The sequence below is a fragment of the Silene latifolia genome, chromosome Y, assembly GCF_048544455.1.
Source record: "Silene latifolia isolate original U9 population chromosome Y, ASM4854445v1, whole genome shotgun sequence".
Classification (NCBI taxonomy): domain Eukaryota; kingdom Viridiplantae; phylum Streptophyta; class Magnoliopsida; order Caryophyllales; family Caryophyllaceae; genus Silene; species Silene latifolia.
Window position 1 is genome coordinate 295522221 of NC_133538.1, and position 72089 is coordinate 295594309.

Consider the following 72089-nt stretch of genomic DNA (forward strand, 5'->3'; position numbering starts at 1 on the left):
AAATACTACATGTGACATATTGTGTGACAAATGACAAATTGACAAAATAAAATGGTAGTCCATTTTAAGTGTGTTGGACCGAAATGGAGGGAGTATAAGTGGGCTGTGATTATTTTATTTTATGTGATGAAATAATAAACAATAGAACCTATACATACTAGCCTTACACATCTAAATTGTTGGTAAGAGTGAAAGGAAAAGGAGATTCCATTTTGGCTTGTTCTCCTTGACCCCCACCGGTTTCCTCTTCTCTTTTTAGAGAATTTTGTTCTCTTATTACTCTTACACATTCAACATCATTCATTCATATCTTCTTAAATGCAAAAATACTCCTTCTCTCCCACATCTTTCTAAAATAAGTTTTTAGATATACAAGAATTTTGTTCATCCATTCTAATATTACAACAAGATTACTAGTGTAGTAATAGTAATAATATTAGAATCATTTTAACGATACTAGTCTATTAATCTAGTTAATTAGTATACTAGTTTAAGGGATAAGTCTTGGGTGCAATCTAAGGAGGATCTCTACTTTGGGATTTTTGGAGGATCATCCAGCATATTAAGCTTAAGAACAAGTGAAGGAAGTTGACCTTACTTGTACCCATAATTTTAGATCATATATACAATGTAAGGGACATTATTTTTCCTCATAAATCTCTTATTTTGTTAAGTATGCACTAGATCTAAAGAACAAATAATTAAGAATTTAATTAGTTCACTATTAGAGGAGTCTAATAAGAGGTATATATACCTAACAAGTGGTATCAGAGCATAGGATGTTGCATGCATAATCGGTTATTGTTTTTCCGAGTTAAAATGTTAACATATAAAACTAAAAATTTGAGTTTTATGAAGAAAAAGCCACGAAAATTTTTGCATATTATATATTCTGGTCCTAAAATGTTTTTAGGTCCTTTTTATGATTTATGGAAATTTATTGCTCATTTTATTGATTTTTAGTGATTTTATTACATTTTTATGATTAAAATGAACTTTTATTCACTAAATAAGTTAACCTTTACTACTGGTCGTGGTATTTTAGTATGACCTCATATGAATATTTTATGTATTGCATGTAAAATATCATATTAATGTGATTAATATTTCATGATTTATGAATTTTTAGTGTAAAAATGGCATAAATGGAGGTTAAAATGACTAAAAATGGTTAAACTTATTCTTTGACTTTGAAATTTTTATATGACCTCACATGAATATTTTAAAAGTTGTGTGTAAGATCTCGTATTAATTGGATTAATATTACACGATTTAGGATTTTTATGAGATAAAAATGGATTAAAAGAGGTAAAATGGTTAAAAATAGTTAAATTACGAATTGGACCATGAAACTTTAATATGTTGTCATATGCACCATTTATAGAGTGTATGTAAATTTTGAGATGAAATGATCTCATTTAGCATGATTTATGAATTTTTAGAGTAGAAATGGCATAAATAGTGACTATTTTAGCATAAATAGCTAAAACGAATTGCATGGCATGAAAAAATTATTTTAGGTTTTATAAATATCCCAATAATCAGATCTAAATTTTTAAAACTGATTGGATTAAGTTTTGGATACTTCAGATATTTTATGAGATAAAACCGATAAAACGCAACTATATTTTCTCAAAATTAATTCGAAAATTTTAACCATGATTTTTGACATTATGAGTGTCATGGATTTACTCCAGAATGTTCAAAAATTTAAAATTCAAATTTTGAAATTATTGTAATTGAATTTGGATTTATTTCATAAATGTTATGATTTTAAGGTCAAAAAATGAGCATAAAACTTAAATCAAGTTGAATTATTGTCAAACATTGAGTGATGACTAATTTTTGAGCTTAGATGTGATTTAAGTGTTAATTTGTGAATTTAAGAAGTTATTATCACGCATTTCCATAAAACCGGGTTATATATACGATATAAGTTAAATAGGGCGATTTGGCACATAATTTCGCATGATAGATACATATTATAATGCTGCATATTTTAATTTTTGAATGCCTTTTATTTATATAATTTTGAATTATGTAATTTTATCTTAGTATGGCCTTAGTTTTAATCGATATTACCCGTAATGAAAGGGAATATTGATTCGGTTGTAATTTAATGTGATCTCGTATCACTTTTATTTTTACCAGTTTTTCCATTTTACAAATGTATAATAGGAATAACTTTGTATTTTTATTATTATTTGTAATTATGGAGTATCTTGGGAGGCGTGTCAATTGAAGATTTAAGGGACCAAAGGAGTTGGTTTCCGAATATATAATAAATTATTTGATTTTCTAATTTAGGAAGGCCATACTAGGAATTTATTATTATTGCTTAGCATTTATTTTAATATGTTGCATGCATTGCAAAATCGCCATAACAACACATGCATATCATATCGAGTCATCGACCGTGTCAATTATAATTATCGTAGTTCACCACTTTAGTTCACTTAAAACGTGATAGATAATAAATTGACAAGACCTCTCACATATAATAATTGAGAATTAGCCTTACCAAATAGTAGAAACCATGAACCCCAATTTCATAAGGAAGTAGACTCGGCTCACCGGGGTGCTAAACTTGTTACGTTGGGTAAGTGGGTAATAAAATTTTATTACATATTAAAGTAGTCGCATGTGGTCCGGGCTAAATAGTAGTCGCATGTGGTCCGGGCTAAAGATAAATATTAAAGTATTTTTTTATCGACCGAGAGTTATAAAAGTAGAATCGATTAAGAGGTTAATCCACCGAGTTATGTTAAAAGGGATGACTCGGCTTACCGTACCCGTATTAATATGAATTTGGATCTCGGAATTATTTATAATAGTTGGGTAGAGGTCACTATATAAATGCAATACTTGTTTACAAGTACTATTAAAACGATAGATGTTAATTATTTCCTTCATTTCCATTTTTGTAGTTAATTATACGCAATGAATTCATCTAATACTCCTACACAAATCACCATTAATTCATGGCTCCAATCATTCGATGAAAAATGCTCCGAGTATGACAATGATACGATTAGAGAATTACGCGTTGGCAAGATCAGGATGGAAATTTTTGCTTCTTTACCACCTCCACACCACCCACTCCAATATTAATGCCCACCACTTTGGTAAGAAAATCTTATGAAGAAAATCTCAGTAAACCAAGGGCATCCTTGTTTGAAGAAACAAGGAGAAATATTAAATTGAGTGGGAGTTCTAGCAAGAGTGTCCTTACAAATGAAAGGAGTATTGGCATTGTTAAAGGGAAGGCAAAAATGAGTGAGAAACCCAAACCTGATAATGAATTGGAAATGGATAGTGGGACTACCAATACCAAGACCAAGAAGGGTGCCCAATCATATGAGGAATGTCATTATTGTAATGTCATGGGCCATTGGAAGCGAAATTGCCCCAAGTATTTAGGAGATATCAACGTTGGACTTGTTACTCCAAGTGGGACTTGGAAATATGGAAAAGCTAAACAAGAGTGATATAAATCTCCGACAAGGAAATGGAGCTAGGGTAGCCGCCACTTCAAGAGGGACTTGTGTACTTGTTTTAGCTAATAACTTTGAGTTGTAATCAATATAATGGTGATTATGTACCCATTTTGTCTAAAACATTATTTCCATTTCTATGTTAGACATGAAAGGATTTGTATTTTGTTGAAAATAGACATGGCTGTGAGCCATGTCACTTATCTTTATGATATACAAGTTTTAGACATTTCCAACTCAAGCAAAGATATATTCATAATACAATCCAAAATACTCAGAATACAAATGATTTGTACATTTGGCTTTTTCTATTAGGTCACATAAATGAGAAACGTATTAAAGGCTAGTGTCGACTAGATTTAATGAACCATTTGATTTTCAATCATATGGAATATGCGAATCTTGTTTCCTTTGCAAAATGATTTGTACTCTCTTTAATCGTAAAGAGACATGAGCAAGTGATTTGTTGGGACTAATACATGCCGATGTATGTGTTCTAACAAGTATCACCACAAGGGGAATTTATGACTACTTCGTCACTTTTACCAATGATTTAAGTAGATATGGGTATATTTACTTAATCAAATAAAAAGTGAAGCATTTGAGAAATTTGAGAAATTTCTAAATGACGTAGAGAACCAATTGAACAAAGTTCTAAAGCATTACGATCCGATCGTAGTGGCAAAGATCTAAGTAATGAATTTGATTTATTAAAATATGGATTATGACCTAGTGTCACTACCCATAAGATCAAACTAATATGAGTCAGTTTGAGTTATTGAACTCAATTTTGGGAATTTGCAATCCAAAATGGACAAGTAATTCTAAACTGATGGTCAACCAGGAAATACCCTAAATAGAGAGTCTATTTATTAACAAAATACATGGATCAGACTGGCATATGACATGAATCAAGCTGCCATGATAGAGATGGTCTTTTAATGTGCTAACACGTTAATCTAGACGAACTTCCAATTACTTCACTATATATGTTTGTTACTCACAAAACTATCTCTTAAGAAGATAGGTGTATTTCTAAGAGATAGAGTGGGAGTAGATTGTAACTAACAAACATGTCTTATAGTTATTGTGTTACTTTGTGAAAGTAATGGAACTATAATCTATAAAGATAGAGTGGGAGTATAGCTCAGTGGGAGTTTAGCACACATGTCTTGTTGTTAAAATGTTGCTTTGTGAAAGTAATGGTATTATGACCTTGTCCTAAATTGACCTTGTTACATACGAGCCATAGCATTACAATCCAAAAATTGTTACTCAAGAGTAGATTTACTTTAAGGCGAGGGTCTCCTCAAAAGTAAATAGAGCTTTAGAGTACTCAAATGCATAGATTGACATGAAGATGTTGATCAAGATAAATTATGTTAGGAATTGCCAAATTTTTTCTAAAATGGGAATTTAGAGAAGGATGTGTTTGGAACACAAAACCTTAGATGAAGATCTCAGAATCCTAACATCTTATGCGTAGCTTTCTTAAGTGGTCCTAGAATGGTCTTAAGCAAGCATCAAAGGATTATACTTTTCGTTCATGTGATAATTGAGAATGGTTTCATTCACATGATTGAAAATTCATGATTATACATGAAGTTAAGTGGGAGTTAGAATTGTTTCTCCATGTCTTATATGTTGATGACATATTACTTATTGAGAATAATGTGCCAATGCTCTCTTCTGTGAAAGAGTGATTGGAGACTTGGAAAGGGATGCAAAGTATTCTAGATTTTTGAATCTATGAGAGAGAATTTTGGCATAGAGTTGAGAGTCTTATGAGGATAATATCTTTCGTATATGTTCAACATCAACAAGGTTGAATGGGTTATTCATGATGATGAAAGTGGAATTACTATGATGGAGTTATAGTCGTTCACTGAACCTGTTAAGTTGTTGTTTACATGAAATCGATTGCAAATGTTTCTGCCATTAGAATGATCATGTATGCCAACAGACGCACATGCCATGATGTGATATATGCCTAGAGCATGATAAGTCATATGGCTTGTGAAAGCCTTAAAGAACATCCTTGAGATTCTTGAGAAGAATTAAGGATTCGTTCATATGTTTGGATGATAAACTAAGTTATGTGTTGAAGGGTTGCACAAACTTTAGTTTCTAAACAAAAAGGGATTTGTTGAAATCCTAGGATGTCTTATTGACTAAGGAGTAAGAGACTAGAAAATTTTTTTAGTTTCGCGCATTGCAAATTCTGCAAAAGGAATCTAAGTAAATTGTGGTAAAATGGTCAACGTAGGGATTAAGGGTGAATCTCTCTACAGATGACTTTATCACAAGTTATGCGATAACAGTGAGAGCATCTTTCAAGTTAAAGAAGCCCAAGTCTAGGAAGAAGTCTAGACATATACTCAGATAAATTCATGTCATTAGAGATGATATTGAATGGAAAGAAATAGCAATTGACAAAGTTGGAATATATAGATATAGGGTATATCCACTTGCCAAGCTTTTATTGCATTTCGACTAGTGTAAAAGGTACACTAAAGATTATAAGATATGAAGTAGTAATAGTGTATTGACTATTCATATGTGATAATCGCATTTATCGTTTGAGTTTTATTAAACTCACCCGTTACCTTGTTGAATCCAAATGGGTTGTAGAGACAAATTGAACCCCATTAAAGTGAACTGGATTGACATGGTATTCGCCCCTAGTTACTTATATGAGGTGACGTCTCGAAGTGACTAGAGTGTGATGCGATTGATGGCAAGTTCAAGTGCCATAGAGTCATATAGGATGACTAGTCGATCACATAGGCAGACTGTATGGGACACTCTGTCGGGCAGTGACCGCTTATAGAGTTCTGCTAATTCGCAAAGCCTGGTCGTGGCAAGAGCTACTATAGTATTCTTATGAGTCAATTCTTTTGACTAGAGACTATTCGCCCAAGTTGGCACAAATTTCTGATTAGCTTTGATTTATACTCTACGACTGTTATAAATAAGGTCAAATGGGTATATTTTGGGTTATGATGAACGTGGCTAAACAAAGGGAATAGTGCGATAGGAATTGTCCACCCCTTGTCAGGGTTGTTTGAAATCTCAAGGCCACTCGAGGAGTAGTTAACTGGAAATGCGTGGCCACGCTCGAAAGGTATCTATGGTAGATAATTTCGGTCAGACAGTTACTCTCCAGATCGAGGAAACCACTCAAGATATGATCAAGTGTAAGTACGACCTGCTAGACACCTTGCATTGAGTGGGAGATTGTAATAGGACAAGAGAATTGGTGACGCACACTTGTCTCGGACAAGTGGGGGATTGTTGGAAAATGTGTCCTCAACAATAGTGCGATCACATGATTTAATACCTTTGATTGAGAGCTCGTTCTAGATCGGGTGTTAATGAAAGGTTTCTATTGCCAGACATGGAATAGGTAAAGAGAATGGACATGGAGTTTCGAGTCCTCTGCTTACTCGGTATGGGACGTCACTCGAGTGTACTCACATTGAATTAGAACATGTTGTTTGTTTTAAATCAATTCTCAAATCAATTCTCGTTGTCAACGGGAAATGGTAATGGGAAGAATATATGATAGTTGGAAATTGTGCTTTTATTTAGATAAATAAGAGGTTAGGACAGACTCTATGAATACGTGTGACTCATGGGGGCAGCCCCCAGTTGTCACTTAAGAATACAAGGACAGACACTAGGATAGATATGAAAAAGCCTAAGACTCGGACTCGGACTTGGACTCAGACTCAATCATAGATACGGACTCCTAATCATTACTTTCCCCCTCGAAGGTCTCCTTTGCAGCATCCAGCGGCTTGAATGTCTGGTCTTGAGCGTTGACCCACTTGAGCACTTCACTCTCGTTGTTTGGGACGCCAAAAGGTTGAGATCCTAGAAAGTTGTCCTGTTTTTTAGGAGTAAGACGCCCATGGGGACCATTCTTTTCCATTAAATGATTTAGGGTTGATAAAGACAACTGGCCATAATCGAGCATGTTTTGGATGATATGTTTGAGCTTCCAACACATCTCTACGTCGTGCCCATTACCCCTATGGAATAGGCAATATTGGGAACTGTCCCAAAAGTGGCCTCTCTTCTTGGGTGTAGGATCTGGAGTGGGGCCAATCGGTTGGATTAGTCCTTCAGAGATAAGCACTCTAAAAGCGATAGCATAAGGCATGCCCAAGTCTGAAAATTGTCTTTGCGGGTGTGTGGCTCTTTCTGGTGAAGGCTCCACAAATTTTACTTTGGTGATGTGGAAGGTTTGCTTTTCGGGAGGGGTCGCAAATGTTGAATCTCCTATAATGATTTCATCGATGCGAGAAATTTCTGTTGATAAGTCCTCGACGCTTTTGATGTTACAACCCTTCTAACGGGATGCATAATTTGGCTGAAGGCTGTTAATGACATGTTTAACTAAAGCCCCATCTCCTGACCGATAAGATGGAGTTAAGTCTACTTTTCTCCTTTTTAGCAAATGATTGGTAGAATACTCATCCTCTCGATCACCCAAATCGATGAACTTCCTATTAGGCCGCTCAGTTTCTTTGTCTGGAGTGGTCAAGAGTAAGGTGGAAAACCTTCCATCCTCAATTCCATCTTGTATGGCATGCTTGAGCTCGTAGCACGCTTCAGTTTTATGCCCCTTGACTATGTGATATCGACAATATGCGTAGCCATTCCAAAATTGGGTTATGTTTTCGGGTTTTGGATCCGGAGTGGGACCAATAGGTTGCAACAATCCTTCTGAAGAAAGTATCCTCAGAGCGGTGCCATATGTTATTCCCAGATCTGTGAATACCCTTTGATGTTTTCCCCTGATTCCAACATTGGTGTTTTTTGGGATGTTTTTGTGAGTTTTGTTTTTGTTTTTGTCAATCGTGGACGGAAACAGGATTTTATCATTGTTAATGGCAAGTATTTGGGACGTTGCTTGGCATTTTGAAGGATATTTTGGTGAGGCAATTTCATGGTCTTTGTTGGTGGGTTCATGGGTATGCGAACCATTGAATGACTCCTCAATTCCAATAGTTGTTTATTGGTGAACCAAGGGTTGGTTTTCTTCTTGATGGTCAGGTTCATTTTCGGTATTACCTAACCTTTTCTCCAAGTTGGCTACCCGAGTGTTCAAATCATCGATAGCCACTTTCACTTTTGAGAATATGTTGTTGATGGAGACGGAGAGCATCATTATGGCACTTTGTATGCCATCCTCGTCAATTGCATGAATTTTATCATCATCAGGAGAGATAAGATGAGAGTAGTCTAGGGAAGATCCATGGCTGTGTCCAATAGGGTTTTCAGGATAGTTATTCTTGTTGTTTGCTGAGGGAGGTAATGATAATTCTCCCTTTTCGATCTTATCAAGGATGGCGCCTTTTAAGGGGAGACACATTTCTGTGTCATGTCCGCGACCTTGGTGGTATTGACAAAACAGTTTTCCATCTCATCTACGTCCTCGCTTGTGTGGTGAAGGGTCTGGAGTTGGACCAATCGGTCTGAGCTTTCCTTTGGAGATTAGCCTTTCCAAGGCTGTGGCATAAGGCATACCCAAATCGGGGAAGGACCTATGAGGTTGTCTGGTTTTGGTTGGTGGAGCACCTATGGAATTGGCTTCAGTGGTTTTGGTAGCCCTCCAACTAGGGTTGGTTTTGTCGTTGGCAAGTAGCCGGCTTTCAAGGAGCTTAACCCTTTGCTCAATATCAGAAGAGGGAGAATTCCCGGTTATCATTTTGTCCTCAAATTGGGAGAGACGAGTGCTCAAGTTTTCCACAGTAGCCAGGAGTCGAAGGACCATGTTGTTGATTTCAGCAGAAGTCATGGCGGATGCAGATTGATTGGCTTCTTGAGTTTCTGGTTGACGATTGATGGCACCCAAGGGATTCCTATTTGACATAACGACGTGAGTTATAACTTGTCTTGGCAAGGTATTGCACAAACAAAGGCAAGTGCGACACATATGTATAAAAGGCAGTTATGTCGTGAAGACGCGACGGTGTAACTAGGTTATGAGTTCATTAAAGATCGTGAATGACCTCTTGTGTTTGAACTCTTGGTGCATGACTTGAATTTAGACTCGAGTGTCGACTTTGGCATAGTGATGCCTAGACAGACAACTTATGACTCAATTTGGATGTGTGTTGATGGCGTGACGCCATTGGACAAGACATGTACACAACTTGACCTTTGACCTGTAATGTAGGGGAAATGCGGGTTTAATATCCGAGAGGTTTTGACTCTGCTAACGCCATTGGAGATGCCTTGACAATTAGGCGACACGACCTAGACCAGAAGGTAGGTACTAACTTCGGCAGAGATTTAACGTTATCTAGACGACCTGACTTGAAATCGACTGGACTCTAATTGACTCGAGGCTGAATTAGAAAGGTGGACTGAAATTTTCGAAAATAGAAATTTTTTTTTTGATGAAATGTAAGTTTGTATTAAATCAAAAAGACCGCCACCAATTACATAAGCTCGCCTTACCAAGAGGCAATGAGACTCATACCATAGGACATTAGGGCCAGGCCCATTACACAAAATCAGATATTCTAAATAAAAAAAGGCAACCCATCTGAAACCATCAAAACAACCTATTTCCCGACATCAACCCTTCTTTCTCGATGCTTCTCCATGTTCACCGAGCCATTCTTCTATCAGATCTGGTCTCGCTGATTGCCCCGAATCCCTTCTTCTCCATGAATTTTCAAAAAGATTCATTTGTCGTTTTATGGACGGTTTCCGAAGAGTAGGGATCTCCGAAAGTTGATCAGTTGAAAGGGTTGTCTTAGGTTTGTTTTCAAAAGACGGTTTAAGTTGAAATTGTGGCGGCTATGAAAACAATGTGTTTTTTCCGAAGACGGTCTTTGAAATTCCGAATCACGGATTTAAAAATTGATAGTTGAAGAATTTAGAATTGTCATCACAATGGCCATGAAAACGGTTAAATTTGTTTTTAAAGATTTGAAATTGGGTTGAAAATTTGAAAACGGTTAAATTTGTTTTCAAAGATTTGATTTTGAATTAAAATTTGAAAACGGTTAAATTTGTTTTCAAAGATTTGATTTTGAATTGAAATTTGAAAACGGTTAAATTTGTTTTCAAATTATTTAAAATTGGGTTTGAAATATGAAAACGGTTAGATTTGTTTTCAAAGATTTGAAATTGGAAATTGTGAGGGTTGAATTCATCATTACGACAGGTTGGAAAGCCGTTTTAACCTTTGAAAGACGGTATGCAAATTGAAAAGTGTGAGAATTGAAATTGTTATTATGACGGCTTAGAAAAGCCAAATTTGATTTTGAAAACGAGATTTGAAATTTGAAAAGTTGCATGGGTTGAAATCGTCATTATGACGGTTTGAAAAACGTTTTTGTTTGAAAACTGATTTTGAATTTTGAAAATTCGAGGATATAATTCGTTATTACGACGGCGTAAAAGGGCGCTTTGAGAATGCAATGGTCAACGACAGATCGAGGTTTGAAACGGCCATTAAGACGACATAAAAGGGTATTTTGAAATGGTTTGTGAAAACCAAGGTTTGAAATCGTCATTACAACGGTATGAAAAGGTGCATTTGAAACGGTTGTAAAAACCGGGTTTGAAATGGCCATTATAACGGCATAAAAAGGTGTATTTGAAATGGTTATAAAAATCGGGTTTGAAAATCGTTATTACGACGGCATGAAAAGGTGTATTTGAAACGGTTGTAGAAAACCAGGTTTGAAAATCCTCATTATGACGGCCTAAGAAGGCGTGTTGTTTGAAATGCAACTGTCGGCGAAAGATCGAGGTTTGAGACGACCATTATAATGGCGCAAAAAGATGTTTTGAAAGTTTGAAATGACACGGAAGGACATATGATCACATAACACATAAGCACTCGCAGTTTCATTATATTATGCATAATGCTGACACGAGTTTTGGCTTAAAGGGTGGGTTACACACCAAGCAATCAAAGCCCGATTTTCGAGAGGGATACCAATCCAAACAAAATGTGTAAGGAGGGTGCCCTAGCCTCGTGCTCAAAGGAAGTGAAAGTTCTTTGACGAAACAGAAATGTGTAACGTTAATGATATGCTTGACTCAATCGGGATTCGAAACGCGGGGATGAGAAAACTCATGCCGACGGGACGAGGGCCGTCAAATTTGACCGTTAACTAGGTTAGTGGCTGTTTAACTTGGTGACAAACTTTTTGGCTTCTTATTTGGCAATTTTCTGTACATCAATTTTTTTGCATTTCTGTTATTCCTCCTTCCTCCTTTTCAATTCCCTCCACTTTAATTGTCCTCCACTTCTTTTACATCAATTTTTTTTTCCATTTTTTTCCCAAACAGACAACAAAGATGAAAGCCATCTTTCTTCTTTAACATGATTAATGACTGCATTTTTCGGCTGCCTGTGACGGCTTTTTTTGCTGCCCTGAATGAGATTTTTATCGTTGGTGTTAGTTTCTTGTAAGATTAACTAGATTTCGGAATCTAATTATGATTGGTATCTTTCGAAAAATGCCGAATTGGTTGATTATAGAAGCATACACAATGTTCTCGGTCCTTTGGTTTGAATCTGAGCAAAATGGGGTTACGGTTGTATTAGTTGGAGGGATAAATGTGGTAGCATTGTAGATTGTTAGTTTTGTGGGAAATTGTTGTTTGATGCTTGGGAGGCTGGAAGTACCGGGAAATTTGAGTGAATGGCTTTTTATTACATCATGATGAAGAATGATCTTAATCAATCGACAACAACCAAAGGAAAGGGTGAAGAACCAAATCACTGGTTGTATTAGTAAGAAACTATAGCATTAGAAAGTCGTTGGTTTTGAACTGAAGAATTACTTGTGTAAGATAATATTATTGACATATTGTTTTCAACTTTTCATCCTTAACAGGAAGGAGTAAAGAAATGGAGGAAAATTGATAAAAAAAAAGGTCAATGTCACCAAGTTAACAGCCACATCATCAAGTTAACAGCTAAATTTGACGGAATGAAAAGTTAAGGTCATCCTCATTAGTTTATATAGAGTAAAGGGTTACCACTAGAAGTTTAATTAAATAGAGGGTTATCTTATAGGAATTGAAAAAACTGACGGTTACCTTATACAAAACCCCCATAAAGAAAAATGGGACGAAGAGAGTATTTAGACGGAAGTAGTAGAGACTGTCAAACTGTCGGTAGCATGCTTCCAGTTTAATCTGGAGTGTCGATAAACTCTCTGTTATTTCGGGGAGGCAGAGATATACACAACCAATGTAGTTGTATCACGCAAGGAAGTTGTTTCCCTTTTAAAAGAGTGGATGATTATTTCCCCTGTTGCTTAAACCTATTTGGACGGTTAGGAATGGTCTCAGACTCTCTGTCCAAAGTCTGAACCATGTTTTTTTTTTATACACACTTTGTTGCTTGTTCAAAGCAAGTTATGTGCTCATAGATACAACTAGGGCATAAGTTGTATCAAATGTTTGGGGCGAATACAGTTCATAATATTGCAGTTTTTGCTCCTTATTCCGTTTGTTGCCTATAAACCTCGTATGAGAGAAGGTTTTCGTTTAAATTTCTCTTAAAGTGCTGATGATCTATCATAGATACTAGCTTTGAGGAGGTATTTAACAGGGTTCCAAATTTGAGCTTTGATTTTAATCGCACACCAATAGTGCGTTTTCGAGATTTTCTATATAGTTAGTTACTCTTTGAAAGGAATACCTTTTATCCTTCTCCAGTTTTCCTTTTGTTTACTCCCTCCATTCAACTCCACTTTGCAACATTGCTTTTTGCGCGGGTATTAAGAAACGGATTAAAAAAACTATTAAAAGTACATAGGGAAAGGGAATGGTGGGTTAAAGATATTAAAAAAATATAAAGGTGAGTTTTATGGTGGATTTGTGTGGAGTATGAATGTCATTTTTTGTAAATATAGATTTTCAATAAGGATAGAAAGGTCTTTTACATGTCCAAATAAGGAAACCTGTAAAGTGGAGTTGAATGGACGGAAATAGAATACTTGTAAAGTGGAGTTGAATGGAGGGAGTAGAATGGTAGACCTTAAGTTTGGGTGGAGTCAAACTTATTTCTGCATTTACATTACTGAATCATCATTAGTGAGGGCGTATTCAGGTTCCTTGTTCCTTACACCCTGTTCCATCTTTTGTCTGGCTTGTGGTGTGTTGGAGCTTGAAGTGGTGGTTAAGGTGTGACTGGTAAAACAATCAACTATCTAAGTAAGAAAAGCATGTTTGTGATCGACTGATCGTAATGGCTGAACGTAAATTGTCTCTATCAGTACCTCTCAATTCCCTTATAGCTAAAAGTGCTAATCGTCTGTCTGTCATTTGACGTGATGCAATATATTTATGGGATAGTTAGACCACATTGATGCTTATTTTCACTTTAGTGGCACATAGTCCACATACATTTGCAAAAGCTTTGGTACTCATGGATGTTGGTTCTTGTCACACACTTAACAGCTTCAAACGAGTTCACTAATTTTTTTCTTTCAGCTTACAGTTCTATGGAAGCTGGTTGGTAAAGTCCTTTTGCCGAAGCCCCAAAAGTTTACTACTGCAGAAAATAAACCTTCTACCCCTTCCACGAAGTGGTCATTTGCTCCTGGCAGTAACTTGTTTAAAAATCTAAGCCAGAATATTGAGAGAGATTCGAAGTTGAAACTTGATGACTTTGCTAGAGAACTGAGGTCATTCAGATTGGACATTTCAGGTGACAAAATAATGTTTTAAGTGCATACGATCTCTCTTTTTTTGTTCAAGTAAATGCATATTATAATGCTATGTTCTACCACCATCCCAGGATCGGTTTTTTCGGTTCTCTAGCGTGATTGCGCAAAAGTTTTTGTTCTCAAGCCTCTTTGATCTGTAAACAACTAAGCATATTGATAATCTTTCTTATTTTGGAGGTCGTAACTTCGGTGATGATGGTCTGATTTTTCTTGCGGAGAGCTTGGCATACAACAAGGTTAAACAGTTTGGTGGACTCATCTTTTTGCTATGTAGCTTATGCTGCTGGTCGTTTTTCTACAGAATATGTCTAAAAGTCCTTTAATTATGATATATGCCATCAATTCTTGATTCTGCTGATTCCCTTTATCTTAAATCTTTGTTTGTTACCATATATACACCACTGATAACTCCAAGCATATTGTGACTTAGGCTGTAGAAGAAGTGGATTTTTCTGCTAATGGAATAACGTCAGCCGGTCTGAAAGCCTTTGACGGCATTCTTCAATCAAATTTCTTCTTGAAGACATTAAATCTTTCTGGAAATCCCATTGGAGATGGAGCGAAGGTTTGCCTTCTAAAATTACACGGTGAAAAGCTGAAATAAAAGTTCAAATCTTAGAATGGGACAATGCTAGAACACTAAGATCTAGTGAGGTGAAACTGTAAAGGATATTGTTTGCAAAGAGCAAACTTCACTGTTTGCATATAATAGAATTCTTGCTAGTCATGTTGTGACTGACTGTCAAGTTGGTTTATAGCTGAATGTCATGATATTGAAAGGCTCAGCAGTTGGGGTTTCACTTAGGGGTGTTAATGAGCCGAGACAGCTCGCGAGCAACTCGAGATCGGCTCGGTCAAAGCTCGGTCAAAGCTCGGCTCGTGCGAGCTCGACTCGGGCTCGGGCTCGGCTCGAGAGCATAACGAGTCAAGCCGAGCAAACGCTGGCTCGACTCGAAAAGCTCGCGAGCAGCTCGAACATGTGATTAGATAAGATATTCCTCATATGTAGTAAAAATATTTTATCATAATTATATCTTTGTATCATACATATCAAATGTCTCATCGATTTGTCAAATATTCTTACATATAACTTTTTGAGCCTTGTTATTAAAAATATTGGAAGAAAAAAAATAAAAAATTAGCAATTATATATGGGCTCGATTTGAGCTCGATTTGGCTGAAATTTCGCGTTAAGGCTTGTCAAGTTCGATAACGAAAGACATTTTTTTTTTCGGGTAAGTTCGAGATCGGCTCGAGATCGAATTTTTGTTCTTGAGCACAAGCCGAGCAAGGCCAAGCTCGGGCTCGGCTCGGCTCGTTAACACCCCTAGTTTCACTTCACCTATTTTGCTTCAACAATTTACTAATTAAGCCACTGCATTTGGTTTGTTTGCTAGTGTGCCACTTATTATAAAGCTAGCATTACTTCAGAAAAGATCAAGTGATTATAAGGAGAGCTGATGTTGTTGTCGTTAACATTGGTCATGATTCGTGAGTAATGATTTATTTAATTGGCAGTGCTTTCACTAATATTTTATCTTTAAATCTACTCGAATCGTGAACTGTTGTCTGCTGTGTAGACTGTAGTGGTCTTATTAGGTTCAGGTTCTTGTAATTGAACTGTTGTAGATAGCTTCTTTTGATGTTTGATGACCAGCATTTTAATATACGTCGGTGCTCTTTCATGGACGCCTTTTACTCAATCATGGACATTTTTTCATAATTTTTCCATACTCTGCCCTTTTCCATCTAACAGAAACCAAAATTCTCCTTAATTTCTCTCTCCCAAAACTTAATCAAATTCCACCAAAAAAATTTCAAATTTAAATCTTAGAACTCAAATTGAAAAACTAATCACTTCATTTTATCAATAAATTACACTAATATTTATTGGGATTATGTTTATTAAGTTTTTATATTTTTCAATTAGGTTTTAGAATTTTCAATTAGGGGAAGAGTGGTGGTGGCTTGTCGGGGAGAAGCAGGGGCGTGACGGCAGGGAAGGGGCTCGGTTGGGTGGAGGGTGGTCCAGTAGATACCTAGGTATGGTGGCGCGCCGGTGAGCGTGGAGAGGGAGGGTGCGGTGGTGGTGGGGGCCAACGAGAGTGGTGGCAGAGTTAGCAGGCTGCAAGTGGAGGTCGGGGGGTGTCGTGGTCCGACAATGGCGATGATTTCGGTTGGAGATGAAGTGGCGGTGGGTGGTGGCCAGTAGGCAACGTCCGGGGTGGTGGGTGGCACTGGTAGTGGGTTGTAGTGTTTGTGGGTTTTTTTTAGGGGAAAAGAGAGAGGGGAGTGTTTAATTATGTAAATTGTGTCGATGATTAAGCAAATTGTGTCCAACACTTAGAAGCTGTTGGGTTTTGTACTTTTCTGGTGATTGACCGGTTTAAGAATGTACTTTGCAAGAACGGAGTTACTTCATCTCCACCTTCAATCGAAATCATTTCCTTGTTTCCCATAATCTAAAAGTCCCTGCATAATCCAAGAGTGTGATGTTTATGGTCCTGCATTTGTATTGAGTTTTAACCAATATCAACCCATTTCATTGTATCCGATAACAGAAAAGATTCTATTTTTAATATGCGGATGCTAGACTTGTTAATAACTCTAATCGTCTTTGTGTTTCCTTTATTACAGAGCTTGTGCGAAATACTAGTTAGTAATACTGGTATCCAGAAGCTGCAATTGAACAGTACTGGGTTGGGAGATGAGGTCTGTTTTCTCCAATGCTGAATCTCTTTGTCTAACTTGCTTTACAAGCCTTTTGTTTGGTTCATTCGTACATTCATATGAGCTATTTGTCTCTCATTTTTGGAGGCTTTAGAGGCCCAGAAGTCAGAACTATATTTTAAAGCTCGATGAATTTTGCTCCAAAATCTCAACCTGTTTATTCCGGCTCTTGGAGACTTGGCAAAAAATGAAATTATTATCCCATTGTGTTCTTTACACAACATTTTTTGCTCTTCCAAGGTTCTTTATATCTCTTTGTTTGGCAACAATTGAGTTTAAGCAAGGGACCTTTTTCCATCCACTTGCACAACTGCACACACTCTCTAGTTCTAAAAAATTGTGTCAGACTGGAGTGTAAAGAATCAGCTTACATCCCCTATTTTCGAACATGGGAGTAATTATAGCCTTTTCATGATTTCCTCAATAGTCAGTACTACCTCCATTCAACTCCACTTTGCAACATTGCTTTTTGCGCGGGTATTAAGAAACGGATTAAAAAAACTATTAAAAGTACATAGGGAAAGGGAATGGTAGAGTTAAAGATATTAAAAAAATATAAAGGTGAGTTTTATGGTGGATTTGTGTGGGGTATGAATGGCATTTTTTTGTAAATATAGATTTTCAATAAGGATAGAAAGGTCTTTTACATGTCCAAATAAGGAAACCTGTAAAGTGGAGTTGAATGGACGGAAATAGAATACTTGTAAAGTGGAGTTGAATGGAGGGAGTAGTTTATAGTCAGTAGCTTATAGCTCTGATATTACGCCTTTTGAGTCTTGTATTCCTTGCAGGGCGCGAAGGCTATTGCACAGTTGCTAAGGAAAAATTCAAATTTGACTGCTATTGAGCTAAATAACAACACAATTGATTATTCTGTATGCTACTTTCACCATTATTATTAAAATTCATCTTGTAGTTAAAGGCTCCTGAAGCTTGAGAAATTGTTCTGTGCTTTCTATTTTGAAAATGGAGGTAGGGTTTTGCAAGTATTGCCGGAGCACTACTGGAGAATAGCACCATCCGAGCTTTACATCTCAAGTGAGTTAAAGAAAATTAGAACCTCTGCTGTATGGACTAGCTGATTGCCAAACTGTGAACCAATATGTTTATCTTTGCTATCCCCTCACTCAAAAAATAAATAGAAAATAAAAACTCTCTTAGCTACTGGATTTGTGTGATAGTTGCTGATATTATGGCAATCTATTGATGATGTAGTGGGAATTATGGTGGTACTTTAGGAGTTGCTGCGTTGGCTAAGGGGCTCGAGGGGAACAAGTCCGTAAGCGTAAGTTTTCCCTTAAAAGTTAACTTAGAGATTCTATGTATGAGATTTTGTGATTTCTCTCCCATAATAGATAGCTAAGCAGGCAGCCAAAAGGAAGGGATGATAAGGAGTCTCTCTCTCTTGTGGGGCGTGAGGTTTTAACTCTACCACCACGAGAAAAAAAGGGCAAGCTCTTAAACGAATGAGCTGCCTAAGAACCTCAGTAGTTTGTGGATTCTCAATGTATACTGACGTAGTTTACTCAAATATAGAAACTTTATATCATCTATAATTCAATATTGACATCCCTGTCATTTGAAAACTAAGAGATTATTAATTTATTTTGTTTCAGGAACTTCACTTGCATGGAAACTAGTTTTATACCCGTGCAAAAATGCACGGATTACTTTAAAATTCAATATTTTAATTACTCCGTATGATAATTAGACATTATATCTTTCAAGTAACAATTGAAAAATATGATGTATATTAATAATATATATGACTTATATTAATGTCATACATTGTTAAAAGTTAAATCGGTGCAGATATCGGTGCCGGAGATTAGATATTCAACAACTTGGCTAAATGCATAAGTTTGAAATGTGATCACGTAAATATGATAACAATTAAAAATATACCTAAAAACGAAAATAGAATAGATAATAATTAAAAATACATCCAAAAATAAAAGTCAATAACAGTTAATCGGGACGAAAGGAGTAATATATTATGGACCGAAAACTTAAATAAAATTTACCCAAGACAAATTAAACAAATGCAAATCTCAAGTTATGTAAAGCACTCCGTATTTCCCACCCCACCCCCAAAACTAACCCTACCTACCACATCAGATTCACCTCGTCCGCCTCCCACTCTCACTCTCGATCCCCTCTCTAAAAAAACCCCAAATTAAACCCACATACGATTTATAGCCTCATTCATTTCCCTCAAATATGGATCATCATCTACCTTCATTAATCATCCTTTCATTTTTATTAAACCTAATTTGTTGTATATTTAAGAGTTTTCGGTCAAGTTTGAAGATATTTGGCTTAAAATGTTTACAAAGATCATGTAAGTATGAAATTTAAATGTTGAACAATCAAATTTCAAAGCAATAGTTCTTTTGCATGTCATTTAAAATTGTTAAATTTGCTAATAATTATTGTCGTGATAGTTTAATTTTTCTCAAATAAATACATCGATTTTTGTCGTCTTTTTCAATGTAACAATATTAACATTTGCTTTTATTATTTTGAGCCTTATTGTAAACATTCTCTGTATATGATTTTTTTGTTATTTTTTTCGTTTGAATTTTAGCTCAAATTTTAATTATTTCGAACCTAATTTGATGGTTTTCGACTTTTTTTATTTTTTTTATATTTCTTGTTTTTTTTTTCATATAAATATTTTTTTTTTCCTCGTTGTTTTGGAACCTGGATTCTTCATGACTTCATATATTCCACTACTTTCAAATCTGAAAAATTTTCTCCACATATTTTCCATTAAGCTCATATCTGAAAAACTTTCTTTAATTTTCGGTTTGTAATTTTTTTTATTTTTAAGTAATTTTAACGCGCTTTTTATTCCAGCTTTGTAATTTTTTTAACGATTTGAATTAATTTTACCATGCTTTTAATTATATTGAGCCTACAGTGAATTAAATAGAGCCAATGAATTTTTGTTGGTGAATAAATTGTGTGCGAGAAACAAAAAAGTAGAAAGAGAGAAATTAATTCCTAAAAACTTGCAACCACGTTTGCTTGAAGCAAAAAAATCACTTTGAAACCCTGATATTCAGGAACCAATAGCAAGCCTCTAAAAAACCTAGCTTTTATACTAGGTAGATGCTATGGGAAATGAAGGAGTCTGTTCTTTGATGTCAGGCTTATCAGCTCGTAAAGGTGACATAATGATGATTTTTTTCATGTTGTTTATAAAAGAGTAAATTATCAATTACACCCACGTCAAATACACATTTTTACATTTACTCCCACGTCAAATTTTTTTATTAAATTACACCCAAGTTAATAGCTCAGGTTATAATTTGCACCCAAGGCCATTTTCAGGTGAAAAAATTAATAAAATGACGATTTTGCCCCTGCATTTATTTTCTTCTTCATTCATGCTTCTCTTTCATCTTCTCAATAACCATCATTTCATTGCTCCCTCTACATCAAACAAATTTCTATGCAACAGTTTCTACATCAAACAAATTCTTAAACCCAATATTTAAAAAATAGTTGGCAGTAAACCCACCCAAGAATATTACAGTTTCCCCCAACTCAAATTGATCAATGTCAATTAATCTTTTAACGGAGACATCAACCCAGATATACCGTCACCTTTGCTGCGTCCTAAAATCGTGTCTTTGGTCGAGAGCACGCTCCAAAGGCTAGCAGACATTCAATCAAAGATAATATGATCGTATTCACCATCGCTAACGCCCGTGAGACGCCTAAGCGGTCAACATGAGCTTCCGGGTTAAGATAATCAATATAATTCATATGGCACAAAGGGCAATCAACAAAAACCCGATAACAAAGTTCTACTCAAATCAGCCGATGCTGACGTAAACCCTTTGCAAAATGAGGCTGCATCAACCTAACATACAATCCGTTTTTGGCGGCCAAAGTGTCATGGGTTCCTTCCTCGACTATCCTACCCCCATTAAGTACGACAATATTGTCTACGTGTCTCATCATCGCGGCTCTGTGGGCTATGAGAATTGTTGTTTTATTTCCCATTATTAATGTATCCAGAGCTTCCTGAACCACTCTACTAGATTCTGATTCTATGGCTGAGCTTGCCTCATCTAACAACAAAATGGGTGCATTTTTTAATACCACTCTAGCTATAGCAATTCGCTGTTTTTGTCCAGGTGTCAAATCTACACCCCTCATACCAACATGAGTGTCATAGCCATGAGGTAAGCTGCTGATGAAGTGATGAGCATTTGCAATCCTAGCCGCCTCTTTCATTTCAGCTTCACTAGCATTGTGCCTTGCATATATGATATTTTCTCTTATTGTAGTTGAGAAGATCACTGGTTCCTGCTGAACTAACCCGAGACTTCTAAGCCATCTCAAGTTGAATTGCTTTAGATCTCTTCCATCCAGGAAAACTTGACCGGCAACTGGGTCATAAAACCTTTGTATAAGAGATATTATAGTGCTCTTTCCCGACCCCGAAACTCCCACGACAGCGACAGTTTGACCACCGCCGACTTTCAAACTGAAATTGCTCAGCACCAAAACTTCTTCGGGTCCAATTTCGCCAACACATTGCTCACATAAATCTTCCTTTGTGTATACTTCCTCTATTTCGAATTGATGAGGGATAAATTAAATTGGGGATTTGGGGACTTTCTCTATTTCGAATTGATATAAATTAAATTGGGGATTTGGGGAAGATGAGAGAGAAATTAAATTGGGGAAGATGAGTATGAAGGGGAAAAAACAAACTGACAAGTAAGAAGAAGGAAGGGAGGGCAAAAATGTCCTAAAATCAATTTTCTACCCAGAAAATTTGAATTTTGACGGAAAAGTGGCCGGATTCCGATATTGGGTGCAATTTGTAAACTGAGCTATTAACTTGGGTGTAATTTAATAAAAAAATTTGACGTGGGAGTAAATGTAAAAATGTGTATTTGACGTGGGTGTAATTGATAATTTACTCTTTATAAAATCTTATTTATGTCTGTTTCCCCCTTCACCAAAAAAAAGGTCCTTTTCTGTATGTGATTTCTTTTTTTGGTGGAAATGTAAGCTTCAATTAAACCAGCCCTATAAAATAGAGTAAAGAAAGTCACCAATACAACCTATTCCGGATTCTACTCTCCTTTAGTATAAGGAGAAACCAATACATCAGTGTCATAAAAAAAGTAATCAAAACCATATAACACCATAGCTACTGAAATAGACTACTGCCCTTCTTACATAAGCTCCTTTTGCTGACACCATGCTCTATCTGTAACCTTTAACTGACCAACAGGAATAGCCATTAACCGCAGCTTACTGTATGTGATTTCACTTGTTTGCTTAATTGTTTCTAGTTTATACACATCAAAATATTATATTCTTTTGTATGTTAGGTCCAATATATTTGTATTTCAGTATATGCTGAGAGTGGAATGGCCTATATATTATGTTACGTCTTCATTCTCGCTCGAGTAGCTGTGCTGGCAACATGAAATCTTGACATGAATATTAACTCTTTGGTCACTCCAATTTACACAAGAACATGAAAAAAGGGTGGCAGTTATTTTTATTAATAGGAAAGTCTCACATTTGGGACATATTACCTCATACGACACTTTTAAATGAGTTTAAGTTACTTGGCAGATGCTCCCCTGTTGCCATGCACTCCATATGATTCTGGACTTTTTTTAAACTGTTAAAGAGGATATGTTCCACAAACTAAATTAGCCACTAACTGTGAATTGTGTGACTTGCTTCTAGGAAGAATGACACTATTGGACATCAGCAACAATGAAATTGGCTCTAGAGGGGCCTTTCATATTGCAGAATACGTGAAAAAGACAAAGAGCTTGTTATGGTTGAATGTTTACATGAATGACATTGGAGATGAGATAAAACATTCTCAACCCATTGTTTTGAGAGAAATGATGTTCGGTATTCTTTCATTGGTTTGTATGAAGATAAAAATGGGGAGAAAATTAATGGAAAACCCAATCCCGTTCTTGGACAACATATTTTCCTTTGGAATAAGGAATGTCAGTTAACCCCTCTTCCTTCCAATTCCTTGCTTTCCATTTACATTTACAGCTAAAGAATTAAGGCTGTTTTTGTTGCTTGTTATAGCCATGTACCTAATGTTTCTCATATATTCTCTGGCAGCACTAAATCTTCTGCGCCATAGAGTCTTTACTTTTTGTGGCAGCCTGCCTTTGATCGATAATTAATGCTTAAAATAACTTAAGGGCTTGTTTGGATGAGAGATTTGGGAGGGAAAGGGAGGGGAGGGGGAGGCAGGGATACGAAATCCCTTGTTAGGATAACAAATGGGATATGAGAGAAATGGGGATTTGGAGGGATCCATTTTCCCCCCTCCAACCCTAATCAAAATCCCTTCAAAAAAGGAGAAATTTGAAGGGAAAACTCCCTTCTTCCATTCCCCCTCCCTCCCTTTCCCTTCACTTTTGCTATCCAAAGACACTCTAGAGGGCTTGTTTGGATAGCAAAATAGGAGGGAAAGGGAGGGGAGGGGGATAGGGGGAAAGGAAACGGAGGTGAGCAAAGGGGTATGGGTGTTTGGATAATCCCCCCCCCCTCATTTGCTAACCAATCAAGGGATTTTATATCCCTTGCTTCCCCCTTCCCTTCCTTTCCCTCCAGATCCCTCAATCCAAACAAGCCCTAAATGTACTTCTTGGCTTTTCGAGCACCTTGTTCTGTCATAGGTGGTCGTCTTCTTGATTTCTTCAGGACTCACTACAGAATCTGTTTTTCGAATATTTAGTATTGTCATGTTTATTTAGTCATTTGAAGTAGAGTAGATTCTTAATGCTTCTTGTTTGGTGATATACATCGATTCCTTGTCATGGTTGAATACCGTTGCTGATATATTTTTGCTTACCAATTGAAGAGACAATGTGTTCCATCATTGCTTAAATTGATTTTCTTTTGCCTCATGACTTGTGGATTAGCTTTTGAATATTTGAACCTAAAATTTATTTCCTCAATATAAGTCGCCACCTATAACATTTTATATAATGTTTCAGGGGGCTGAAAAAATCGCTGATGCACTTAAGCAAAATCGCTCAATTACTACCATTGACTTGGTAAGAGAACATAAAGCGCTAGTATGGTTGTTTCTGAATCACTAGATTAGTCCAAAAATAAGTTTAGTACCGATACTGAATGTTGATTTCCTAAATTCAGTTGTGGAGAATTCGATTACTTAAAAACAATAAAAATATAATTTTCTATCATTATGCATCATTTTCCTTACGGATTGGAACTTTGTGAATTTTGTTGGGGGTACAAGTATATTTTTTCTTCTATCTTAATCTCGAAGTCATGGCTAAAAATCAAGGCGTGAAATTCTTGGAAATCAGGGAGGCAATAACATACATGCTAGAGGTATCACTTGCATTGCCGAGATCTTGAAAGACAATAATGTCATCACAACCGTAAGTCCCTTCACCTTCTCCTTTAATCTTTTGACTCGGGGCACTTCTTTTAGAAAAAATAGTCATTGCATATTACCTCTTAGTTGGAGATTGCCTATAATCCTTTTGGACCTGATGGAGCTAAGGCTATATCCGAGGTTCTCAAGTTTCATGGAAATGTTAAAACCCTGAAGCTTGGATGGTGTCAGGTTATCACGTTGAACTTATGATGTCCATTATAGATTTACGTGTTGAAATGATTGCTGATGATATTTTGACATTACATCTCCCAGATTGGACGACAAGGAGCAGAGTTCATTGCCGACATGATAAAGTACAATACCACCATATCAACACTCGACTTGCGTGCAAATGGTTTGATGGACGATGTATGTTAAATTAACCATGTTTTGTTCGGGTTAATGGGGTATATGGGAGGGGATGATGTACGTTAAATTAACCATTTTTAAATTGGATTAATGGTTTGATAGACTTGCTCTCATTTTATGGGTTTTTGTTCTTTTCTATGTTTCCATAATCTTTTGGTTACAGGGTGCCGTTTGTCTAGCCCAGAGCCTGAAAGTGGTCAACGAGGCCTTGACGTCGGTAGATTTGGGCTTTAACGAAATAAGAGTATGGAATTCAGCTCTTTTACATTATTCTTGGAACTTTAACTTACCTTATGATTAACATGGAATTTCTCGACAGGATACTGGAGCGTTTGCAATAGCACAAGCACTGAAAGCTAATGAAGATGTTGCGCTTACGTCAATTAACCTTTCAAGGAACTTTATTACAAAACTTGGACAGGTAACTGTATTTTCAGAACCGAGATCTATTCTTTAGCATCTTTAAACAATGTACATTTTATCGTGCTTTGATCGTATCCAGAGTGCACTTACGGATGCGAGTGATCATGTTATGGAAATGAACGGAAAGGAAGTTGCGGTGTTCTTCTAAATTTTTGTTGAGATGGGGAGTATTTTTAAGCATATAGCACATGGAAAAATCAGCTCACAATTGGAATGTTATCTAGTTTAGATGAGATATTATACCCTCTTCTTGTGTGGGGGTGTAAATTTTTGAGAATGAGGTTATGGAATTTTTTTTTTGGGTTATTTCACGTGAATAATCCAAACTAAGTCTCATCTTTTCGTATTAATCTCAACTAGTGTTTAACTGAGAATAATCCTAACTATTGCATTATTTAACTTCCACCGAACTCCTGGAAGGGAAACCTAAACAACTTTCCCTTGACTATAACCCTAATTAGTCAACATCAACTTCATCTTCTTTATTCTTCATCCCCATATTTCCTGATAATCAATCACCAAACACCAAAAATTAAAACTCCATCTTCACCAATCACGCCCATATTTCAGTTTTTTGTATAACACGATTGAGGTTTCTAATGGTCAAAGTTCCACCTTCACTAGTATCTGCCCCAATTGGATCATCACAGTAAAAATCCTTCCTTTGCAGTAAAAAAATTAAAATAAAATAATCAAGAGTACATGGGGATTGCAAAGAAAAACAACATACACACGAGTCAACGAAGACGGGTTGAGACTACTAAAAACCCTGGGTTTTTTTATTTTTGTTCAGAAAGATGAACTGGATGCAAATATGCAATCCTATAAATCAAAGCAAAGATTTGGGGAAAATGGTGTTTTTTCCATTAATCATTAATGGGCTATTTATACATGCTCAATAAGAGCACTCCTACGACAATAGTAATGCTACCAATATACATCATATTCCAATACCTTCATATACATCATATTCCAATACAAGGTCCATATATGCTATGATACGATAACAAGAATATCCCATACATGTCTACTGCTACAAGGCTCCGTACTTCTACTTGTATTATGTTTACGCCTGACAAATCCACTTGATGATGATAATATGATAATGAGTTGTTGTTCAGAAAGATCAGGTAAAATTTAATTTTCGTTATTTTTTTAATTAGACTCCCAGAAAAAAAAAAAGCAAAAATAAGGAGAATGAAAGAATAAAAGAAGGGAGAAGAAGAAATGAAGATATAAGTGAAGAAGGAACCAGAAAAAATAGAAAAAGAGTTTGACTCACATGTATCACCGGCTGGGAAACCTGTTGTAACAGGTCAATAATGGAATGGGTTTATTGTAAGTTAAATGGTGCAATAGGTAGGATTATTCTCAGTTAAACATTAGTCGGGATTAATATGAGAAGGGTAGGCTTAGTTTGGATTATTCATGTGAAATAACAGCGTTTGGCGACATGTTTTTTTTTTTTTTTTTTTTCAAATTTTGTTAGCGGTAATAGGGTATCATGTTTCGCACAGTTGAGCTCGAGGAAATATGCTACTCTTTTTTGTTGGCAATTTATATACCGTAAGGATCCTCTGTCCCATTTTTATGTTCCATTATGTGTGCCACTTCACTCACCTTTTGACACATTACTTGTTGCAAAATAAATATTGTAATAATTATATTAATTTATTGATGTGTTAGAAGACGATTGGAGTGACACACATTGGGACACCAAATGGGACAGAGGATCCCAACTCATTTATATATGCAGCCTTTTAAAGCAACAAATTGAGAATCATTGGTTGAATTATTGGCATTACATAAATATTTGTAGTAAATCTTTAAGATATGGAAAGGTTATGCATCTCTCACTCGTTTAGTTGGTTATATTCCTTGGTTTTTTTTTTGACAAAAGTGTACTATTTATATAAACTTCAAAATATACGAGTACATACAAATCTATTATAAAACAAACCGGGTGGTAAGAGAGACCCCTAAACTAGTAGATAAGCAACTAGTATAAGTAGAAGTACAAAAAGATCCAGTCGCACACAGACGACGCTTCTTGAGCGGACAGTGGTAAAAGGTATCGAAGTGAATAGAACATTCTTGTTTCTGTTTATAGCTCACAGCCTTTTCCAGCATCTTGGTAAACCTGCAAAAAAAAAAACCTTTAACCAACATATTAGACTTCTTCTTTAACTGAGCTCGATCCATACGGTGGCTGGCACTAGGATGATTTCCAGATTGTCTAGATTTGCTACACCAACAACCTGCAATTTCCAATGCTGAGAAAATAAAATGAGTTGGACTTGACAAATGAGAAGATACAGCCATCACAGAATCCTCTGTATGTAAGAGTGCTATCAAGCGAAGCCACTTCACAACATGTGTTGTTATTACTTGGAATCTCCTTTTGGGACAAACGTGGTCTCTTAACATCAAGATGAGTAACTGCCTCGTCATCAGAAATTTTCAAATTGTCAGTTGGCCTAAAGTCCATAGCCGGAGAAAGATTCACGATCAATGGATTAGAGGAGGGAACTGCTGCTTCCCAAGAAGACGATTCATGGGGAGTTCCCGTCAAGATAGAAGGTTTAGTAGAGATAGGGCGAACTTTCGTATAAGCCCCCGACTTTGGATGATAAAATTGCAGATTCCGCCCTAACATCAAGGTTTCATAGTCTTTGGAAGAGAGAGACAAATTTTTGTGGGTTTGTGTTTTATTGGAGAAACTATATTTGGTAGGTTTGGCAGCGGAAGGTTGACTATCACAATGGCCAGGCAAGAGAGGGCAAGTCTTAGCATTGGAGTCGAACTCCATAACCACATCTGAGCTCCTACTAGTGTTATTAATATCACAAACCATCCCATTGATCAATGACCCCCTACTATAAGAAGCTTCACACACTTCATCAGGGGGCTGAAACTGTGGGATTTATCTGTATGCATCCCTTTGAATTTAACGACTATAACGAATATATCATGATGAATGCTAGTCATAAAATTAAATTACATAAACAAAAGGGTAAAGAGAATTAGAAATAACCTTCGGTCCTAGCTAATTCGGCCTATGAACAATATCACAATGATATTCTCCTATCAGTTGCACCCAAGATGCTCCGAGAAATACCCCTCAAAATTGTTAGAATGAGATCCCCAATTTTCTGTAAATATTAAGGTTTTTGTGTGATTTTCTGATGAGAGAAATGATGAGCAAAACTAGGTTAAAATTAGGTTAGAAAAATAATGATCTACCATACCCTTATAAAACCGAGTATAAGGTGTAATAGGGTAGATATTTTCCTTCCAAATTTTCAGCCCATATACCGAAATTAAAAGAGTTAATTTCTCTTTTTTTCGGTTATTCCAAAAATGTATAAAATGTGTAAATTGTCATCTAGTGAGGATCAAACCCATGACCTCTTAGTTTGAGTACCCTCACTATTACCACTATGACACATTCATCTTGTTGATATTAAATATAACTGATTACATTTAATTATGAATTAACAGATTAATTCGTCCAAGCTAACATTACATACATTTAATTAAATATAACTTATTATATTCAATTTACGAATCATATATTATATTAAAACAGTAACCGGCTACCTATTCTCTCGCCACGTGTCACATCCTATTCTACCGCCACGTGTTACGTCCTACCCTACCGCCACATCATCCAATTTACCAAGATTCCATTTCAATTCCATTTCAACGTGTTACTTGAAATTTCCGAAAATCAACTCCCTATATTTTAGGAGATAAATTTCCGAAAATCTCGCCCAAAAGAAACCGTGTATATTTTAGGATATTTTTTTTTATATTTGATTTTATATAAATTTCCGAAAATTTCGCCCATATAAACCGTGTATATTTTAGGATATATTTTCTTATATTTGATTTTTTTTATATGATTACCGTAAATCTCGCCCATATGAACTGTGTATTTTAGGAGAGATTGAGATTTTGTAATATTTGATTTTATATGATTAATATACACGGTTGCCCATATCAAGTCAAAACAGAATAGTCAACTACTATTCTAAAATATTATTGCCCATATCAAGTCAAAACAGATATTCTTGCTTCAAATATCAATATCTCGCCAAAATCACAAATCTTTCCTGTTTCACAAAATCAAAAATCTCCACAGTTTGAGTTCAAATATACGTTTGACAAAATCAAAAATCACAAATCTTTCCGATTTCTGAATTTTTATAAACCTAAAAATTACTGTATAAATATCCCAAATTTTATTCCATTTCTCCACCATACATTCATCCTTTTCCAAACTAAAACAAAATTCACAACAATTCATTTCTCAACAATGGCACAAAGCATGCTCATCACCAGGTTCAACGAAATCAAGGTCGAGGACGAGTACATCAATGTTCGGGCTAAGGTGATCCGCAAATGGGAACGACCTGATTTATACAGCAAGAAATCCGGATTATTTGCAATAGACATGATTCTATTGGATGATCAGGTTTGTACATGAAATCAGAATTTCCTTTGAATTTCCATTTTATTATTTTTCAATTATGTAACTAACACCTTCTTTTCTTGAATTACAGTCCAACGTCATTCAAGCAACTATAAGAAAAGCATTGATTAGAAAGTTTCAAAAAACCATAGAACAAGGAAATGAATACAACTTTACTAATATGGAGGTTGCAGAGAACACCGGTTCAGATGTCAACAGGGTGTCAGTATACCACAAACATCGCCTATATTTCAGTTTCATAACCCGTGTTGACCACCAGCGCACTCCATCCATTTTACACCATGGTTTCAGATTTAGCAAGTTCCAAGACATCTTGGATAAGAATGTTTCAGATCGACACTACTTGGGTATGTACTACGAATATGTACTCATCGATATTAATATCAATTTATTGTGACTATTTTTGACGTTATATTTGTTTAGTTTTTGAGAATTATAATATGCGCAATTGCTATATCATACAAATTTTTTTGTGGAAAAAAAAAAAACGAAACTGCCTTTTCAATTTTTGAAAAAAAAAAAACGAAACTGTCATATTTTAATTTTCAACGTTTTAATAAATATTTTGAAAAGTTGAGCCATTAAGTAAAAAGCTAAATATTTTGAAAAGTTGAGCCATTAAGTAAAAAGCTAAATATTAATATCAATTTATTGTGACTACATATTCCAATTTTCAACAGATGTAATTGGAGAGTTGACTGGGTGTTCAAAAGTCACTTTGTCCAAAAACAAAGGAGAAAAACTTAGGACCGTTGAGTTAACTGATCTTACGTAAGTTTACACACTCTTATTTGAATGATTTTAATTTAGAACGTTAAGTCCTTCGCATATGAATCCACTAACATTTCATCCTACAAAAACAGTAAAACTGTATTGAAATGCTCGGTTTGGGGAGACTATACGGATGACTTTTCGTCTGTGGATGATTGGCATTGCTCGGAGCCAATGATTTGCATCATGCAAAACGTTCAACGAACTACTTATAACGGTACAGTTTATTATTGGTATATATAATTTATTTTACGCATAGACATTGATACGTTTATTATTTGTATATATAATTTATTTTACGCATAGACATTGATACTAAAAGTTGAAAAAAATTAAATTGCAGGTGAGGTTAGAATAACCACTACTAGGTACGCAACACAAATTGGTTATAACAAGGAAATCCCCGAAGTTGAAGAGTACCGCGAAAGGTCAGTTTTCAAACTATGTGCTATCACAATACGAAAATTTTGGGCACTCATTTAATTATTACTCTAATGACAACTATAGACTATTCTTATTCTATGTCACCTTTATATCAAATTCTATCAGGAATCGTGATTTACCAGCTTCATCCGAGTCCAGAATTTCTGAGTTATCACATGACTCTTACGACTTAATAAGGCCAGAACTCATTCGGACTATTACAGAAATAGTCAAATCTGGCAAGGTATGGCTACTGGGTTAAAGTTCTTCATGTTAAAGTTCACAGCATAATCACCATTAACATCATTTCTTCGAAATTTTTAAAATTTTTAGGCTGGCTACTGGGTCACTTTGGCTACCATAATGAACATTGACCTTGAGGGACATTGGTATTATATGTCGTGCAAAAACTGTTATAAGGGAGCTACTAAGGGCGAGGATGGTAAACTGGAGTGTAAAGAAAAATGCTTGGGAGAAAAGCAAACCACAATTATACCCAGGTATATTTAGCATTTAACATCGTTTGATAATAGCTAATCTCAAAATATAATTGTGGTTCGCAGACTTACATTGATAATTTGATTATAATTATAATTGCAGATTCCAAACCAAGTTTGTCGTAAGAGACTCGAGTGGTGGTTCTGCTAAAGTGACTATGTTTGAGACTCATATCTCCAAGGAGATTAAAATGTCTGCAAGCGAAATACTTGATCGCCAAGACCAGGTGAAATTTACTCTAACCATTTTGCATTAAAGAACTCAGTCTTTTCACGAGCCACTTGACTATTAATTTCGTTTGCCTATTTAAAATGTTTAGAGTGATGACGCACCTGAAGAACTTGAGGTCTTTATTGGCCGTGAGTTTGTCTTCAAACTAGAAGTCTCCCGTAAATGGAATGTCGACGGCAATCGTACTTCCTACACAGTAGTGAACATGACAGATGACAAGAATATAATTGCCCGATGGAAAGATGCCCATGCCAAAATCAAGGAAGATCAGCTTGAACACGACTCTGGACTTAATATGGCAGACAAGGTATTACCTCCTTAAAATACTGAATTACTAAAGCCATATTGCTTATAATGTCTATTAAATAATGTATAATTATAAATTATATATTATACCTGATCTTTTTTGTACACCGTCTCCAGGCCAACAATGGAGGCACTCAACTTGATACTGATCAAGCATCTATTGATGTCACACCTCCTCTAAAGCGTCCACTCTCCAGGATAATAGAAGACATAACTGGCGAAGACAGTGAAGACGAGATCACAACGGCTGACCAGCTGTCGACCACCAAAAGGCAAGTCAAAGTCAAAGTGGAGAAGGTTTAGAACGGTTCTCTGATGAAGGAGATAACAGATAATGAAGTCTACTTTTTAATTAGTTGATTCGGATAATTTTTGAATAAGTGGTTTAAGTTTGAAATACACACTATGCAGTAGCAGTTTTTTTATGTCCCAAACAATTCTTATTATGCTCATTTGAATTTATGATAGTTAACAGGGTTTTTTTCTAAACTTTTGTGCATCAAATGAGTTATTTACACTGCTGATCCAAGTTCTTTTGATCATTGTGTGATTTCGAAGTTTACTACCTGGGAGTTTCAGGTCCAAGATAATCCTTATGCTGCTTTGTCATGTCAGACAGTTACTGCAATTCCCTGTTTCATGCAACATAAAACTTTACAACTTTACTTTGCTACATCTCAATCCCTTACACTTAAACAACATCACTATGCCTTAATAAGCTGAAGCGTCAATAATCAAAATAACATGGATCAGCAGTGTAAAATTATTGTGTGCTTCATTTCACCTGTCACAAAGGCTCCCGACAAAAATACACACAAATTTCCCTGGAGCCACAATGGCTCCACCGACAACTGTTGGTCGGTGTTCGAAAGGTTGTATGTTTGCGGCTTTATCCTATTTTCTTAATGCAATAGTAGTTTACGTATGACCCACGATAAAAATCGTGTAAAAAATGCATTTACACTTTGTGACAACACAAGAAGCATAAAGAGTTTAGCGAGACATTTTGCACCATCACCCAAGGAATAACTTAGCTAGAGCCATTAACTAATGAAAAACTTCAAAAATTGAGCCATTAATTAATTAATATGCCAAATTTATTGAGATAACCATTTCAATCAGTGAAAAGTATTATAATATGCGCAATTGCTATATCATACAAAATTTTGGGTGAAAACAAAAACGAAACTGCCTTTTGAATGTTTGAAAAAAAAGAACTCAAATTTTTGGCCAGGAATTTATTGAAATGCTGAAACATGGCGCCATATTCCAATTTTCAACATTTTAATAAATATTTTGAAAAGTTGAGCCATTAAGTAAAAACCTAAATAATTTGAAAAAATAGGAAAAGTTCAAGTACCTCAAACTAAATATTTCAACGGTTGAAATATTTTAAACACGGCGCCATCTTTCATATTTCAGCATTTCAAGTTCCTCAAACTAAATATTTGAACAATATAAAACTTTAAAACATGGCGCCATTTTCCAGATTTCAGCATTTCAAATTTTTTTCATCATGCATATATATATGTACAACACCTAAGAATAAGATACCAAATTAAATTAGCAACAGATTAAGTCACATATGAGTTCCAATAAGTCTACTCTGCACGGATCTTCTTCACAAAAGAAGAAATCAGACAAAAATCACATACATGAAGGTACATACTATATTAAATTCTTGCGAACCGTCATGTTTCCTCAGTCTTTTAATATGTCTTATATGTCGTATGAAAATCTTACAAAGTATTGGTTGAGCCGTCATGTTTCCTCAGTCTTTTAATATGTCTTATATGTCATATGTAGCTAATACCCTTTCAACCTAATGTACAGATAACACAGAAGAGCAATTACAGTTTAATCCCTTTATGAACCTTACAAATGGTATGACCGTTCTAAATTATATTCATTCAATAGATTATCTGCATACTAAAACTAAATTTTACTTATTTAGAAAAATTTTCAATTACTTATACTTAAAAATTATTTATATGTGAAGCTATAATTTGTGGCCGATTATTCGGGAAATTTGCAAGAAGAAAGAGGAAAATGATCGTATCTGAGAGGAGAGCACAGAAACGTAGATTTGCTAAAACTGGACAGAACGCAATCTCACGATCAGCAGCCTGCATCAACAACGGTCATAAAACTTTATGTATTTCAGTAACTAATACATTACGATTGTAACTACAAATTTACTTTCTATGCATAATTCATTGTCAAACACACTACATATGTAACTTACTTTATGAGTTATAACTTACTTAATTTTTCTTTGACAATAGGTCCAGGTATCTCTATAAGAGAAGTGCGTCAAACTGAATCTCCGCAAATAAATTCCGAGGCAACGTTGCAGGCACCTGCTCCTGCTCAACCGAAGAAAATATTAGGCAATTTTCATATCAATAATAAAGGTACATCATACGTCGACGACTATCTTTAAACCATTGCATGCCTACGTCACAATCTAATTAATTACCCTTTCAATATATTAGATAGGGACGATCAACACGTATACCAACATACGCAACCATCTCAATCCTTGCCAATGACAAACCGCTCACCTCTCCGCAACATTACTAATGGTAAAGTCACTTTCACAAATTTAACTTAAATAGTATTTAGAATACCATCTGCTACAGCGGACTTCTCTATTAGCTTCTCAAAAAAAATATCAGTCAGTTTGTTTAGTTTGTTTATCATAACTTGGAAACCCGTCCAACAATATCAAAATCAATGTTGGAAACACTTCAAACGAACTGAGTAATGGTAAGATGTATTTTTTTTGCTATTTTATTCCATGTAAAAATTTCGTTACTAACATGGTTTACTTCATTAAGCCATTTTAAATGGTCGAGTAAATGGAAATGTGTCAAGATAAAAGAGAAAATTGATCTTATCTGCTAAGAAACCCAGCCACCATGAAATGATAGAGAACGATATCAACGAAACAACAAGCCCAACATCCTACAACAACATCAACAACATGAACAGAGGTATGTTATACGAATATCAAATAGGAATACATTCATTAAAAAAAAAATAGGAGATAGTTTTATGTTGTTATTTTAAATAAAGATACCTTATTTCAATTTTTGTGTTTCATTGCTTTCAGCCACATCATTATATACTCGAGTAAATGAAAATTTAGCAAGAAAAAGGGGAAAAATGATCTTATCTGCTAAGAAATCCAGCCACCATGAAACGATAGAGTGCGACATCAACGCAACTACGACCCCAACATCCTCCAACATCAACACAGGTACGTTATACGAATATGAAATAGGGAAATATTCCATTAAAAAAACTAACATATGGGTATATGTTGTCTTTTTAAATAATTAGAAACGCATTATTTCAATAGTTATGCTTCATTCCCTTCAACCACGTCATTATATGGTCGAGTAAAAGAAAATGAAAATGTAATACGAATATCAAACACGGAGACATTCATTAAAAGAACTACCATTATGTAGAATGTGTATGATGTTATTTAAAATAATGTGAAAGACATTATTTCAATTGTTGTACTTCATTGCCTTTAGACTCATCATTATATGGTCGAGAAAATGAAAATGTGGCCAGGAAAAAGGGAAAATTAATCTTATCTGCTAATCAGTCCAGCCGTTGCCAAACGGATGACTGTGACATCAATGCCTCCACGACTCCGATATCCTGCATTACCACCATCAGAGGTAAGTATTATAAAATTTAAATAACCGACTTTCAGTTCTGGACTACTTGAACTACCAATTATCATTTATTCTGACAAACGAAAAATGATATATCATATACACGATGTGTACATCTTAAAATTATGAATTTACTATTATGCATTACGTTTACAAAAATCAATCGTATTATTTTCATTACATGTAATTATTAGAGAGTAGTTCTTACTCCACACCAAGTTATCACCGTAAAGGCAAGTCCAACGGCTACAATTCTCCTCAAAGCAACACTTTAACAAGTAAGTTTTTCTTAGCTGTAATTTTAAAAGCATTAGTCTTACCAAAATGAAACATATGACATAACAGTTTCCTTATAGGTGAGTTGCCGGCTAATAAGGAATCGGAACAATGCGCACATATTGCCAACCTGCAAAGACAAAATAGAATAGCAATTGTGTCAGATCTAACACCCACATCTGTCAATAATTCAAGTCTGACACTTAACATTCGATCACAAAATGGTAATGTAACCCAAGATTTCAGATTGTCATTTATTATCACTCATTAAGTTTACTTGGTCTTTTTTATATATTCAATGTACTATCATAAGATATGCCATTTCATACATGTTAGCATTACAATCTTACAATAATATAGATACCATTGAAGAAAATACTCGGCAAAACGGTCTCAGTGCGTCAGGGCAAGAAAGGAAGACAATAAAAAGAAAGTCATTTTCCCACCAAAGAACCTCTATGTTACAATCTCTTGCTAGAAACATCAATGATACAGTACAAGATGTAGAAGATTTTGAAACTGAAGCAGTTGAAGGTACTCATACATTAATTTAGCGCACGTTCAAAATATAAAAGATCTTAAATATACATATACACGATTTCAACAATTTTTTTTACGTTTATTGTATATTATATTGAAATGATATGGTTTTAAAGTTGTGATACACCCAACTGTACAGTTCACCATCCTGATTACTGGGATATTGGCGACCCAACATATGAATGTGAATATTGTGAAGCACAAATGTGGTATGAAGAAAGAGCGAGGAAGGACAGAAGTTCAAGTGATCCAGAATTTTCAATCTGTTGTATGAAAGGAAAGGTGCAGCTTCCTAAATTACGAGACCCACCACCTTTACTCTGGGAACTTCTAAGCAATAAACATCCCCTAAGCAAACATTTTATTGACAACATCCGATCATACAATATGATGTTTTCCTTTACATCTATGGGAGGTAGAATTGATACATCAGTAAATCAAGGACAGGGACCTTATTGTTTTAAAATGGGCGGTCAAAATGTCCACTTGATAGGTAGTTTGTTACCCTCCGAAACAGCACGTCCTAAGTTCTGCCAACTTTACATATTTGATACAGAGGAAGAGATAAACAACAGGAAAAATGCTGTCAGGTGTGCTCTTTAAATTAATATTACTTATAGTGTTAATTTTATAGATGTGCAAGGTTAATTTATAATGTTTGTTAGACCGTCTATGATTATGAGTAGAACTAATAGTCAGAGTGTACTATTTCAGCTTCGGAAGACCTGAACAATTTAGCGATGAATTAATAGCTTTACTACAAGGGATGATTGACCAACACAACCGTCTCGCAAAAACTTTCCGAATGGCTAGAGATCGTTTTCAGTCTGGTGAATGTGGGGAGGTTAAACTTTGACTGATTGGTGGTAGGAAGACAGACGGACGAACCTATAATCTACCTACAGCTTCCGAGATTGCAACATTAATTGTGGGAGACATTACTGATGCAATTGATCAAAGAGACATCATACTTGAGACACAGAACGGTACATTGAAACGAATCTCTGAGCTACATCCTTCGTATCTTGCCTTGCAATATCCCTTACTATTCCCATTTGGGGAAGATGGTTTCAGATTAGGCATAGATCACAGACTTACTAATAAAGCCTCAACGAGCAAGACGACAAGCAAGAGGAATAAGCTAACTATGAGGGAATTCTTTGCTTATCGGATCCAAGACCGAGCTGGTGAAAGGACGACTTTTCTAATAGCTGGAAAAGCATACCAGCAATTTTTGGTTGACGGATACATGATGGTGGAGTCTCAACGGTTATCTTACATAAGGAATAACCAACAAAGTCTTCGGTCTGAGAGCTATAAGAACCTTGCAGATGCTGTAGGTAGAGGAGCCATTGATCCATCATCGATTGGATGTCGCATCATCATTCCACCATCATTTACTCCGGGGTATAGTTACTTGCGGGAAAACTACCAAGACACTATGGTGATTTGCAAGTGGACAGGGTATCCTGATTTATTCATAACTTTTACATGCAATCCAAAATGGCAGAAATAACAAGATTTGTAAAGAAAAGAGGACTAAGACGGAGGATGACCGGATATTCTTTGCCGAGTATTTAGTATAAAACTCAATGAGTTGATAAAAGACTTGAAAGAGCGCCACATATTTGGACGACCAAGAGGAGGTATGGATAAGAATCCTAAAACTACTTTAGATATAATATTATCGTAATTTATATATCACTGATAACTATACGCGTGATCTTTCGTCATCCAATTACTCACAAACAATTTTAATTTACAGTGGTTTATACTATAGAGTTCCAGAAGCGTGGCTTACCGCATGCTCACATTATCCTATTTCTAAAACGGCGATAAATTATTAGAGGTGGATGACATAGATAATATTATTTCGGCCGAAATCCCTGATCCAGCTGAAAATCCCGAACTACACGAGGCGGTTACAGAATATATGATGCATGGACCATGTGGAAAGCACTTCCCACGGTCACCGTGCATGGACAGGGGCCAATGCACTAAGCACTTTCCGTGCAATTCAATCAAAGGACAACTATTGATGAAGATGGTTACCCGGTGTATAGAAGGAGGAAAAATGGGATAACTGTTGTGAAGAAAGGGGAAAAACTACACAATGGCTTTGTAGTCCCATATAACCCAAAGTTATTCTTTGAAATATCGAGCTCATATAAATGTCGAATGGTGTAACCAATCACGCTCGATAAAGTATTTATTCAAGTATATAAATAAAGGTTATGATCGAGTGACACTTCAATCATCTCACATGCGCCAGAATGCTGATGACCCTGAGAAGATTGATGAAATCAAGAGGTTTTATGACTGTCGTTATATTTCAGCATGTGAGGCTTCTTGGAGAATCTTCGCATTTGATACACATTATCGGACCCCGCCAGTACAGAGGTTAAGCTTCCACCTACCGAATGAGCAGAGTGTTGTCTTTAATGACGATGATCCAATAGACAGTGTCATTCAAAGACCCTTGATTGAGAAGACAATGTTCCTAGCCTGGATGAGGTGTAATGAAGAGTATGCGGAAGCTAGGGAATTAACGTATGTCGAGATCCCTTCAAAATTTGTCTGGAATCAAGACAATCGAGTGTGGACACCAAGGCAACGTGGGTTTTCTCTTGGTAGACTGTATCACGTTTCGCCAAATTGTGGTGAAAGGTTCTATTTGAGGACCCTACTGAATTTTGTGAAGGGCCCGAAATCATTCGAAGACATAAGAACAGTCAATAAGGTTCTTCATCCAACTTTCAAAGAAGCATGTTATGCATTAGGATTGTTAGGTGATGACAAAGAATACATCGATGCCATAAAAACGGCAGATTGGGGTTGGATGCTATCTTAGAAGACTTTTGTTACACTGTTACTTTAGGTAGCATTTCACAACCAGAAAAAGTATGGCAAGAGACGTGGGATAAACTTTCAGATGACATTCTCCATAGGCAACGAACAATTTCTCGAATTAAAGGTAAAATACTGAAGCTCATATAATTTGAAGTAGATAATTACCAATTTTTGAACTTTAGTGTCCAGCTAATTTTATCTTAAATGAAATTATTTTCCAAAGCATGCATTAATTAAGTAAAGCGAGGTTTTTTTTTTCACAATACAGATTTGCAGTTAAGCGATCATGAATTGCAAAACTACGCTTTAGCCGAAATTGAAGCAATTCTCCAGAGTAATGGCAGTACCCTCCGGAGGTTTGATGGGATGCCATTTCCAGATAGTTTGGTATCAACAGAATATAGGAACAAGTTGATACTGGATGAATTGTCTTATGATAAGGAAGCGTTAGGAGTCGAGCATGAAAAGCTAATGTCATCGATGACTAGCGAGCAGAAGTCGATATATGATGAAATTATGGAGGCTGTAGCAAAAGAATGTGGAGGGGTTTTCTTTGTTTATGGTTATGGAGGCACGGGCAAGACATTTCTATGGCGGACATTATGCGCTGCCATACGAAGAAAAGGAGAAATTGTATTGCCGGTTGCTTCAAGTGGAATAGCTGCGATTTTACTTCCAAGAGGCAAAACTGCCCATTCAAGACTCGGTATACCAATCAATGTATCAGAAAACTCCACTTGCCCGGCTATCAAGCCCGGTAATGACTTAACTGCACTACTACTTAAGACAAAGCTTATCATATGGGACGAGGCTCCAATGATGCACAGATTTTGCTTCGAGGCTGTTGATAGAAGTCTAAGAGATGTGATGCGGATATCGAATGAAAGATATTCAGATATGCCATTTGGGGGAAAAGTAGTTGTATTCGGAGGTGATTTCAGACAAATCTTACCTGTGGTCCCAAAAGGAACCAGACAGGATATTGTTAGCTCGGCCCTAAGTTCTTCTTATTTATGGAGTGAATGCAAGGTAATTGTTATATCACTTCAACAAATTGTAAATATTTTCCCTAAATATTTCATATTATGATTATTATTAGCTACGTATTAATTTCATTCGATATAAATTTATCAGGTACTGCGCCTTACAAGAAATATGCGTCTACAACAAGGAAGTTCAGAGACTGATGTACAAGAGTTACGAGAGTTTGCTGAATGGATCCTAAAGGTTGGAGATGGGACTGCCGGAGAAGAAAATGATGGTAATGTTGATTTACAGCTTCCTGATGACATACTCATAAAGGATGATGGTGACCCAATTGCCTCCATAGTCAAAAGCACATATCCTTCTTTGGTTCAAAATTTGGGAAATGCAAAATACTTTTGTGAGAGGGCAGTCCTTGCTCCAACTCACGATATAGTTGAGAGTGTGAATGATTATATATTGTCTCAAATTACGGCAGATGAGCGGATTTATTTGAGTTCTGACCAAATAAGCAAAGATGAAGGTAATTTAGGGAGACAAGATCTATACTCGACGGAGTTCTTAAACACAATAAGATGTTCGGGACTTCCTAATCACGTTCTAACACTAAAGGTTGGGGCTATAGTCATGTTGCTTAGAAACATTGATCAAGCAAATGGACTGTGTAATGGTACTAGGCTTGTGGTAACTGGTTTAGGGGAGCGTGTGATTAAAGCTACCATACTCTCCGGAAGCAATATGGGTGACAGCGTTTATATCCCTCGAATCACATTAACCCCTTCAGACATTACTAAGTTTCCAGTTAAGTTTGAGAGAAGACAATTCCCTTTGACCGTTTGTTTTGCAATGACTATTAATAAAAGTCAGGGACAGTCTCTTGCTCATGTAGGGTTGTATCTCCCTAAGCCCGTCTTTAGCCACGGACAACTATACGTTGCCGTTTCAAGAGTGACAAGCAGGAAAGGATTGAAAGTCCTCATTTGCGACAAAGATGCGGGAATTTCTAATATGACAACTAACGTAGTTTATAAGGAGATTTTTGACAGTTTGTGAAGAATTGATTATATAGTCTACATCATGGATATTTGACTACAATTTGCATTTCATTATATTTTTCACACTTAATGAATAATAACAATTTGCATAACGATTTCTCTTAACTTTTTATTTTTAACGTACTTATTTGGTTATTTAAAACATTCAAATTAGATAACCTATTATAAGTTAAAAACATGTTATTCATGTGTACCATGACATGCACGAAGGAAAAACATTTTATGACAACACAATATTCATGGAATATCTTCTTTTTTTGATAATTCTTAGAAACAAATGATAGAAAAAAATATATTGACTTAATACTTAGATCATTTCAGAAAGACAATGATAAATACTCAATAATTTTTTTTTTGGATATTCTCAGAAACAAATGATAGCCAGTAAAATCAAATATGAAATATGAATTGTACGTTATATCTTTTTTTTGTGAATATTTGTTAGGATTATCTTACTATTAAAATAATTATCTTCCTATTAAAATAATCTGAGAAAGTCAAAGAGATATACACAATATATTTTTTTGTTAATCTCAGAATCAAATGATAACAAAAAAGATTCAGTAAAAAATATATGAGATATTATTAGAGAAAGTCAATGTCATAGACTTAAATATATATTAACTTAATATTTAGATAATTTTAGAAAGTCACTCAGATATAGTCAATATATTTTTTTTATAATATATATCCACAGAATCAAATATCTTTTTTTTTATTCTAGGAATCAAATGATAACAAAAAAATCAGAAAATCATATAAGAGATATTATTTATTAGTTATTAGTTATAGCTCTAATTCTGGTGCCAATATCAAAATAATAAAATTTGTCTGCTAAAAAATCATATATATATAACATACAACGTACATTAGGTCACCCAAAAATCATATTTCATTTCTTTTCAAAAAAAAAAAAAAAATAGTGTTCATCAGTAATTAATCGCATTCATGAATCCAATTTTATCCGGAGATGTTCCTACCTCACATAGAATATCAATGACATTTAATGACAATGAAGGTATGTTTTATGATGAGTATGTCTATGTTAAATTTCATTTTACTTCACAGATGAAAAAAAAAAAGAACGAATCACATACGTGTCATAATTGCTGATGGATTTGATTTAAATTCCTCACTTAGTCTTGAATTATGCTCCCTTCTTTTTCCTGTTGAGTAATAAACAGTCATTAACATTGTTTTCGAAAATCATTCATTATTTATTATTTATATCTCTAATTCTGGTGCCAATATCAAAATAATAAAATCTGTCTGCTAAAAAATCATATATATATAACATACAACGTACATTAGGTCACCCAAAAATCATATTTCATTTCTTTTCAAAATAAAAAAAAAATTAATGTTCATCGGTAATTAATCGCATTCATGAATCCAGTATGTTTTATTTTGAGTTTGTCTATGTTAAATTTCATTTTACTTCACAGATGAAAAAAAAATGAACGAATGACATACCTTTAATAATTGCTGATGGATTTGATTTAAAATCCCCACTTAGTCTTGAATTATGCTCCCTTCTTTTTCCTGTTGAGTATTAAACAGTCAATAACATTGTTTTCGATAATCAATAGGCATATCAGAAGATGACAAAGAAAATTATTCTGCCATCCGAGAAGCATATTCTTGGGGGTCCATATGTAATATCAGAAACCTCTTTGCTGCAATGTTGCTTTCAAGAAGTCTTTCACAGCCAGAAAAAGTGTGGGAAAAGACATGGCATATGTTATCAGGTGACATTCTAGAACGACAGCGGAATTTACTTCACAACAAAGGTAAAGTGTAATGTTAAATATATCAATGCTCAATTAAGTTGACTAGATGTTAAGAGTATAATCATTGCTCTAAGTTCTAATTTTTTTATTTCTAGAAAAATCTAATAATATTGCACATGATGTCTATTAATATGGTTCCATTTACCACTTCACAGAGTTGAAATTGACAGACGATGAACTGAAACATCATGCATTAATTGATATTGAGCGAATTCTGCAAATTAACAAAGTTTCAAACCTACAAAATTTCTATGGAATGCCTATTCCAGGTGCTATACTATCAACTCACAGAGAGAACAACTTATTAAACGAGTTTGGTTATGACAAAAGAGAATTAACTTATGAGCACACATTTCTTATCTCATCTATGACTATGGAGCAGATGTCAGTGTATGATGAAATAATGGAATCAGTAGCTATGGATCGTGGAGGAGTTTTCTTTATTTATGGTCATGCAGGTACAGGCAAGACATTTATTTTGAAGGCACTTTGCGCCGCCTTAAGGAGCAGAGGAGATATTGTTCTCCCTGTCGCTTCGAGTGGAATCGCAGCAGCTTACCTTTCTGGAGGAAAGACAGCCCATGAGGTATTTGGAATACCATTAGACATATCCGAAAACTCCACTTGCAAAAACATCAAACATGGTTGTCACTTGGCCAATCACCTTTGTAAAACAAAGCTTATCATATGGGATGAGGCTCCTATGATACACAAGTTTTGTATAGAGGCTCTTGATAGGAGTTTGAGAGATGTAATGCAAGCCTCAAAAAAGCCATTTGGAGGTAAATTAGTTGTTTTCGCCGGTGACTTCAGACAGTTGTTACCCTTATATACAAAAGGGGGCAGAGACAAAATTGTAGGATCTGTTATTAATTCCTCTTATCTATGGAGTGAATGCAAGGTAATTTTGCCGAACATCTATTTTTAATTCTTAAGAGCATTTACAGGTTTTTTAAAAACTGACGATTTTTTTTAATTTTTTTTCCAAGGTGTTGCACTTAACGAGAAATATGCGCCTTGATTTGGGGAGTTTTGATATTAAAGACCAAGAGTTACTAGAATTTGATGAATGGATAAAGAAGGTTGGATAAGGTGCAATGACTGGCGAAAAAAACTATTTACATATTCCAGATGATGTCCTCATAAAGGATACAACCGAACATTTGACATCAATCGTCAAAAGCACGTATGCGTCTTTGGAAAATAACTTATGTAACCCGGATTATTTTCAAGAGAGGGCTATCCTTGCTCCAACTCCAACCATAGTTGATTCAGTCAACCAGTATATAATGTCATTACTACCGGGCAAGGGAAAAGTTTACCGAAGCTGTGACCAACTACAGAGGGAAGAGAACAAAACAGAAACTAGAAGTATAAAATTCCTAAACACATTGAACTGTCTAGGCCTTCCACGTAATGCTATATGGTTGAAAGTGGGGGCTATTGTAATGCTCCTAAAAACTATTGACCATTCAGTCGGTATGTGTCATGGCACAAGGCTCATGGTAACGGATTTAGGAAATCATGTTATTAGAGCTACCATCATCTCAGGTAGCAACATAGGAGGCCAAGTGTATATCCCTCGGATATCAATGACCCCTTCGTCTGCCTCTAATTTCCCAATGAAATTTGAGAGGAAACAATTTCCTTTAGCAATTTCTTTCGCAATGACCATTCATAAGGCTCAAGGGCAATCTCTAAGTCATGTTGGATTGTATCTTCCGATACCCGTTTTCAACCATGGTCAACTGTACCTAGCCATATCGAGGGTAAACAACAAGAATGGGCTGAAAATTCTTATTTGTGACCAAAAGGGTGTAATTTCTAATACTACGGCTAATGTAGTATTTAAGGAGATTTTTCAAAATTTGTAGTGGCAAGTTAGCATACCTGGATTGAAATAGTTAATAAAATTATAATATTAATATTAATAATGATTTTGTGTCACCTTCTTATTTACTGTAATTCACGTATCAAATTGAATCACTTGGAGCTGTAGACCATTATTATTATTATTATTATTATTATTATTATTATTATTATTATTATTATTATTATTATTATTATTATTATTATTATTATTATTATTATTATTATTATTATTATTATTATTATTATTATTATTATACAACAGCAGAAGGATGATGCAACTACAGTTGCTTCCGATCTCATCAACTTTCTCAACGCTTCACCAACTGCTTTTCACGCTGTTGGTAATTTCTCAATCTCTTTTATTTCTTCCTGCTTATTCTTTTACTATCTTATTCATATTACACTTTTTTTAAATCAGTTAGTCTTGCGTAAGGCGGTTTTATCAAAATGAATCACGATTTGGTGTCACCTCCACATTTTTCATACTCTATATCCAGATTAATCAACCAACAACAATCTCATTCAATTCAATTAAACAAAATAAAATGAATATCCGACCCATTGTCAACCGCCGATTTAATTTGGTAGTGAAAAAAAAAAAAAACATAATTGGATCCGATCGAATTCATCTTATAAGCAACAAAAAAAATGAATATCCGACCCATTCATCTTATAAGCAACAAAAAAAATCTAAATAAACAAATCACAATAACAATAAATAAAAAATATCGTTACAGCAAAACAGAATGTTTGTTCGAATAAAACTGTAAAAGAGGGTTGAAAATCGAGATTAACCTTGGTAGTAAGGAATTGGATCCGATCGAATTCCGTCATATCAAAGATGAAAATCCAACGAATATATATCCCTTTATTTAACAACCGATCTGCCGACAACAATACCAAGCTTTCATCATATCGTGAGACCCTTTATTTAAATCGACCCAACGAGATTTAGTCTTGATAGGAGGAAATTGTGATGGGTTTTGGATTGAGAAGATGAAGATTAATCGGGTTTTTGGATTGAATTGTAAATTTTATTGAGGAAGATGAAGAGATTAATCAGGTTGTTGGATTAAATGGTAAATTAAAATGTTTAGGAGTGAGATGAGAGGCATAATCTGAGTGAGAGAGAGGCGGATTTTGCGAGGCAGATTAATCTGCATTTGATAGTTAGATTGACTTAATGTTTAGGACAACAGGTTTAATCGGGTTTTGTTGTGTTATTGTTTAATCTATGATTGGGCTGGGTACTATGGATTGGGCCGTTTTGGCTATTTGTTGTATTGTTACAAATATCTTATTTTATTATTCGGCTCAATCACGTTGTATGTCGACCGTTTCTTATACTTTACCAGCCAGTGAACATTTTAAGACGGACTGTAAAATTTTAAATTTACTAATAACATTTAACCATTTGTACATAGTATATATATCTGTACTTAATATACACCTAAAATCACACCATACGTTACCACCCGTGCAGTGCACGGGTTCAAAAATTAGTGGACAGTTAATTCGTCTCAACTAATATTATTTAATCTTCATTAAATAATTGTCTCATCAACACATTGACTAACTGTTTAGTCATATAAGGCATCAATGTGATTATATTTCTATAACCACATCTCTCAAACACATCCTTTAGGTGTGACCTTTAGGGACCAGTTGATCACCGCCATCTGTATGATAATAACGTCAAACTTTCTAGCAAGCCAACCGTTATTAGGTAAACGTTAATCAACTGATTAAATATACGAAGTATACCCTTGTGAACCTGTAAGAGATTTACAAATGTTATCACACTAATTTGTGGAGGACACAAGCTCCAACAAACTCCCACTTGTCCTCACAAGTGTATGTGCGATAACCGATTCTCATATCCTAAAATTTCTCCCACTCAATGTAAAACAATTTGCAAATCCGTATTCACAACGGTCGTATTTTACAAGCGATCATCATCAAGAGTGGTTTCCCCGACTAGAGAGTAACTTAACTGATAAACGAATCAACATTCGAGCATGGCCATGCATTTCAGTTACAACTCCTCGAGTGGCCCTGAGAAATAACTATACCGTATAAGGGTTGGATATTTTCCTCAACTCGAATCCTGAGATGTAAGCACAGTATGAAATGACCCAGAAAAAATCTACTTAGCCTCCGATTCACGGCAGATCGTGAGAAAGAAACCAAAGTCACCCAAAAACTGCCTTAATCTCAAGAGACAGTCGATAGTCAAAAGAATCGACTCTAGGAACACAATGGATGTCCTATCCACGACCTGGCACCGAATGTTTTTAAACATTTAGGACTCCATTACTTTGTCACAAAAATTTGTCCTACGAGGTATCGTTATAATCTCACATTTGTGATCGATCAGTCAACAGTTTGACTTATGGCTCGTTGAACCCACCATCAATCGACTACACAATATAATAGCCAGAGTTATCAGCTCTTGTAGGCGATTACGGACCAAACAAAATATAATGTAATTCAGGTCACTTTGTGGCGTTCAAAATTGTCAGTACAATCCACATGAAAAACAAAATATTATATTAATACGATGAAGTTATAAATAGTATATGAAAAAGATAATGTATCAAATTCATAATCAACTATTACAACTCAGGAACACGTTTAATTCTCATGGAAATAACGTGCCCTCCATGCTTATCATACTTCAATGGCTCAGTAGTAGAATCTGCTACAACTTCCTGTTTGGAACTATTCCAGCTTACCGTAGCACCATTAAGAGTAAGAACGAATCTAGACTGAGATTTCTAATCATCTCGATCCGTTTGGAAGCTAGCATCTGTGTAACCGGTTGCGCATAGCTTAGTATCTCCTCCATAAGTCAATACCCAATCCTTAGTCCTCCGTAGATACATGGATTCTTTTGGTACCGACTCATCATACTCAATGCATATGCCACGTCTGGACGTGTACATATCATGGCATACATGATTGATCCTATAGCTGATGCATAAGGAACACGACTCATGCGCTCAACCCCTTCAGGCGTCGTGGGTGACTGAGACTTGCTCAACTGCATCCCAAACGTCATTGTAAGGTTCCCCTTCTTGGAATTGGTCATGCTGAACTTATCAAGAATCTTATCCAAATAAGACTCTTGACTAAGTGATAACGTCCGTCGTGATCTATCTCGGTAGATACGGATTCCCAATATGCGTTGTGCCTCACCCAGATCTTTCATCTGGAAATGGTTCTTCAACCATTCTTTAACCGAAGATAGGAGAGGAATGTCATTCCCATTCAGGAGTATGTCATCGACATACAATATCAAGAATACAATATTGCTCCCACTCGACTTGATATATAAGCATGGTTCTTCGACCGATCGAGTGAAACCATACTCTTTTATCACCTGGTCGAAACGATGATTCCAACTCCAAGAAGCTTGCTTAAGTCCATAAATGGAACGTTTAAGCTTGCATACTTTATTAGGATGTTAAGGATCTATGAAACCTTCGGGTTGCACCATGTACAACTCTTCCTCCAAATAAGCGTTTAAGAAGGCGGTTTTCACATCCATTTGCCAAATTTCATAATCATGAAATGCGGCTATCGCTAAGATTATCCGAATGGAACGTAGCATGACTACAGGTGCAAAAATCTCATCATAATGCAATCCGTGCACTTGAGTGAAATCTTTTGCCACAAGTCGTGCCTTATAGGTATCTGGTTGCGCGTCTACAGAACGCTTTATTTTGTAAAGCCATTTGCATTGTAGAGGTTTTACCTTATTAGGTAAATCAACTAGATCCCATACGTCATTCTCATACATGGAGTCCATCTCGGATTGCATGGCTTCGAGCCATAGCTTTGAGTCGGAACAAGCCATAGCACCTTTATAGGTAGCGGGTTCATTACTCTCTAGGAGTAAAACGTCATTCTCCTCGACCATACCAATGTATACATGCGGAGGATGAGAGACTCTACCCGACCTCCTAGGTTCCTCAGGAATATTAACCGTATCATCAGTTGGAGGAACAATTTCCTCCATCTGTTCCTCGGTTGTTGGTTTTGGAATCTCCGACAGCTCGAAGGTTCTATTACTCGTCTTGTTCTCGAGAAATTCTTTCTCTAAGAACGTCGAACTAGCCGCAACAAAAACTCGATGTTCGGTAGGCGAATAGAAGTAATGACCAAAAGTTCCTTTTGGATAACCTATAAAGTATGTCTTGACCGATCGCGGGCCGAGCTTATCCTCGTGTCTCCACTTGACATAAGCCTCGCAGCCCCAAACCCGAATAAAGGACAAGTTAGGGACCGTTCCCTTCCACATTTCATATGGGGTCTTGTCGTGACTTTAGTCGGACTTCGGTTAAGTATAAGAGCGGTGATAAAAGAGCAAAACCCTATAATGAATCGGCACTACCGTCGACTCATCATGGATCGAACCATATCAAGTAAGGTTCGATTTCTCCGTTCGGACACACCATTTAATTGAGGTGTTCAGGTGGAGTTAATCGCAAAACGATTCCACAGTCTTTAAGGTGTTGATCAAACTCATTTGAAAGATATTCGCCACCCCGATCTGAACGGAGTGCTTTAACATTTCTACCCAGTTGGTTTTCAACCCTGTTCTGGTATTCCTTGAATTTCTCAAAGGACTCACTTTTATGCTTCATTAAGTAGACATATCCGTATCTACTCAAATCGTCCGTGAAAGTGATAAAATATCTATAGCCATCTCTAGCGGTAATTGACATAGGTCCATAAACATCAGTATGTATGAGTCCTAATAGGTCACTAGCGCGCATTCCAACACCTTTGAAGGAAATTCGAGTCATTTTGCCAATGAGACATGATTCACACGTGCCATATGTAGAAAATTCGAATGCGGGAATAGTCCCATTATCGACGAGTTTCTTCACGCGTTTCTCATTTATGTGTCCCATTCGACAATGCCATAGATAGGTTTGATCTTTATCACCAACCTTTAATTTCTTATTATTCACGTGTAATACTTCCGTGGTTTGATCTAAGATGTAAATTCCATTCATGGAAACTGCTTTGTCATAAATCATTTCATTAAAAAGAAAATACAGCTATTATCCTTTATTGAAAATGCAAAACCGTCTATCTTGAGTACGGAAATAGAAATAATGTTCTTAGATAAACTGGGTACATAGTAATAGTTATATAAAAATAACTCAAAACCACTAGGGAGTTGGATTACATATGTTCCCTTCGAGACAGCAGCAACTCGTGCTCCATTCCTGACTCGCAGGTCCACATCACCTTTTTCGAGAGGTATGATGTTCTTTAGGCCATGAAAATGATTACACAGATGAGAACCACAACCAGTATCAAGTACCCAAGTTCCGAAACTTGCATGGTTAATCTCAATCATATGAATATAAGATGACATACCAACAGGAACGACGCGGCCTGCTTTGATGTCATCACGGTAGACGGGACAGTTCCTCCTCCAATGTCCAGTCTTGTGACAATGGTGGCACTCTATGTCACCGCCCTTGCTCTTTGCCTTGCCCTATGAGCCACTAGTCTCACCAGGCGCACTCTTACCGTTTCCTGGCTTCTTAAACTTTGGCTTACCTACAGCTAGGTCGCCATGAGCCTTGCCCTTACCTTTACCCTTGTTGGAAATCGTGAGAACATCCTGCTTCATGCTCCCACTCAATTTCATATCCTTCTCGGTCTGTACGAGAAGGGAGTGTAGCTCATGAGGACTCTTTTTCAAGTCATTCATGTAGTAGTTCGCCCTGAAAAGGGCAAAACCATCGTGAAGAGAATGAAGCATTCGGTTAATGACAATGCTCTCACTTATTTTGCAATCAAGTGCCTCCAACTTCTCGACATTCTCAATCATGTTAAGAATGTGTGGGCTAACCGGTTGGCCCTTTTGGAGTTTCGCATCAAAGAAGCGACAGGTATGCTCATAAGTAACGATCCTCGGTGCTTTCGAGAACTCGTTAGTGAGCATGGTGAAAATCTTGTTCGCACCTTGGGCAATGAAGCGTCTCTGCAAATTGGTTTCCATTGCAAAGATGAGTACGTTCTTTATCGCACCCGCTTCCATAACGAAGTCACTATAAGCGAGTGACTCGTTGACTCCTGTATTGGGGCTTGGGTTTACCGGTATTGGCTCAGTTAAGTACTCGAGCTTACCGTCAGCAATGGCAGCATTCCGTAGTGCCGCCTTCCAGTCCGCAAAGTTGGACCCATCATTTTTCAGACGTGTGAACTGATTCATCTGGTCCATGAATACTTTCAGCCAGGACGCGCGATCAAGTGTGGCACTAGGCATTGGGATTGCGTTATTTCCAGCCATTTCGTTGTAAAAGTATTATGAAAAATAATCGTGTTCTACATCTGAGAAGAAGAATAAAAATAATAAGCATGTGCATCGTTTATATTTTTAAGTCTAATGAACTACTGTCATAACGCGAAGACTCAAAACATTTATACAATTGACCTCCCTCAAGCATTATATAAATGATCCCAAGACTCAATTATCTGTAAATTGATAAGCTAACCTTTTAGCTAATTCTACCGTTAGAATTCTTGGTCGATAAATTTCTGTAAATTCTATCTTTAGTCCATCATAATCACGAGCAACTCTTCGGACTATGATGTTGAGGTAAACTAAGTCAACACAACTACTTACCCAACGTAGAAGGGGTCATATTATGCCTACCGACGAAGAAGGGATTCATAGTTGTTTGCCCTTATAAAGACTAATCTCAATTTCGTTTTAGAGGAAGATCCCATCAACTTTATTTTAATTCATTTTAAGTGAACTAATATCTAGCATGCGAGAATGAATAAACTAAGGTGATGGCTTAAAAAGACTGTGACATCTGTATGTCCATGAAAACTAACATACAACCTATATGAGTCAATTTTCATGCATTTTAGTAGTAGGTGGTTTGGTTTAGGCGGAATATGATGCATAAACTATCATGTGAATGAAAAGCAATAGGAATGAAAAACGTAAAAGTAATAATAAAGTCCTAGTGTGGCCTATCCTATCAAAATGAACAATAAATACAAGTTTGGAATCCATCCTTGGACCCGAGAAGCTTGTCTTGATGTTCCATCTTGATCCATGTAGCGGGAGTGAGCTCCAATCTCCATCTTTAGTCTTCTTTGAAATTACAATAATTAAAATTACATAATAAACCTATTTATTACAATCTAATTTCAAAACCCAAAACTAAAAATAAAGGAGATTCTAGATCTCATAATTATATAAAAAATCATGTTTCCTTCATTACGAAAACATAATTTGACTAAGGCCCCACTAAGTATTACAAATTACAACCGATTGCAAAAATAAATACGTAAATAAATTCATTCAATCGATTCATTCAACAAAATTAAAGTAAAATGCATCAACTAAAAATAAATTAAACATACATGACACAATTCCTTAATTATGTTGATTAATTTATCCAAACCACCTATTTAAATTAAAAATTAAGTGACAATTCCTCAATTAATCACATTAATTTCAAACTTAATTCATATTAAACTTGTAATATGAATTTAATCCATCAATATTTTAAACTGCTTTAAAATAATTAGGTATCTTTAAATTTTGTGAACCGCTTCACAAAAATTATCATACATTATAAATTTAATGTATAAACAAAATTGGCCAAAACAAAAAAAAAACAAAATCCTTTTTTTTTCTTTTTGTCTCAATTTAACAAAAAAACAAATTTTTTTTTTATAATTTCAGCACGGCTAAACTAAAAACAGAAAACAGCTTTCCTTATTTTGTACACGGTTTTATCTGTAAAAACCGAAACAAGACAATTTTTTTTTATTTGTCCTCTGTGAACAGTAACCACGTGAATAGTAACAGGAAAAAAAAATCTTTTCTCGGATGCTTTTCAAATCGGCATAAACAAAAACAGCCGCAAAAAACTTTAATCGGTTTTTCAAGAGAAACCGAAAGAAAGAAAAAAAACAGTTTTTTTTTTTTTTTAATAATACTGTTCATCCGTGAACAGTAACGGAAACGAAAAAAAAAAAATTCCACGGCTCAAAAAAAATTCCAGTCGATTATATTTTTTTCGCAAACCCTAATTATTGTTTACAAACAATTTTGTGAGAATCATCAAAATTAAAATTCGTGGCCTTGGCTCTGATACCACTTGTGGGATTTATCTGTATGCATCCCTTTGAATTTAAGGACTATAACGAATATATCATGATGAATGCTAGTCATAAAATTAAATTACTTAAACAAAAGGGTAAAGAGAATTAGAAATAACCTTCGGTCCTAGCTAATTCGGCCTATGAACAATATCACAATGATATTATCCTATCAGTTGCACCCAAGATGCTCCGAGAAATACCCCTCAAAATTGATAGAATGAGATCCTCAATTTTCTGTAAATATTAGGGTTTTTGTGTGATTTTCTGATGAGAGAAATGATGAGCAAAACTAGGTTAAAATTAGGTTAGAAAAATAATTGATCTACCATACCCTTATAAAACCGAGTATAAGTTGTAATAGGGTAGATATTTTCCTTCCAAATTTTCGGCCCATATACCGAAATTAAGAGAGTTAATTTCTCTTTTTTTCGGTTATTCCAAAAATGTAAAAAATGTGTAAATTGTCATCTAGTGAGGATCGAACCCATGACCTCTTGGTTTGAGTACCCTCACTATTACCACTATGACACATTCATCTTGTTGATATTAAATATAACCGATTACATTTAATTACGAATTAACAGATTAATTCGTCCAAGCTAACATTACATACATTTAATTAAATATAACTTATTATATTCAATTTACGAATTGTGATTAATTTGTCTCAACTAATATTATTTAATTTTCATTAAATAATTGTCTCATCAACACATTGACTAACTGTTTAGTCATATAAGGCATCAATGTGATTATATTTCTATAACCACATCTCTCAAACACATCCTATAGGTGTGACCTTTAGGGACCAGTTGATCACCGCCATCTGTATGATAATAACGTCAAACTTTCTAGCAAGCCAACTGTTATTAGGTAAACGTTAATCAACTGATTAAATATACGAAGTATACCCTTGTGAACCTGTAAGAGATTTACAAATGTTATCACACTAATTTGTGGAGGACACAAGCTCCAACAGAAACTTAGTATCCGCAACAACCTCAAGAAAAGGTTTCTTACCTTTTTTTATCTTTGCCCAATGGGTCAAAATGAAAAGCGGCCTGCTTTCTGTTGGGTTTCAAAGCAAGACAATCAGCAATATAATGAAGCTCATGACTCACATCCTTATTATTCGGGTCAAGTCTAAAGGCACGCTCAAAATCATCAAAGGCCTCCGCAAGGAAATTCAATTTCTGAAAGGCTAAACCTCTACGATATAAGGCTTTCACATTGCAGCGATCAAAGTTCAAGACAAAAAGTACAATAACACCACTCCTGATTGTAAGAAGAGAGTTTCAACTCACATGCCGCTAAATTGAGAACAAGGGAAAGGGCAAGGGAAGTGGCAGCCTGCTGGTTGATATATCATAATTTTATACCATTTCCCCTCTTTATTCTCATGCATTTTGTCTCCGTTTGACCCGGTTTTGCATGTCCTTCCTTGCATTTTGCATCCCGATTCCCTAGCCTATGTACTCGTGTTTGTCTCGCAGCATTTGGGGAGAAAATAGAGGAATTGGAGCAAGGGAGACGGTTTAGAAATTGGCATGGATAAGAGAAGAAGAAATGCTGAGAAGAGGTTCCCAGCCGGTAGGCCGGCAGCCGGCTGGGACCCCTCCACACTTGGTCAAGGAGAAGAAATGAATGAAAGTTACAGGGAACTCCCAGCCGGGCAGCCTGGCAGCAGCCGGGCTATTGGCTGGGAATGCATGAAGAAGAAAGAAAAGGAAGAAATGAAGAAAAAGTTACAGCGTGCTCCCAGCCGGCACCCCACCGGCGGCCGGTCTACCGGCCGTGCACACCTGATGACTTGGTTTTATTTCACAAACTTACAGAGAACTCCCAGCCGGGTAGGGCACCGGCGGCCGGTCCACCGGCTGGGACACGCCTTCCGCTATTTTAGCTTCCCTTGTAATTTTCAACCTAATTTCCGTGTAAACTATAAATACCCCTTCCCTTAATCATTTGTACACAACACCCTAGATCTGAAATTTTTCCCTAATTTATGCACACTCTTAAGCAGGCTTTAATCTTTCCTTAATCAAATATTAATTACTTAGTAAATTAGCGTAGAATTAGTTATTCTCAATTGTTTACATTTGGTATTGCGTTGTAATTTGAAGATTGGTGAAGATTCTACTTCTATTTTTCCCTAATTTATGCAAACACTCTTAAGCAGGCTTTAATCTTTCCTTAATCAAATATTAATTACTTAGTAAATTAGCTTAGAATTAGTTATTCTCAATTGTTTACATTTGGTATTGGGTTGTAATTTGAAGATTGGTGAAGATTCTTCTTCTATTTAATCCAAGATTGCAACTTTGTCTCTTAATTGGTATAATTCTTCTTCTAGTTTATTTATCTTTCAATTGTTTACATATTCAAGTTTTCTTAATTAGTTTATCTTACAACATGCTTTCCTTTACTTGTTATATGTCAAAGCTTCCATCTTTTATGTTGTTTGTTGTCAACATGTGTGAGTAGTGCCTTACTAGGATGGAGGGGGATCTTATATAGAATTATAGGAGTGGATTATGACATAAGGAGTTTTAAATCATTGAGTTTATGCTTGTTGATTTTATCATGCACATAAGGTGTTTGTGAGAATGCTTGAATGAGAATTTAGGCATTTGCACTATCTTTTCTACTTGTTGGGTGAGAACTTGACTAGTATATAAGAATTAAATGATAAAATTGAGGTTGGGTTAATTAAGTGAGGACTTAATCAATCTTAACTTAGGGGTTAGTCTCACATCGAGAGATTGAATTTTTCCCTTGCTTATGCTCTTGGGTTTTGTCCTTCTATGTGTATTTCCCTCCTTGTCTATATGAGTGAACCCGATATCCTAGTTTCCCTAATCATTGTCTTCCACCATCTTAAGCATTTATTCGATTTTCTATTGTTTTAGCTTTAATTCCTTAGTTAGTATAAATCAACTCAATTCCTTATTTTGGACTAAACTAGTAGTTTAACAAGCAATACTAGAACCATAACAACCGTCTCTTAGGTTCGACCCTCACATCTACGACGATCTTTTGTTATACTTGCGAGGTTACAAATACAAGATTTGTTTCACAACATGTTTTTGGCGTCGTTGCCGGAGCGGCGATATTGGATAGGATTATTTGTTTTCATCTAGAATTAGTTCTTTTATTTGTTGTTTGTTTTCTTGATTTGTCCTAGTGCAATATTTGCATTAGGACTATTTGATCTTTTGTTGAGTACATGAATAGGTGCTATATAGGACCTCTTCTCCCGCTTAATCGTGAGATTGAGAAAACTTTCCGGGCAAGGAGACGACAAGCTCTATCGGCAATATGAAGATCTCCACCTTTTGTTAACCCACCAAACACTCAAACTTCCACAATTGATCATCCAAATACACCACCCTCTTCCTCCACCCTATCACTTCTCCACATACCACACAACTCTCCACCAAACAAATCTCCAATCAATTCTCCAGAAAACTCACCTACACATTCACAACACTCTATCCATAACGACAACACCGAATCTCAACGACATAACCTTGTGAATGTCGATATGGCGGATCAACCTATGGGATACTATAATAGGCCAGATCCCAACCTGGCTTGTTCGGCAATCGGCTATGGAGCTCTTGCTCCCAAAACTTTTGAGCTTCGACACCATGTGATAAATTACATGCAACAAGATGTGTTCCATGGGATGAAAAGTGAAGATGCCCATCAACATCTCACTACATTCAAGGAGAAAGCGGGTTCTATCAAGCACAACAGTGTAACCGAAGAGCAAATACTCCTAATGCTTTTCCATATCACCTTGAAAGACAATGCTAAGAAGTGGTTGAATTCTCATGAGCCGGGTACATTTACCACTTGGGAGGCTTTATCTAAAGCTTTCATCAACAAATATTACCCACCATCTAAAACCGCAAGAATTTGCCATGAGATTCAAACCTTCAAATAAAGACCCATGAAAACTCTAAGTGAAGCCTGGGAACGATTTAGGGAACTCCTCACATCTTGCCCACACGATGGTATCCCAAAATAGATGACCACCCAAACCTTTTTCCAAACTCTTGAACAAAGGTTTCGGGATATGATCGTGGCGGCATCCGGTGGTAATTTTGATAACATGAACAATGCTTAAATCATGGAAATGATCCAAAATATTTCCGAGATGGAGAGTAGTTATGCAAGGGATGTGGAATACAAGAGTGAGGGGCCTTATAGGATAGAAGCGGAGTACAAGGCTAAGTTGGATGACTTGACCAAGAAGTTTGAGGAGTTCAAGATGGAAAATAAGCAAGGAGAATTAAAGCAAGTTCAAGAGGTTGGACCTAGTCACTGCAAGGTATACTATATCCAAGAGACTAGGTCTCCTCCTAGACATTATCCTCCATAAATGAATTATGACCATTGTGGCGGTGTGGGGCATACGATTGAATATTTCTCATCAATTCCACAAGATGACCAACAAGAATGCTTTGTTCTTCAAGGGCAAGGGGCACCAAGGGTCTCTTATCAACGCCATGAGACTTTCTACCGTGCCTTTCCCAACCAAGATCCCAAACTTTCTTATGCGGGGCAACCATTGGACCCCAAGTATCAACAACCATACATGCCCCCACCAAAGCCTGATCATTCAAGGCAATATAACCAAAATCAAGGTCAAGACTCCAATTTCCGGGGTCAACGTCAACATGACAATACCAACTACATCCCACCACATCAAAGAGACAACTAACACAACCAACAGCAAAATCCTCCATTCCAACAAGGGTATGATCAACAACAAAATCCACCATTTCAACAACCTTTCAACCAACAACAAGGGTATCAACAACAACAAAACTCTTACCCACCTCCACAAAACCAACAACAATACATTGAACCACCAAACCCCAACTCCTCTCTTGAGAAATTGTTAAGAGAAATGGATGCAAAGGCCGAGAGAAGAGAGGCTCAAGTGGACCAACAGTTCAAAAGCTTGAAGACCTAACTCTCCAATGTCCAAGCACATCAAAGGACATTTGATTCATATATGGCCAATCAAAGCTCCTCTTCCTCACAAAGAGTCCCACATTCATTGCCTCCTCAAGGTTCTCATCCTAGAGATGGACCGCTACCACACCAACAAGCTCGTGTGGTGACCTTGAAGAGCAGGAAAGATTTAGAGAATCCTTACAAGGATTATGAACCGAAAAGGAAGAGGGACGTGATGAAAGATGGAGAGGAGAGTCCACCCCTCTCACCCACAAGTAGAGTTGACAATACTAAGAAGGGGAAGGTGAGTGAATATCTTAAAGATGACGAGAACTTTGTCTTGGAGGAGATTGTGGTTGAAAGAGACCAAGAAAGAGTGGCTGAAAGATACCAAGGTAAAAGAAAGGAATTAAAAGAAGCGGATACCATCAAGCAAGCTTCCACTTCCAAAAAGACCTACAACCCTCCAATACCATTTCCTAATAGAAGTAGAGCAATGAATGAAGAGAAGAAATTCTCTAAATTCTTGGATATGTTGAAGAAACCTGAAGTTTCATTAGCTTTCACCGAGGTAGTGATATAAATGCCACTCTACACCAAATTCTTGAAGGATGTTTTGACAAAGAAGAGGAGCATTGGAGGAGATGGTCTAGTGGCTCTTAGGCGGCAATGTAGCACAGTCTTACTCAATTCCATGCCGGAAAAGCTACAAGATCCGGGTAGTTTCTCTATTCCATGCATGGTGGGTAATATAATGTGAGTATCAAGAAGGCACTTTGTGATCTTGGTGCTAGTGTTAGCATACTTCCGCTCCCTATTGCAAGGAAGGTTGGTTTGCATGATATGATACCGAATTCTATGACCTTGCAACTAGCCGATAGTTCGGTACAAAGACCAATGGGTGTAATTGAAGATATTCCGGTTAAAGTGGGCAATTTCTATATTCCGGCGGACTTTGTGGTTCTAGACATTTCGGAAGACCAACAAACTCCTATTATCCTTGGGAGGCCCTTCTTGGCAACCGAGGATGTCAAACATAAGTGTTAAGGAAGAGAAGCTCACTTTCAAAGTGGGAGGAAATGTGGTAGAATTTTCTTTGACAAGGGCATTATCACAACCAATGTTTGAGAGGGTCTATTCGATAGAAATATTAGAAGATGTGATTGAAGATGCAAAGGATAAGTGCTCGGGGGAGCATTTAGTAGAAGACTATGAGGCTTTACCACCATTCCTTGATGAAGATGAGGGTAAGAACCCTCTAAAGGTAGATCTCAAACCCTTACCCCCCTCCCTTGAGTATGCCTACCTTGATGAGGCAAACTCCTTCCCTGTTATCATCAATGCAAATCTAATGGCATCTTAAAAGAAAAAACTTTTAAATGTCCTCAAAGAAAACAAGAAAGCCATTGGGTATAGTCTTGATGATCTCACGAGAATCGATCCTCGAATATGCATGCACCGCATCACACTTGATGATGGATTCACTCCTTCCGCTCAACCTTGAGGAGGTTGAATGAGAAATTGAAGAAGGTGGTGAGGAAGGAAGTTGATAAGTTACTTGAGGCCGGAATTATATACTCCATCTCGGGAAGCGATTGGGTAAGTCCGGTTCAAATTGTCCCCAAAAAGGGCGGTATGATCGTGGTTGAGAATGAGAAAGGTGAATTCATATCCACCCAGCCGGTCATGATATGGAGAATGTGTATTGATTACCGAAAGCTCAATTCCACCTCAATCAAAGATCACTTTCTCTTGCCATTCATTGACCAAATGCTCGAGAGACTTGCAAACCATGAGTACTTTTGCTTCCTTGACGGTTATTCCGAGTTCTTTCAAATACCCATACACCCGGATGATCAAGCAAAATCTACTTTCACTCCTCCTTATTGTGTCTTCGCATATCGAAGAATGCCGTTTGGACTTTGCAATGCTCCCGGGACATTTCTATGAGCTATGATGTCTATCTTTTCAAATTACATTGAGAAGTCTATGGAGGTGTTTATGGACGACTTTAGTGTCCATGGCACCTCATTTGATGATTGTTTGAAGAACCTCTACCAAGTGCTCCAAACTTGCATCCAATACAACCTCAAGTTGAATTGGGAAAAATGCCACTTCATGGTGCAAGAGGGAGTGGTTCTTGGTCATGTTATTTCTAAGAAAGGGATCCAAGTGGACAAGGCTTAAGTTGAGGTGATTGAGAAACTTCCCCCACTCACCAATGTCCAGGGTGTGAGGAGTTTCTTGGGTCATGCGGGGTTTTACCGAAGGTTTACCAAAGACTTCGCAAAAATTTCCAAACCCCTCACCTCAATTCTTGCCAAGGACATTCCATTTATATTTGATGAATCTTGTGTTGAAAGCTTTTGTAGGCTCAAGCAAGCTTTGGTTTCGGCTCCAATTATGCAACCACCCAATTGGGACCTCCCCTTTAAGTTGATATGTGATGCAAGTGACTTTGCATTGGGGGCAGTCTTGGGTCAAAGACAAGACAAGAAGCTTCATGTTATTGCCTATATGAGCAAGACCTTGGATAATGCCCAATGTAAGTACACTACCACGGAGAAAGAAATGTTGGCAGTGGTGTATACTTTTAAGAAATTTCGGCCTTACCTTCTTTGCTCCAAGGTGACTATTTACACGGATCACACTGCCATCAAGCAATTTATGGTCAAGAAGTATGCTAAGCCGAGGTTGATACATTGGGTATTATTGCTACAAGAGTTTGATGTCACAATCAAGGACAAACTGGACTCCAAAAATGTTGTTGCGGACCACTTATCTCGGTTGACAAAGGAAGCACGAGGAGATGTTGATGATGGGATACCCATTGGTGAATGGCTACCCGACAACTCTATCTTAGCTATCACGCACTCCGGCCCTTGGTATGTGGATATCGTTAATTACTTGAGCTCTAGCTTTATTCCGGAATAATTAGACAACCAAGCTAGGAAGAAGTTGAGATATGAGTCGAGAAGGTATGTTTGGGAAGATCCTTTCTTATATAGGAGATGCAATGATGGAATTTATAGAAGATGTATCACTCATGAAGAAGGGAAAACAATCCTTCAAGCTTACCATGCTACCACCTATGGAGGTCACTTATCCACCTCTAGGACCCCAGCTCGGATTCTTCATTGTGGGTTCTATTGACCATCACTATTCAAGGATTCTTATGCTTTGATCCACTCTTGTGATTCTTGCCAAAGAAGAGGCAACATTGGGAGGCGAGATGAGATGCCTCTAAATAACATTTTGGAAGTTAACTCTTTGACGTATGGGATGTGGACTTTATGGGACCGTTTTCATCCTCATTTGGCAATCAATACATTTTGGTTTCGGTGGATTACGTGTCCAAGTGGATAGAAGTTATTGCCGTACCTACTAACGATTGAAGTAGTGACCGTGTTTCCCTATGGCTCATTTGAATTGAAGAACAAAAAGGGTGAATGCTTCAAGGTAAACGGGCAACGAGTGAAATACTTTTATGAGGGTCAACCTATTGAGACCCAAGGTGAAGTTGAGTTTGAAGATCCCCCATCCTTGGGGGATGAGTAATTCCGTTTTTGAACAAGCATTGGTTTGGTGGAGTTCCACAAGAACCACCATTTATAAATAGCATGCATATAGATAGAAAATGGGAGAATTGAAACAATCATACTTGGAAATTTGAATTGATGACGGGTTGTTATTTGGAAGAAGACCGGGGTTCAATGGAGAACACGAGCATAACCTTCAATTGGCCAAATCCCGACTTGATTCGTCGGCTAGAAAGAGGAAAACACGCATTTCGAGGCCAATTGGAGAAACGGTTTTTAATTTGCAAGGAAAAATGAAGAAGACATGAGGTAATGTACTCCCAGCCTGTGGACAGGCAGCCTACCCATGCACAGGGTGGGAACTTTCTGAAGATGAATTATGAAAATGAAGAAAACAAAGTGTGAGGGAGCTCCCAGCCGGCCCACCGGCCGCCGGTATGTGCATAGGCTTGGAAGTCCCTGATTCAAATTGATGAAAAATGTTGAGAATTAATGTGATGAGGTTCCCAGCTGGTAGGCCGGAAGACGGTACACCGGCTGGGGAACCATAACTCGAGAAAAAGAAGGAAAATGATGTGTGAAAGAGGTGCGAGCCGATAGGCCGGCAGCCGGTCCACCTGCTGGGAACACCCCATTGAAGAAAAAAGATGAGAAATTAGAGGAAGGAAAGCTCCCTGCCGGTAGATCGGCAGCCGGTCCACCGGCTGGGAGCACGTTTATGAGGAAAGTGTGTTTGAGAGTGATCTCCTAGCCGGGTGTCCGGCAGCCGGTCCCTCAACCGACTGGGAACACTCTAATTGTTTTGTAAACAATTTTGAAATAGCCTGATCTCCCAGCTGGGGTATCGGCGGCCGGTCCATCGATCGGCCGGGAGCCCTTTGTCGGGATTAAAACAATCGAAAACACACATAATCAATCACAAATCTCGACTGATTCTCTTTCTAAACTCCTCCTTTCTCTCTCAAATCTCCACCAAATCCCACAAAACAACCAAAAAATCCCTCCCTTTCACTAACCCTCTTATCCCATCAACAATGGCACCCAAGAAAAGAGTTTGTAGGGGTGATTTGGCACTTCAATAAGCAGAAATGGTGGTGGCGGCGGCTTCCGATATGAGTCCCGATTCGGATTTTCCGGGACTCTAATTTTGCTCCGTCACAATGAAAGGTAAATTCGTTTTGTTTAAAAAGCGTCCCCTTCACCCTACTAAATTTATTGATCGCCAATCGATGAGGGACCTAGGGTAATACCGTGTCACACTAGATTTATTTGAGGGAGTCGGGATGAAGAAAATGTATGACATCCATGAGAAAACTTATGCCCGACATACTTAGGAATTTTTGAGCTCCCTTAGGATTGATAAGCATAGGAAAGACGGAAAGGTGGGCTTTTTTCATTTCCGTCTTTTAAACAAGGATTATTCCTTTACCCTTCCCTCCTTTGCGGAGCATTTTGGGCTAGACCCGAGCCCACCTCACAAAGCACCGGATAATTTTGATCACGGTCTTATTTGGAAAGCAATCTCTGGTCTGGATGACCAAAAGGGGGTGAAGAGACCGGCTACCACTTGTCATAATGCCGCCATACGGATTTGGCACTGTTACATGGGTTGGACCATCTTTGGGAGGGATGAGCACCATAGTTTTCGGACGGGGGAATTAGAAATTCTTGGCTCCTACCTCTGTTCTAACCCAATGACATTCAAAATATGTGTGGCGCATCACTTTGCTCTTCACCTCAACAAATTAAGCAATTCTTCAGGGCAAATGACCCCAATTATCGTGGGTGGCCTCATCACCCACCTTGCAAAACGACTAATCCGGAAATTGAACTTGAATGGCATGAATTACATCTCCGGGGAAACAATGCTCACCAAAAACTATATCCAATATTCTCTTAATTGGATTAAGAAGAACCCCAATGACCGGAATGAGTATTGGCAAATATGAATCAATGGGGTGGACAAGAACTCGATTCTACTTCCTAATCCACAAAAACTGAAAGTAGTGCCAAATTCACCACATTACTTGCTAGAAATTGAAGCGGATGAATATACCGCCACCGCCCAAACCCAAAACCCGAACCTTACCTATGGGCGTGAATGCTCGGTCACCGCCAAACCCACCTTGCGTTATAACAAGCCCACCACTCCCTTCTTCCAAGGAACGTTCAACCAACCTTGGTCCTTTCACCAGGGTGAAGGGTCATCGAGTCAAAAACCACCGCAACATCCTCCACTACACCCCTCACTAATTGAGTTCATGGATAACATGAATTTGGGAATGCAAACGGCCGCAAGTGAGTGGCATGCCATTCAACAACGGTTGGACCGTCTCTACTTCGACCAATCGGTTGGTCAATTTCCCGTGTACGACGACTATATGAGGAGGCAATACAAGCACCCTTCCGGCCTTTACCCTTCCTATTCCCTTGCCCCGGATGGCGGGCATCCTATCAACGGGACTTTTCTCTACGGCGATATCAACATCTGTCCGGACTATTTTAGTAACCCGGTCTTCCCCACTCCAGCCTCTACTCAAGGAGAGGGGTATGACACCTAATGGTTTGGAGGAACACCCCCCCATTTTCGGTGAAGGTGGTAATGTTGGTGTCTCGGGGGCGGGGCGTAATGTCGATATTAACTTGACGGTGGATGGGTATGACGTGGGTGGCTCCTCTATGGCCATGAACATGGATGACTTTATCCATGAGGCCGAGTTTGGAGGTGGGCACGATGATGATGATGATGGTGCAGATTCCGACACCGAGGATGCCTAGTAATGATGGCTATCCTCACTCCCATTCCAATCCAAATACAAGTATGATCCCTTTAATCCAAATATCCCATTCATATTTCATTTTCGTATGCATTTAGTTAGTTGTAAAATATGTAAAATATTTATGCCATATAGTTGCATTAGATTTAAATATTTGTAAAATACGTCACATATAGGATTGCATTCATATAGACTAGATTGCATCGTATTTCAATTTTTGCATTTAGTTAAAGCATGCATTGTATTTTATTCAAAAAGACAAAAAAATTGAAAAAATCGAAAAATTCCACAAAAACATGTTTTTTCCTTTTCAAAAATGCCTCTTATCCACACTTCAACCGTCATTGGATGTTGTAAATAATAAGTGTGGGGAGGAGGGCCCTCAAAAAAAAAAGAACAAAAACAAGTTTTTTGCTTTTAAGAAAATCATAAAAACAACAAAAATATGTTTTTCATTTGAAAATATTTCAAAAATCCAAAAATACGTTCTTTATTTTCCGATTCTCTCCCTATATACTTTGTTCCATTGAGGACAATGTAAATATTAAGTGTGGGGAGGGAAATATCTACTTTGTGCATATTGTTAATATTTGTATATATTCACTTGTATATACTTGAAAAATTTCAAAAAAAGACTAAAAATTGAAAACTTTCAAAAATTCAAAAATATTGCATTGTATATATATGTTCATCTAACTAGTGGCGCAGGCACATACGGGACATTTGAAGCCAAAGGAGACTAGAAGACGCTTGGTATAACCGTTCTTTTATCTTTCTCCTTTACTATTCTTTCCCTTTATATCGTTGTATATATGGAGGAGGATGAGATTTTGCTGCTGAGGATGTTCCCTTGAGGAACTGTTGGTTTTGTGTTGATGTGCTGCTAGGATTTAGACATTTGTTGCATTTTTCCATTCATGTCATTTCCATTTCTCCCATGCATATGTTTCACATGTATATATGTGTTGTGTTTCCTTATTGTTACCTTTAGTTTGTATATAAATTTTTGAACAAAATGTGGTCTAGGAAGGGAGCATGATACCCTCTATGATGATATTATCTTGACCGTGTCTTCCCTCTCTTAGTGGCTTGCACCTTGTGACCTCCATGTTAGGGGGTATTTGCTTGCAAATACCCGGGAAATGAGGCTTGACCGGAAAGTATTGACCACCCTGTGAGACCAAAGACCGCAGTCTAGGCCTAGATTTCGACATAACCACTTACATGTGAGATTTAGAGCCTCCTTGGGACCGGTACATCCATACCCGGTCCTCCCTTAGGTTGTGAGTAGGCTCCTTGCGTGGCATGTCATATCACAACGCATAAGCGTGACGTTCTTTGTTTTTTGACCATGAGATGTTCATTTGTGTGCATAACTTGAAACAATTCGTTCCATATCATTTTTGAGCCTCACATTACCAAATAAGCCTACTTTTCGACCCTTTAGACTAGGACCGATTTTGCTTACCCCTTTTGAGCCTTAACCTTCCATTTGGCACCTACAAAACCCACTACATACCATAAATAACCTTCCTTAATCAATAAAGTTGTCAACATGTTGTCGGTTGTATGAAGAAGGGCACTTGAGTTCTAGCTAAGCTCACTTGGGTCGGAATAATAGTTTCCATTTGGTTTACTTTGAATAATGAGGTTTTGAAAAATAAAAGAAAAGAAAATAGAAAAGAAGAAATTTTGAAAACAACAAAAATCACTTCCCATGTACTTGTATTAGTTGAAAAAGCCGTGCAACACTCCTTATTCGTCATTAAGGGAGTAGAAAAAGGCGTTGCAAAATAAAGGGGCATATGATGTTTTTCCAAAGTGAGTTGGGTTTACACAATTTTTGCTTGATTTTGGGAGGCCAATTTCATGTTAGGGTGTAGACGTTGCTCATTTGTTGAAATAAGGTGAGAAATTCATGTTTTTCCGAAGTGAGTCGGGTTTACACAATTTTTGCTTGATTTTGGGAAACCAATTTTTTGTTAGGGTTTAGACGTTGCTCATTTGTTATAATAAGTTGGGAGAAATGTAATTTTGGCAAATTCTTGATGCGTAGCTCCATATTATCCATAATGATGCTTGCACCAATCCCGTTTAAGCCCATCACCTATCCCCGTTACAACCCTTGTTTCCTTTTATGCACATTTCCGTTTTTGCATTTCATATATTGTCATGTAGGAGGAGATTCCACGTTAGATTGTGGGCATATCTCATAAGTCGAGTAGTTGAGTGATTTTGGTTACTTTTTGGCATAAATATCATCCGTTCTTCAAAATGAGCGACTAGTGAAAACAGTGAGAAGTCGGTAGTCTAGGTCCTCTTAGTCATGGGTTAACTTGGTCGAATATTGAGTGTGTTGATACCGGTCGTCGCAGTATCAAAAATAAACCTAAGTACTACTAACAGAAGCTAGCAGCAAGTAGGGTCGATCTCCACAGGAAGGCAAAATGAGATTTATCTGTCTAATTTTAGTCTATGAGTAACGGGGGTTGATTGATTGTAATTAATCTAAAACTAATCTAAAGCAAAGAGAGAAAGAGTACGAGAAAATAAGAGCAGAGTAATAGGAAAGAAAGATACTAGGATTTCAGGTCACTACAGCTATGACGGTCTAAAATAGCTAAGGTCCGGTCTGGGTACTCATAGAAGGGCAGTGAATATCTCCTTTCGGTCTCTATTCGCCCTAGATTACTTCTAACTTAACTTTCGCCCTAATTAAATTAATCTAATGCCTAAATAACTCTAAGTCCTTTCGGTCCACTAGGGTAGTCTATTGTTCATAATTAGGTCTATTCCCTTCCAATCTTTCGATCTAGGTCAGAAATTCCCAAGTTATCTAGTTAGTCTCCGGCCGGTCGATTCGCTAGATGTAACAATTAAAACAACTATGAGGCAATTCTACTAATACCAATTCCAGATCTAAAACATATTAGTCCATCTATGCTATAGATTCCCTAATCCTAGCATGCAAATTAGCTATTCATGAAAAAGAATTAAAGGAAAAGAGATTTAAGGATGCAAGAAATAACATAAATTAAAAGAGAAGAAGAAGGAGAAGTTACAAAGATTTAAGATCCAGAGAATAGAGGAAGGAAGCCATAACGAATGTCGTAATATGTGAATGAATGAATAACAGTCCACCAATAATTTCCGATCCCCTGATTAGCGAAGCTAATCTCTTATTTATACTAAAGCTAATACGAAATTAAACCTAAAGTGTCACGGGATCAAAGCCCATAAGAGAATCGACTCGATCGAGTGATTTAAAACCACTCAATCGAGTAAACTAAAGCTTAAACCACTCGATCGAGTAGAAAATCTACTCGATCGAGTAGAAAAAGGACTCGATCGAGCATAATTGTACTCGATCGAGTACTTTCCAGCAACAATTTCCTCCTTTGCGCACTGAACTTCAAACGGCTGCCATTTCTTCGTTACTTGGGCAAACAGGACGATTCTGGTGGCGTTGGAAAGCTAAGATTACAAGATTTCATCTCCAATTGGAATCACCTGAATATAAGTTTTATAACTTGATATATGGCTCTTCAAATTAGGCACTAGCAATTTGAAGTTCTTCCTTTGCTCGCCTAACTATCTTTCTTCTTTGCGCATCTCAAAATAGCTACATTCCCGCTCCAAATTCACTCTTCCTCCAAATTCATGCTAAACGGACGGTAAAAGGCTTGATATCACTACTTTTCTGGTTCATTCCTGCAAATAAGACAAAATAAACCAAAGTAGCATATTCGGGGCATTTCGTAGCGTAAACTACGATAAAAGCATGGAAATACGTGCATAAAAAGGCCTAAAAAGACTATATAAAATGCACGTATCATGTGTCATGTAAATCTTGAAGGTTAGGCTTTGTTTCCCCCTTTCCCGCCTTTAAATTTGTTTCCTAGGCATTGGTCGTCACATGTAGGTTGCTTGAGCCATCACTAGGGGGTTGACACCCCGCTAAGACTATGAGACGATATCTCCCGACCAAAACCTTTAATTTTTGGAACAAAACCCTTCGCTTAGATGAGGAAAGCGGTTGACTTTTTGATTGATGCATCCTATGCTTGATTACGTGCTTAAATGTTGGAAGTGTCTAGTTTTTCCGCAACCCCCCATTTGCCTTGCAAAGAAGTGCATACCTCATTGCATTTCATTGTGAGTTGAAGGGATGAAGAAGGCCCGTTAATTACCTATCATCGGATATTATTAGCATATTTAGGTTATAGTTTAATAAGGGTCTCATTTTTGCTCACTTACTTACTCGGAGGCGAGTAATGTTCAAGTGTGGGGAAGTTTGATATATCATCATTTTATACCATTTCCCCTCTTTATTCTCATGCATTTTGACTCCGTTTGACACGGTTTTGCATGTCCTTCCTTTCATTTTGCATCCCGATTCCCTAGCCTATGTACTCGTGTTTGTCTCGCAGGATTTGGGATGAAAATAGAGGAATTGGAGCAAGGGAGACGGTTTAGAAGTTAGCATGGAGAAGAGAAGAAGAAATGCCGAGAAGTGGTTCCCAGCTAGTAGGCCGGCAGTCGGTCAGCCGACTGGGACCCCTCCATACTTGGCCATGGAGAAGAAATGAAGGAAAGTTACAGAGAACTCCCAGTCGGGAAGCCTACCGGCAGCCGGGCCATCAGCTGGGAATGCATGAAGAAGAATTTAAAGGAAGAAATGAAGAAGAAGTTACAGCGTGCTCCCAGCCGGCACCCCACCGGCAGCCGGTCCACCGGCCGTGCACACCTGATGACTTGGTTTTAATTCACAAACTTACAGAGAACTCCCAGCCGGGTAGGGCACTGGCGGCCGGTCCACCAGCTGGGACACACCTTCCGCTATTTTGACTTCACTTGTAATTTTCAACCTAATTTCCGTGTAAACTATAAATACCCCTTCCCTTAATCATTTGTACACACAACCCTAGATCTGAAAATTTTCCCTAATTTATGCAAACACTCTTAAGTAAGCTTTAATATTTCCTTAATCAAACTTTAATTACTTAATAAATTAGCTTAGAATTAGTTATTCTCAATTGTTTACATTTTGTATTGGGTTGTAATTTGAAGATTGGTGAAGATTCTTCTTCTATTTAATCCAAGATTGCAACTTTGTCTCTTAATTGGTATAATTCTTCTTCTAGTTTATTTATCTTTCAATTGTTTACATATTCAAGTTTGCTTAATTAGTTTATCTTACAACATGCTTTCCTTTACTTATTATATGTCAAAGCTTCCATCTTTTATGTTGTTTGTTGTCAACATGTGTGAATAGTGCCTTACTAGGATGAAGGGGGGTCTTATATAGAATTATAGGAGTGGATTATGACATAGGGAGTTTGAAATCCTTGAGTTTATGCTTGTTGATTTTATCATGCACATAAGGTATTTGTGAGAATGCTTGAATGAGAATTTAGGCCTTTGAACTATCTTTTCTACTTGTTGGGTGAGAACTTGACTAGTATATAGGAACATGATAAAATTATGGTTGAGTTAATTAAGTGAGGACTTAATCGATCTTACCCTTAGGGGTTAGTCTCACATCGAGAGATTGGGTCTTTCCCTTGCTTATGCTCTTGGGTTTTGTCGTTCTATGTGTATTTCCCTCCTTGTCTATATGAGTGAACCCGATATCCTAGTTCCCCTAATCATTGTCTTCCACCATCTTAAGCATTTATTCGATTTTCTATTGTTTTAGCTTTAATTCCTTAGTTTGTATTAAATGAACTCAATTTCGTATTTTGGGCTAAACTAGTTGTTTAACAAGCAATCCTAGAACCATAACAACCGTCTCTTGGGTTCGACCCTCACATCTACGATGAACTTTCGTTATACTTGCGAGGTTACAAATACAAGATTTGTTTCACAACACTGGTTATGTGTTGAAGGAATGCCGAGGAAACAAAAGAATTGGAGAGCTTGGTTATAGAGGTTAACAGCTAAAGAAAAATTTCCATCTTTGAAAAGTGAATTACCCCTATCTTTCATCAAATGAATGTTGTAAATTGATGGCTCCCTCATGTTCATAATCCAATTAATAAGAACATTATCATCCATACCAACATCTGAAATAGCAAGATGCTAACAGAGGATAAAACTAGAGACAAAAGGAACAAGATCAAATTAGAACTCCTAAAGACGAAGAACGAGAAAATTTACAGGAGCACACTAAAATCCACAACGAGCCAATAAAACTCTAATCACAACAGAACTAAATCAACAAAAAAGCTCAGGACAAGGAGGATGATTGAGAAAGGTAAAAGTACAAAACCTAGAAGCATACACCACTGATAGTTGAAATAAGATAGTCGAACTTCACATCACCTTGGTGTTGCAGTTGTAGAAAGACGGTTGTGATGCTTGGAAAACACGCCCCTCGCCGGCAACCAGGAGGAGTTTGGCGGTGGCAGCCGGCGAGAGAGGGGGATATGGATAGGCGGTGGTAATTTATAGGGTTTTTGATTTAGAGAGTTTTTGGGGATTTTCCACCGCTTGAGTCTCTGTTAGCGGCCTGTTTATATTCCTTGTTAAAGCCTGTTACATGGGAATTATGTACTCAACCAATGCAATTATGACCACAATACTTCTATAACAATTGTTCAGAGGAAAATTATGTGTCACATATCATTGCTCGTACTTTTGATGCACATAATCATAAATCGTATAATTAAACATGCTCCAGTTTGTCTATGTTGCCGAATAATTTGTCACAATTTTTAAATAATTGCACTATTACTAATTCATACCTCAGTCTTTGTATTCACTAGAATATCTTGTAGACTCGTTAGGTTATTTCCAAAAGAATGAGAGAAAAAATTGTTTAGATGAATATCTTATTTTCAATAACATTAATTAAATAAACATCAATGTCCCAAATCAATATCACTATAATATCTATCTATCTATATTATTAAAGGAAGCCTTTTGAGCGATTATAGAGAATCCAACTTTTCAAAACTAACTAGAACATATTTTTTATGCATATAATTTTAGAGATAATCAAGTTGTTAAATTAATTACATATTAGAGAAGATAATATTTTAGGGACGTGCCATATCTCGCACATCATTTTACTCAATCCCGCTGTGCACTTAATTCCACCTTATTCCAAGACTACCCCTCTCATTTCCCCCCCTCATCAAAGGAGAAACAAGAGAGAGAAACAAGAGAAATTAAAAAACCCCAAATATTATTTACCGGCACCCTCCTCCCTCACCTCCCATCCCTGCACCGCCGACCACCCCACCACACCCAAATCCACGCGACGACCATCCCTTCACACCCCTGTCCTCGCGCCAATAGCACTCTCCCCGCAACCGACCATCCCGATTCGACAGCGCAACCGACGATTCCGGAGTCGACAGCCCCCTCCTCGCCTTTCTGTATTAAAATCACATTTTTGAGTGATTTTGATTATGTGGGTACTTTAGTGTTCTTGTGTGTGAAGTGGGTTTCAGTGTAATTGGTGCATTATTTGGTTGGTTTTGGAGGAAATTTGAGAAATGCATCCGAGGAACAGGTCTTTACAAGGCTGAATCTCGCTGCATCGATTTTTGGTAAGCTAGATATCCGACCCAGGCTGTAGTCCTTAGAACGCTGCAACAAATCGTTCTTTGGTGAAGCCAAGCGACGGGGATGAACGCTGCAACAAGTCTTTATTTGTCTACTGTTTGTCTTTATTTTGTGCAGTTTTGTGAGAATGAAATGATGCAGACAAGAG

General features: G+C 36.9%; 5 protein-coding genes across 5 annotated transcripts; all 5 read left to right on the forward strand.

Moving 5' to 3' along the window:
- Positions 1-15795: 15795 nt before the first annotated feature.
- Positions 15796-26605, forward strand: LOC141626818 (uncharacterized). Its single transcript, XM_074440446.1, has 14 exons — positions 15796-16921; positions 17731-17814; positions 17916-17977; positions 18155-18224; positions 18556-18574; positions 20054-20110; positions 22667-22941; positions 23950-24009; positions 24286-24360; positions 24444-24548; positions 24633-24728; positions 24892-24972; positions 25048-25149; positions 25231-26605. Exons 1-14 carry the CDS (start codon positions 16790-16792, stop codon positions 25297-25299), a joined length of 1287 nt encoding a protein of 428 aa, XP_074296547.1. The 5' UTR covers positions 15796-16789; the 3' UTR covers positions 25300-26605.
- Positions 26606-29399: 2794 nt separating this feature from the next.
- On the forward strand, positions 29400-37899 carry LOC141630965 (uncharacterized). Its single transcript, XM_074443697.1, has 19 exons — positions 29400-29628; positions 29717-29993; positions 30327-30417; positions 30510-30634; positions 30761-30845; positions 30967-31084; positions 31174-31340; positions 31441-31564; positions 31658-31876; positions 31993-32172; positions 32455-32509; positions 33709-33759; positions 33875-34030; positions 34161-34289; positions 34991-35137; positions 35421-35570; positions 36204-36377; positions 36523-36973; positions 37254-37899. Exons 1-19 carry the CDS (start codon positions 29470-29472, stop codon positions 37897-37899), a joined length of 3504 nt encoding a protein of 1167 aa, XP_074299798.1. The 5' UTR covers positions 29400-29469.
- Positions 37900-38646: 747 nt separating this feature from the next.
- On the forward strand, positions 38647-41270 carry LOC141630966 (uncharacterized). The gene is made up of 4 exons (XM_074443698.1): positions 38647-39172; positions 39262-39357; positions 39502-40262; positions 40368-41270. The coding sequence occupies exons 1-4, from the start codon at positions 38647-38649 to the stop codon at positions 41268-41270; spliced, it is 2286 nt and encodes a 761-aa protein (XP_074299799.1).
- A 998-nt stretch (positions 41271-42268) lies between these two features.
- On the forward strand, positions 42269-44153 carry LOC141630967 (uncharacterized). The gene is made up of 4 exons (XM_074443699.1): positions 42269-42290; positions 42862-43062; positions 43218-43963; positions 44052-44153. The coding sequence occupies exons 1-4, from the start codon at positions 42269-42271 to the stop codon at positions 44151-44153; spliced, it is 1071 nt and encodes a 356-aa protein (XP_074299800.1).
- A 6-nt stretch (positions 44154-44159) lies between these two features.
- LOC141630968 (uncharacterized) lies at positions 44160-44936 on the forward strand. The gene has a single exon (XM_074443700.1). The coding sequence runs from the start codon at positions 44160-44162 to the stop codon at positions 44934-44936; it is 777 nt and encodes a 258-aa protein (XP_074299801.1).
- Positions 44937-72089: the final 27153 nt, after the last annotated feature.

Bases quoted from the DNA above. Each gene is read 5' to 3' on its own strand.
- LOC141630967 (XM_074443699.1), top strand. From the start codon at position 42,269: ATGACATTTAATGACAATGAAG. The intron at 42,291-42,861 runs GTATGTTTTATG...GATAATCAATAG, and splicing joins GACATTTAATGACAATGAAG to GCATATCAGAAGATGACAAA. The intron at 43,964-44,051 runs GTAATTTTGCCG...TTTTTTTCCAAG, and splicing joins ATCTATGGAGTGAATGCAAG to GTGTTGCACTTAACGAGAAA.
- LOC141630966 (XM_074443698.1), top strand. From the start codon at position 38,647: ATGCGCCAGAATGCTGATGACCCTGAGAAGATTGATGAAATCAAGAGG. The intron at 39,173-39,261 runs GTGATGACAAAG...CTGTTACTTTAG, and splicing joins TTATGCATTAGGATTGTTAG to GTAGCATTTCACAACCAGAA. The intron at 40,263-40,367 runs GTAATTGTTATA...TAAATTTATCAG, and splicing joins ATTTATGGAGTGAATGCAAG to GTACTGCGCCTTACAAGAAA.
- LOC141630968 (XM_074443700.1), top strand. From the start codon at position 44,160: ATGACTGGCGAAAAAAACTATTTACATATTCCAGATGATGTCCTCATA.
- LOC141626818 (XM_074440446.1), top strand. From the start codon at position 16,790: ATGCGGATGCTAGACTTGTTAATAACTCTAATCGTCTTTGTGTTTCCT. The intron at 20,111-22,666 runs GTGACATAATGA...ACTTGCTTCTAG, and splicing joins AGGCTTATCAGCTCGTAAAG to GAAGAATGACACTATTGGAC. The intron at 22,942-23,949 runs GTCAGTTAACCC...ATAATGTTTCAG, and splicing joins TTTCCTTTGGAATAAGGAAT to GGGGCTGAAAAAATCGCTGA.
- LOC141630965 (XM_074443697.1), top strand. From the start codon at position 29,470: ATGGCACAAAGCATGCTCATCACCAGGTTCAACGAAATCAAGGTCGAG. The intron at 34,031-34,160 runs GTATTTCAGTAA...CTTTGACAATAG, and splicing joins CAACGGTCATAAAACTTTAT to GTCCAGGTATCTCTATAAGA. The intron at 35,571-36,203 runs GTAAGTATTATA...ACAATAATATAG, and splicing joins CTGCATTACCACCATCAGAG to ATACCATTGAAGAAAATACT.